At 45.8% G+C, this 70,942-nt stretch overlaps 3 protein-coding genes and 2 pseudogenes across 4 annotated transcripts; 2 read left to right on the top strand and 3 right to left on the bottom strand.

Moving 5' to 3' along the window:
• Nucleotides 1–4,503: 4,503 nt before the first annotated feature.
• On the bottom strand, nucleotides 4,504–11,057 carry DDN (dendrin). The gene is made up of 2 exons (XM_066612834.1): nucleotides 10,870–11,057; nucleotides 4,504–6,292 (listed from the first exon to the last, which is right to left on the bottom strand). The coding sequence occupies exons 1-2, from the start codon at nucleotides 11,055–11,057 to the stop codon at nucleotides 4,504–4,506; spliced, it is 1,977 nt and encodes a 658-aa protein (XP_066468931.1).
• Nucleotides 11,058–16,820: 5,763 nt separating this feature from the next.
• On the bottom strand, nucleotides 16,821–34,922 carry PRKAG1 (protein kinase AMP-activated non-catalytic subunit gamma 1). Of its 2 annotated transcripts, none has more exons than XM_066614586.1 (12): nucleotides 34,873–34,922; nucleotides 29,827–29,875; nucleotides 29,226–29,332; nucleotides 28,533–28,614; nucleotides 28,349–28,407; nucleotides 26,957–27,002; nucleotides 26,612–26,666; nucleotides 25,438–25,564; nucleotides 23,665–23,830; nucleotides 21,009–21,046; nucleotides 19,759–19,905; nucleotides 16,821–18,255 (listed from the first exon to the last, which is right to left on the bottom strand). In XM_066614586.1, exons 3-12 carry the CDS (start codon nucleotides 29,295–29,297, stop codon nucleotides 18,151–18,153), a joined length of 897 nt encoding a protein of 298 aa, XP_066470683.1. In that variant the 5' UTR covers nucleotides 29,298–29,332; nucleotides 29,827–29,875; nucleotides 34,873–34,922; the 3' UTR covers nucleotides 16,821–18,150. The 2 variants fall into 2 exon arrangements, with proteins under 2 accessions (XP_066470683.1, XP_066470682.1); XM_066614585.1 differs by lacking the exon at nucleotides 34,873–34,922 and adding an exon at nucleotides 33,956–34,070.
• A 1,319-nt stretch (nucleotides 34,923–36,241) lies between these two features.
• INPP1 (inositol polyphosphate-1-phosphatase) lies at nucleotides 36,242–53,223 on the top strand. Its single transcript, XM_066616792.1, has 6 exons — nucleotides 36,242–36,319; nucleotides 40,675–40,902; nucleotides 42,938–42,998; nucleotides 48,716–48,916; nucleotides 50,486–50,660; nucleotides 51,311–53,223. The coding sequence occupies exons 2-6, from the start codon at nucleotides 40,699–40,701 to the stop codon at nucleotides 51,804–51,806; spliced, it is 1,137 nt and encodes a 378-aa protein (XP_066472889.1). The 5' UTR covers nucleotides 36,242–36,319; nucleotides 40,675–40,698; the 3' UTR covers nucleotides 51,807–53,223.
• Nucleotides 49,188–49,304, top strand: LOC136642989 (5S ribosomal RNA; annotated as a pseudogene).
• An 8,188-nt stretch (nucleotides 53,224–61,411) lies between the features above and the next one.
• Nucleotides 61,412–61,532, bottom strand: LOC136643473 (5S ribosomal RNA; annotated as a pseudogene).
• Between the last annotated feature and the right edge of the window lie 9,410 nt (nucleotides 61,533–70,942).

Here is a 70,942-nt window from a genome sequence, read left to right on the forward strand (position 1 = left end):
CTAAAAGAGAGTCCACTGCTAGCAACCGGAAGGTCTGTTGGCTATATCACAGGGAGCTCTCTGCAGCTCTTCGGTATGCAGAAGGATCCAGCTAGCATAAACTTGGCCCGAACATTAGCATAATCTCAGGACTAAAAGGGATTGGTGGCACTGGGTGGCATTGGTTAACCCTTTCCACCCCACCCCATCCCCCTGATCTAAATTAGACGCAACCTTTTACCAGTGTCCTACAGGAAATGCAGGGCTACTGAATTGAAATGTTTCAGTGGTTCTCTGTTAACAAAAATAGCTATATCTATATGTGTATATGTTGTCTTTTATCTTTTTATTGCTGAAGTTTTTTACACCTCTACCTTTTGCGGTTGTCACCTTTTTCCAAGCTCCTGAACCTGTGTCTGCACAGCTTGAAAGCAAATGGAAACTGGTAGAAAATGGTGAATGCAAGGTAAGCTACAATCAGGACTGGAATCATGACAGGAAAAGGCCCCCAAACGCCTCCCTCCCACCCTGCTGTGTTTTTGCCCCATTTTCTCCCTTATGCTACAGTCTACAAAAACAACACAGAGTCATGTTATACATTCCATGTAGTGTCTTGATTGACCCTGAGATCCACACAAATGTTATATTAGAGATAGGTGAATATCTTCATAAAGCCATCACTGCTGATCTCTGCCTGGAGCTTATTTCCATGCAGATCAAGCTGTTAATGGCATAGAAGCAGGTCAGTTTTTACTTCTGGTCAGATAGCAACCCTATTACAATAACAGTAAACTGTTATTACTATGTTTCTATTATTTTAATTTCTTCAGAATCACAGTAAACTTGGAATTCTCACCTTAAATTCATTTCAAATTATTATATCCTAATTTCTCATGTTAATCACTACTGTGCGGGTGTTGTTTTTTTTCCAACATTCCTGTTAGAATTCAAATCCAAACCCTTTATCCTGAAGCAAGGATTCTACAAATTCCTAGTTAAATAGTTGGAGAAAAGATCAGGATCTAATAACAGATCAGATTGTGTATTCAGGTGGAAAATGGGAACCAGACTGTATAATGCGTTTCAATAGGCAATTTGGAATACAAAGTGGGAAAAGTGAATTTGGAAAGGCCTTTTGAAGTGTATACAACCAAATATTGCACAGCAGGCAAAAATTAAAAGAGAATAGTGGACACAGAGCGCCATCAGGTGGTTGTTCAAAATATAAAGCACACACTTCTCTGGACTTTCATTATACATGTTGCCCTTTCTGTTACTTCTGTGTAAAGTGAAACAAAACAACTTTTCAAAACTGCAATGAAGAAAAAACCCCAATCCACTGAGTCATAAAAGGACTCTGCGGGCTTAGAAATGGGCTGTAAAGAAGAGGGTACCTAGAGCAGGGGTGTCAAACAAGGCTGGGGGCCGGATGTGGCCTGCAGAAGCTTTTTATCTGGCCCTCAGACTCTCAGTTGCTGAGCAGTGCTGAAGTTTTACTGCTGAAAGGGCAGCCCACATGAAAAGTGGGCTCTCCCATATCTTATTTTCTCTGCTGTCATTTGCAGGTAATGAGTTCCTAAGTGAGAAAAAGTGCTTATTTTTGGCTATGACCTGTTTAATGACATCATTTCCTGCTTAATGACATCACTTCCAGCCCTCAGCAGGTATAATGAATGCTATTCAGCCCTCAATATGAAACAAGTTTGACACCCCTGGCCTAGAGCGTGAAAGCTTATTGAGGGAAGGGTTTGCAGTCAAGTACCACCTGCAGTTTCAGGATCCTACCTTTATATTAAATCACCAATCGTGAGGACTTTGTGATAGCAGGCCCATCTTCATAGAACTAAGGCCATGTACAGAAGGTTTTTGGTGACACCAATGGAAGTGTGATGACATCAGTCATAGGGCACAGAGTACAATAGGTGCAATTTAAACACACGTTCAGCTGCCTTGCTGAACACTAAGCAGGTCTATCAGGCATCCAGATGGAAGACCTCCTGGGAACCCTCTGCATGCTCTCAAGTTTCACCATGGGATAGAAATATAATACAGGTTGGGCATCCCTTATCTGAAGTGCATGGAATCTGAAGCATTTTGGAGATCTGATTTTTCTGTATTTCAGAATACTTGCATATACATAATGGGAGCTCTTGGGTATGAGGCCCAAAATCTAAACACAAAATTTATTAACATTTCATAAACTCCTGATACACATAGCCTGAAGGCAATTTTTATACAATATTTTTAGTAATTTTGTGACTGAAACAAGGTTTGTGCATGAAACAGTTTTTGATTTTATTTCTTTAGGCAAAAAAGTTTTTAAAAAGTCATCTTGATGCTCAAAAAAGTTCTGTATTTTGGAATTCAGGATAAGGGATGCCCAACCTGTAATACAAATACACACAAGCTATAATTGAAGGTTTCTGGGGGGCTGATCTATGCTTTTGAGTGGCAAACCCATGAATCCTGGGCAATACCTTCTCTTCAGCAAAGCAGTGGGGTGGGAGAGATCGGGCTTGGGAGAAGCAGTGGAGGGTAAATGCTTCAGCAGAGAGCTCCTGGTAACATCACCACCACCACAGGACCTGAGCTCTCATCCCTTTGTAGTACATCTTCCAGAAATATTCTGCAGGTTACTGCTTACAGAAAACATTGGTGTTCCAATTGCATTTAGGGGCTGGCTACATAAGGATTATGTGTGGGTGTTTGTGTTCTTTAATGTGTACTGCAGCTTAAAACAGAGAATCAGATGAACTGGCACATTGCAATTCATGAGCTGAAGAGGGAGAGGAGGACTGCCATTTGCAGCTGCTGTGCTGGAGGATTTCTTGCAGTTAAAAAAAAAAATTTCTTATCCATTTTCATTTTGTTTTTGGTCCAGCAGGGTAGAATTAAGTGCTTTGCAGTGAATTCCTAGGCATGTTTTACTCAGAGTAAGTTTCTTTGAGCTCAGTGGGCCTACTCCCACTCCCCAAGGCAAGATTTGTAGCCTTTGTCACTCATAATTCTTAAGTAAATAAATTGCCAGTTTAATTAATTTAGCATCATTCCTCAAGCACTTGAATTAAATAGATTGTCAGCCCCTTTGGGACAGAAATATGTGCCTGGAAAAACTGCTATAACCCAATATGAGACCACAGGATGCAAGGGGATATATAAACCTACCGAACTTCCCTATACACAATGCTTTTCAACTGCTAAGCCCCATTACAGCTCACACCTTCTTTTTCCCTACTTGCCATGACCAGCAGCCACCTGGGAACATCACCTGCTAGAGAAAAGCAAAGGGAGGGAGAAAGGTTAAGCCCTGCCACTGCTTCTCAGTTCTATGTAGTGCACCAGGGTGATAGTTCCCAGACCTGCGTTTACAGCCCTCTGATTAAGTGCTGTTCTCCTAATACCACCTAGGGCTTCCATTTATGTTGACTGCTGTGTGTAATGTTCATGTGTCCCAGGGACTCCTTGGCTACAGCCCATGACACCACTATACAAGGGGCACATTCACCTGACACCAAGACCCACAGTGTCTGGCACAAAGGGGATGTCTCTTTCAGTAAAAGTTGCTTCCAGTATTAGTTCTCCTTTCTTGTAAAAGGGGAGGATCCATGTCACTTCTAAAAGTAAAAACATACATCCCAGCAGCAATGTGCCATCATTAAAGAAATGTCATTTTTCCTCTCCGTTTGTGGATTGTGTTATTTTAGTGCCTATAACCTTTCCTTTTTAAGAGAAAAAAAGGGGACCTAAACCCCTCAACAGGATTCTCTGCATGCACTGAGGCATGTTCCTCCTGCCAACCCCTTCCCTTCTTTTGGTCTTTTGATTCTGCCCGCTATGAGGCAGAATCAGTGCTTAAGCAAAGGGTGCCCTCCAGCTGCTCACAAAGGAGCAATCAGATAGTTTGGGAGGAAGATGAAGGACACTAAGAATGTTGAGAGCAGCTTTATTATTTATATAGCATTATTATACTGTCATATTCAGTAGTATAATTTCTGAATCTCCAGCACACATGGATTTTCTCGAAATAACTGTATCAACACAGAGAAAGGAGAAACATTTGTGGCAGGTGTACTGCCCACTATAAATATCTGTTTCCTAAGAATTGCCCTGCGCTCTCAAAACCACCCCTCCTCTCTCCTAGCAGCACTGTCTCCAATGAAGAGAGTGCCAGAGGGAGGCACAGCATTACAGGGCATGATGGCAATGGCTATTCTTGGTAGATTGTCCTTTGCACTGAGTAAATCAGAGGTATATTGCCTGTGGACATGGAGGCTCCATTCTTAGCTATTATGCTACCACACACAAAAGCACAGGAAACAGATGTGAGAAGTGTTACCAATCTGTATATCTCCTTCCCCACCCCACAGTCCCAAATTCTTCAGCATCCCTGAGATCAAGGCAAGGTGGGGGTCAGACAGAGGCTTAGGGATACCAGGCACTTGGGAGAGTAGGGTGGGTTGGTAAGTAAGGAATTGGCCTTGTCTCGTGGTCGCTTTGTCTCTCTCTTCTAGACCACCTCCACAGTTAGGGCACTGCTTGGCCAGCTTTATCTCCTATGCCCAGTGTCAGCTCTGAGTCACTCTGGGGTCCCTTCCTCAGGGTGGGTGTGGCATTCCCTGGCACCACTGTGGTGTTGGAGCCGCTGCTCTCTAAGCTGCTGCTGCTGCTGCTGCTGCTGTAGGGCAGAGTCCCTTCATTCAGGTGCCCTCTCCATGCCTTGGTCTGGCCCCAGGCTGGCTCACCCTCGAGCTCCTCATCGGTGTCGGAGTCGGGTGCTGTGTGCCGGCGAATCCTCGACATGGCTTCCTTCAGATCCCAGACATAGGACCTGCCTGGCACAGAAACCAGGGGCTCTTCTTCACTTTGGGCTGGGCAGCCCTGGCAGGGAATGGGTGCCCCTCTCCCATCAGGGCAGCCACCCAGCTCTGTAGGCCCAACCTGGAAGCTAGTGGGAGTGGGAGCTAGTGGGGGCTTCCTGGGGCTGTGTCTGGGAGATGGGAGCCCTCCTGGCTGCCCTACTCCGTGGGCACCTGCAGGCACAGCCACACCAGCGGAGCAGCCCTCCCCAAGCCTGTGCCCAGGGATCTCTGGGACAGGGGCTTTCCCTGCCCTCTGCACGAAGCCAAGATCGCCCAGGGGGAGGCCCAGGATGCGAGCTGCTCGTTCTTCCATGGAGACCCTGGCCGGAGAGCAGGGAGCAGTGGCCGCTTTGGCCTTCTCTGCTGCTCTCTCCTGGCCCAAGTAGCGGACGCGCTGGGTGCGGGGCGCGGGGATGTAGTGGGCCTGGATGACCACGCACGTGGCGTCGATCACAAAGAGGCCCCCCGCGGGCCTTTGTGGCGTGGCAGCCGGGGCTCTCTCCCTGGCCGGGCTGGGGCCCTTGCACCGGGGCAGAGGGTCTCCTCTGCTGTGCTTGCCCCCGTGCCCCAGGGCGCCAGGCCGGCCAGCCGCATGGCTGAAGCCCCAGCCGGCGGGGAGGGCGTGCTGGGGGGCCCCGTCGGGAAGGGCTTGGCGGGGCGCCGGCGCCCCCTTGCTCCTCTTGCTGACGCGGGGCAGCGTGTGGCTCTGGCGCTGCGGGCTCCTGTCCCGGGCAGGCAGCGCGCGCCAGAGCCACTCCGCGCTCTCCGGCGGCGTCCTGGCGCCTGCCCAGGTGGTGGCCCCCGAGAGGCAGCCCCAGCCCCCGGGCAGCTTCGCGTGGCGCGGCCCTGCCTTCCTCCCGGGCCCTGCCTGGCTGCCCCCCGCGCGCTCTCGGCACTGCTGGGGGGCTGGTGCCGGGCTCTGCCTGACCTCCCTCCTGCACGCCCGCTGCTGGGGCTGCACTGTGCGGTGGGGGGCCTCGTAGGCCGGGGGAGCCACGTAGGGCGGGGGCCGGGCCCAGTTTTCCTTGCGGGGGCCCTCCCCTGCCCGCAGGCGCAGCAGCATGTGGTCTTCGTAGCTTGGCGGGGCCCGGGCCAGCAGATCCGCCTTGCTCTTGCCCGGGGCTGCCTGGTTCCACCTGCAGCTGGCAGCAGCTGCACGTCCCGCAAGGTCTCCAAAGCCTTCCTTGGCAGTGGGGCTGGCCCCCCAGCTCAGCTCCCTCCTGCGCACTGGACGCAGCCCGTCGTAAGTAGGGCTGCACTGCCGCTGGGCCTTCGGGGACGGCGCCGTCCTGCTCAGCTCCTTCCCCGGGAACCAGTGACCCTCCTGCCTCAGTGGGCCCCAGCGGGCTGGAAGGGGGGCGTCGTGCCAGTTGGTTGAGTCCTGCAGGACGCGCGGGCCGGGGCGACGGCGGCAGGGACAAGAGAAATCGGACACCAGTTGCTTCTCCAAGAGCCTGCAGAAGGACAGAGAAAGTTCAGCAGGGCAGGAGCTCATCGCTGCCCAGGTGGGAAAGGTGCTGGAAGGATGAGGCTACAATCCAGTCCACACTTTCCTGGGAGTAAGGCCCGTTGACTATAATGGGACTTACTCCTGAGCAGACATTCATGGGGTTGGGTTCTAAGGCTGCAGTCCTATCCACACTTTCCTGGGAGTAAGTCCCATTGACTATAATGGAACTTACTGCCAAGCAAACATGCATAGGATTGGGCTCCAATTTGGTAGAATAGACAGCAGGATTGCTAGTTTGAATGCTCCTCCACACTTTCCCTCGCCAACACAGTACTGGCACAGCGGGGAGAAAAGTTCTATTCCCTTTGCTAGCCTTGCACAGAGTTTTCAAACCAGGTGACCATTCGCCTGCAGTCTGAAGGACTGTAGTACAGTCTCTTCTAGCACCTCAGCATCCCCCCTTCTGACAAGCAGTGGCATAGCTAATGATTGTATTGGCCAGTGCCAAGCTCAGAGTGATGCCCCAGAAGTGATGGCTTTTAAAAAAATGAAAACCAGAGGAAAACCTTAATTAAGTAAGTAAATAAATAAAAAGTGTGCCTCTTACTGGTTAGAGACATTGTGCTGGGGTAAGAGGGACAGTTATTCTCCCCCTCTAAATATAAGAGGAGCACCACTTGAAAAAGTACCTCTTTACACAGTTAACGGGGTAACTGTATTATGATACATGGAAATGATAGCTGACTCATATTAACATCTTATTGGTTCCATTCTGTATCATAACAACATCTCATTGGCTCTCAGAACAATCAGTCACATAGGCCAGTTCTGAGTTAAGAAAATCCACTTTTTGTTCCATAAGGCAGTTATGGTTTTATTTTCTAGTTTATTGGCCATAACTTTTGTTAGAATACAGATATTCCAATGCTGTTTGTTTCATTGCATTCTGCACTAAATTACCTTTCCAATGATATATAACATGATGGTCTTATTCATACATACCAAGGTTTTCACAATTTTGGCCACTAGTGTCAGGCTCAGCTTGTTGCCCCTCTAAAGCTGGTTGCCCGGTGCAATTGCTACCCCCTTAGCTAAGCCACTTTTGGCAAGTAGACCAGACCAGGCCTCTAGCCTAAGACCACCTGGTGCCTGAGGTATTGTACCAAATGCTGCTCCCCTCTTCCTGATGGTGCACCTGGTGGTTGTTTGAAAATCAGTTCAGGCCCAATGCCAGTCACTGAGCAGTTAAAATAGGCAATGGAGTTCTCTCTCCTCCACTCTTCCGCTTTTGCAACCCAGAAATTCCTATAGGAATGTGCACTTCAGTTAAAGGAACCTTAAACTAACTCCTCCAGCATCTTGTTTGCTCAAAAATTCCTGTGTGGTAACCTTTGAGCCTGTCTAGTAACAGACATTTATATGTCCACCAGGGCCATTAACACTTCACTTAGGTTAGAACAGCAGTGCAGAACTCAGCCTACTAAGTTCACCAATAAAATGAGGTTTGAACCAGGAACTATCTGATTCTCAGCTGACACTCTTAGCTACACCAGCACCAACATGCAGCAATTCCCTCTTCATAATCCTGCACTTGAACCCTATTAATCATCCCCTATGCACATATTAAATCATGATTCACACACACTGAAGGAAGCCTTTCAGTCTTCCTAATGCACCACACACTTCTCTGCTAGGCCAAGACTTGCACCTCCCCAGCTTTGTGGATGTCCTTCAGTTCTTCCTGTTTATTTTAGCTCTCTCCAGGTTCAACCAGTATATGTCAACCCCAGTTTCACTAACTTACTGCCTTACTAAATTACTGCCTTTCCAAGAGAAGGGTAGAGTTTACCCATTTTCAGTTGCCTGTGGAACGAACCCTATCTTATACATATACATAACTTACAGAGCAGTCCTCTAACTTCCCATGCTGCTATGCAGCAGTGCTGGAACAGCCACCACTGTAGCCAGCATATGGAAAGAAGCTGTTGGAGGTGTCCTTGAGGTAAGGGGATATTTATCCCTTTCCCCAGCAAAGCCCCAGCAGCCGCAGTGGCTTACAACAGCAAAATGTCTGGTGGAAGTCCAAGCAGCCTTGTGTTGGAAAATCAGGTCCTGGGATAAGATATGGCGGGAATCGGCCGTGTCAATCCTACCCCCCTCCTGGGCCTGATCCACCCTCCTCCCCCACCCTCCTCGCCCTTGTTCTACCCTCCACTGGCCCACACGGAGCTTGTCTGCTCTGGTGCATGCTGGTCCTTTGCCGTGGGCGCTGGCAGGCAAGCAGAGGTCTTCCCACCCATTCCGCCATTGCCCACACTGCCACAGCATGCTTTATGTCATGTTTGTGATAGCATGCTCGCTCACCCTGCTAGCACTAGCGTGCTGTAAATTGGGCTGGCTGACTTGGAAGATCCAGATTGAAATCCCTGCTCAGACATGAAGCTTCCTGGATGACCTTGGGCTAGCTAGTCATTATCTCTCAACCTAACCTTCCTTACAGGGTTCTTGTGAGGACAAAAGGGGGAAGGAACCATGTACACCACCCTGAGCTCCTTGAAGGAGGGGTAGTATACAAATGTGAACATTATATAAATATGCTAATTTGAAATTACCAGCATTACCTGGCATTTTTTGCAGGAATGGGAAGATAAACTGACGTGGAGTAGAAAAATAGCCTTCAAATGGCTTTGTTACTATTTGCTTCATCTACAGCACTTTTTCAGCATTCACGTTGGTTTACCATTCTTATATTACCGAGTTGAACCTAAATGAATTGGTTCAATGTACAGATAATAACTTGCCCATGGTTGCCTAGCAAGCTTCAGAGCTGAGCTGAGTCAAACTGGGGTCTCGCATCCATACAAGGACACAGCCCTTGAAGACATTGCCATTGGTGTATCCTCAAATCATGTGAAGTAATAAGGATGATGAGTGCTTCTGAACATGTGCAGGAGGAATGCTTTCCATTTGTCCAATGAAGTGGAATGTAATTCTCAAAGGCTGAAATAAATTGGTTAGTCTTTAAGGTGCCACAAGACTGTCACAGACCAGCACAGCTACTCCCTGGAGCTTCACTATGCAAACTAATGCCACCTTTACCCATAGGTTTGAGGGTATGGGGACTTCCAAGGTAGCACTTAGGACTTCCAAGCATCTTTAAGCCTTGGCACCTCTCATTTTAGAAATTAAATACTTGCCAGATGTAACTCTCATACCAGAAGTACTTGTGCTACAGAGCAGATGTAGTGTAGCAGCAGAGACTCTGAGAGGAAGTTTATCAGAGGGTACAACGTTTTTTGGGGGGCCCTTCTCCATTAGTCATTCCTGCCAGGCCCAATATACCCATCTCCTTTGGCTCCTGGCTCCCCTTTTTTAACCCAAAGCCAGGTACCTGCGCCAGGTATCTGCACCCCTCTGTCAGAGGCCCTGTGGTTCATGTGGTCTGAACCAACAAGGCTCTAGTTAAGGGGTGGGCAAACCCTGGCCCGGGGACCATTTGTGGCCCTCAGGGTCTCACATTCTGGCCCACAAGGAGCCCCCAGTATCCAAGGAGCCTCTGGCCCATTGGAGACTGTCGGAGCCCGCACTGGCTCACAACTGCTGGTCACGACCGCGAGCCGCAAGCTATGAGTCAAGTTAGAGCAAGGACTTTGTGTTTTCTGCTTTTCCCTGGGCAATATTTTAACACACCCCCCCCCCCATTACCTCTGAACAACTTATATCTCTATGTGTTTCTGGCTTGGTCTGTACATTTTCACTGTGCAAGAGGTGTGTGGCAAACAGTTCATAGTTCTCTTGTGGTTCTACATGCCTGTATTATAGTTCTCATGTGTATTATAAATAACCTCAGCAAAATTCATTCATTCATATAAGTTCTGTCTCTAATGTATTCATTTATGTAAATTTATTCAAATTTGGAATGTAAATTCCCCCCCGGCCCCCAACACAGTGTCAGAAAGATGATGTGGCCCTCCTGCCAAAATGATTGTCCACCCCTGCTCTAGTTCAAAGTTTCTCATCTTAGCCATGAGCTAATTCAAAGCCTCTGCTTTCCAGTCTGTAATATGGGGATAACAATGTTGGCTTACCTCTCGGTTGGCAACCTTCAGTCTCGAAAGACTATGGTATAAGCCTACAGCACCTGGTATTCCCAAGCAGTCTCCCATCCAAATATTAACCAGGCCTGACCCTGCTTAGCTTCCGAGATCAGACAAGATCGGGCATGTGCAGGGTAACAGTTCTCATGGCTGTTGTAAGGATGACTGGAGATCAAGAGATTGAGATAAAGAATGTGATGCTTTTGAGCAATGAAAAAAGCACTACATAAAACCACTAGGAAATATTTCTAACCCCATGGCTCATTTTATCATTTTGATCCTGATATCCTCTAGTACTTTCAGCCCACCTAACTCTCCCCCTCCCCCTCCCCCTTTCCATGCTGATTTTCCATTAGAAGCAGTACTTGAGCTCTCTGATCCCATCCCTGAAGCCCCCTCTGCTGGCTCATCAGTGCTAGGACTGGAGCTTTTCCAGAACAGCCCCCTGCTGTTCAGAATCCCTTCAAAAGACTTCTGGACTCACGTGTACTGCCCAGCCACGCTGTGGTACATCCAGGGGGCACTATAACCCTGTCCAGTCCACGGTCCTGCTTCCATGGTACTCCGGCTGGAACAAGAGATGGCGTTAAACTCAACAAGGAGCAGGTTTGTTCTCTCACAGACATGGAGCCGCCTGGCATCTCCTGGACTCAGTCCCGGGCATTCAAACATCGTCCTGGTTGCCGGGACATCTAGCAGTCGCTGGAGCCCACAGCAGCGCTGATGGAGAGAGGCTGGGAGTGCATTCCACCCACACACCACATGCACATGACAGGCAAGTTCCTTGCACAGGTAGAGAGGGTGCCAGTTGCTAGCAGCACAACACAGGATGGGGGGCAACACACATGGGAAGCAGGGTACACAGGGACAGGTGGTCCTAGGTAAAGCTGTTGAAGAGAAAGAGACACATGGACATACACACATGCAGAACACAAAGGCACATCAGGCAAACAACTACGCCCACTGAGAATCTCTTGCATTGCTGTACACTGTTCTGCACACAGAGACCACACACACACACACACACAGAGCACTTCTGCCACCACAAGCTGCTGCAAGAACAGTTACACAGGGATCGATTACACAAAACAGTACAGCGCACAAGGACACATATAGCACAGACAAATGCAGTATGAATTTCCACACATGGAAGATGTGTGGCTTACATACATTTTTTTTAAAGGGCAAGGCCAATACCTGTCCCAGCCCTATACTACATTGTTCCCCTCAAATCCCTCTGAGCCCAGTGATGAGTTAAGGTAGAGGAATTCAGGGGGCTAACTCTTTCCTACTTTCACTACATTGCATTCACATAGGGCAAATGGAAAGGTCGCTTCTGAGCTCTCCTATGCCTGGTCATGTTGCAAAGGGCCAGAATGATGTCTGGATAGTAAAATGTGGCACTTGTCACATCCTGCTCTCCACCAGTACTCGGTTGTCCTGGCTGGGTCAGTACAGCCAGTACTATCTTTTGCTGTTTTCCACCAGTGCTAGCTCCATGCATACCAGTTTGTTACTGGGAGGGCCAACCTGACTGTTAGGCAGGGCCAGGATGCTTATATTGGGGGCAGATTTGGAGGCTCCCTTCAAGGGCAGAGAACTGTTAATCTGAGTATTTTTATCATCACTTGAATTTTCTGCCTCAGATACAACTCTGGCCAGAGCCCCAAACTGAGAAAGCTGTGCTCTGTATTCCCAACATCAGCAGGGCTTATCTAGGAGGGGCAAGGTTGCCAGATTCCATGCATAACAGGGCTCAGGATTAATGTAGCAGGGGGGATTTTGGCGAGTTCATCCTTGCCAAATCCCCTCTGTTAACAAGCCATGAGAGCTCTGACTCCTACAGAACCTGGCAAGCTGAGGAAAGGACCATCATTCAGGGGCAAATAACTGCTTTGCATGCAGGAAATCCCAGGTTCAATTCTGATATTTCCAGGCAGGGCTAAGAAAGACCCCTGTCTGAAACCTCAGAGAGCTGCTGCCAGTCCAGGTAGATAGTCCCAAGACAGATCAACCAAGAGTCTGAATCAGTAGAAGGCAGCTCCTGATGACAGCCTAAAGTAGAACCTCGATTAGAACAGGAATTTCAGTCCTCAGCTTTGAGAGCCAGTGCAGACACCCTCTCCACACAGCCGGCACCAAGTTGTATCCTTTCAGTTAGAGCATAATCCTATCTCAAGTGTTGGAGACACCTTTCTACGTTGGTGCTTGCTCTTAGGAAAATGCATTCACCCACACCCCAAGGTAAATGCAATCTCACTTGCTTGCTCTCCCCCCCCCAGTTTCCCAGTAAACGAGAGAGTTCAGTACAAACTCCCACGCCAGCTCCAAGTGAAACCTAGCAACTGAGCGCCAGCATGGCAACGGATGGCAACAATGGGGGTGGAGAGCAGTGCTGCCAATGACACAACCCCATTTATTAATGGAGGGGAGAAGATGAGACTTTGCAACCCTCTTTTTTCTAATGTGCTGGAAGCTGCCTTACCCTAGGCTCTGATGACACTAGGGCAGTGTCTGAAGCGAACCCCAGGAAAAAAGGGGTCACTGTTCTGAACCACCATATATCTCACTTCACTGTATAGGGTGCTGAATTAACCAATCCTGCTTAATTGCCCTTGTGTATTATTTCAGGAGGGGTCAACATCAGCAACTCAGGCCCAAATCCTAACCAACTTTCCAGCACTGGCAAAGCGGTGCCAATGGGACGTGTGCTGCATCCTGCAGTTGGGTGGCACTCATGGAGGCCTCCTCAAAATTAGGGAATGCTTGTTCCCTTACCTCAGAGCTGCATCGCCCTGATGTCGGTGGTAGAAAGTGGGTTAGGATTGCGCCCTCAGAGACTCCAGGACCTTCTGCTTGCATGTCAGTCAGGCCAAGTCCATTCTGGGTTTGTTTCAGACACAGAGCATTTAAAGCCAACATTGTTCCTACCAGTGAGTGCAGTCTCTTAACCCATTTTTGCCTGGCCCACAGGTGTACCTATTTGATCCCTGTTGCATAAATGCAACTTGGGCAAAAATGGCTTAAAGGCACATTGGGGCTATGAATTGCAAGCTTTCCCTACATAAGGCTGCAATCCTAACCACACTTTCCTGAGAGTAAGCCCCATTGAACAAAACAGGGCTTACTTCTGAGTAGACCTGGTTAGGATTGTGCCCTAAGTCTGTAATTTATAGTAGGAAGAGGCTGAGAGGTTTTCTCTCTCAGATGTATGGCTTATTGCTTTAGGTGAGAATAGTTCTTTTAAAAAGAGATGGGATAAAGTAGCAGGACATGTTCTTTTTCTGAATCACAATCATCTACATATTCTTATGATCAGAGAAAAATACTACAAAATTCTACATCAGTGGCACCTAACCCCATATAGAGCAAGATTTACATATCTTTATAGAGCACGTTTGCACTGATGAGATGTTGGCTTTGTGATCAGTCATAACTTATGACTCATAATCCAATTTTCCTCATATATGGTAAAAATGGCCTAAAACTGAATGTTCCTGCAGGAATCTGATTTGCACTCTCTCTGTGATTACTTCTGTAAAGCTGCTACTAAACTCAATAGTGATTTTACTGGGGTCAGTGGATGAACAGATTGAAAAGAGAGTTGATATGGAATCTTCTCACAACTGCCAAAATGCTTTCAGCTTAAAGATAGATTCTTCACCTCCTGCTGGGAAGGAATGACTGCTTAAAATATGGAGAGCAGCCAAAATGGCCAGGCTTGCAGATCCTATTTGGCTACAGGAGAGTAAGAGGGAACTACTTTCTACTGGCATTGGCCTTCTTTGATATGATTTATGAAATAGAAGCTTAATTTAGACCAAAACTGGCCCACCCATGGGGCCAACTGAAGCAGTCATCTCAAGCAGTAGATTAAAAATATGATGTTTGGTTCAAATGTACAGTACACTATTTCACATTTTGGGAAAATGAAATATAATGCACATGGGTTGCTACTTTGAGGCTGTGTTCTAAATAAGATTATGCATATCTGTAATGCATAAAGCCATACAAAGCCTATGGCAATTTGGAGGACTATTCAGTCCACCGGGAAGCATGCTGTTCTTCATGTGAAATGTCCCTGCCATTGGCCCCTAAGGAAAAAAAACAACTCCCCCCTCCCCAAATTAAGAGAAAACCCCACTCTGCTGCCTGTCCAACTCCCACCCTGAAGGGAATGTGCTGTGTCAACAATTGAGGGTGGGTGAAAGAGCAGATGTAGAGCTAGGATTAGCTCAATGAACACAGGATAGAATCAGAGAGCTGCAAAAAACAGGACATATATGTGATGTATGGCTGTCTTCATGCAGTTTGCACTGTGGCGCAATAATGCTTTTAGGGGCACTATCTCCAGCCCAGGCTCTACCACACTTCTCCCCATTTCTAATCCATTAGTGTCCCAACAGGATGCTTGGACTCTGTGCCTCACCAAATATTAAAGAGGGTGTTTCACAGGTACCTATAGTCAGGCATGTTTCGCTTGAAGATGAGCCCAACTCTTCCAAGTCCTGCCAGGGGCTTTTCACCCAAAATACTGCCTCTGGAAGAACCCCCAGTGGAAGGTTCTCTGCGCAAGTCAACTGGGTTGGGGGGAGGGGGGAAGGAAAGGAAATTTCTGCCTCAAGGACAGAGCATTATGTAGGGAGTTGAGCTGCAGAACAAAATCCAAGGGGCCCAAGTTTCCTGTGACAACTGCCTTCATACCATGCTGCCATGGTAACACGCTAGAGCCCACTTCCTTCCCATCACCAGGAATTACATACATACAGTTACCCACTACTTGTCTCAAGCCACTTTCTATGCCCAAGTAAGCCACCCAGGAGTCCCAATTCTGATGCCTCAGCTTTAACCAAATAAGCCACAAGCCCCTCTGAAAGCCAGAGGAAACCTCACAGAACACCACAGTCTTCCAGCTTCCCATTCCACCTTCACTCACAGTTGTTTTGGCTTGCTTGGCCAAGCACCTCCAGTCCAGAGTGTCTTCTTGTCCACTTTCACTAGGAAATGCCATCACCGCCACCCATGGCTCCAGCTGGGTGCCTGGGGGATTCTTGCCTTTTTAAAAGCCACAGGCAGAACAAACAAGGATTTGGTGTCTGGGCGGTGACGCTGGCTCAGCGCATTCCTAGCCTTGAGGGCACTGGCCAGGAAAGAGGAGTGAATGGGACAGAGACAGAGGCCTTGATGCTAGTTATGTGGAGGGGTGACAGGGAGGTGTGGAGGGACTAGGCACCTTTGCAGGAGAGGAGGCTTGAAAGATACAGAGAGAAAGCATAAAGTCCTTCAAGGTTGCCAGTCCAGAGGTCCAAGAGTTCCAACTCTGTCTAGTCACAGTTCCAAGTAGGAGTTTTTCAGGCCAACCTCACAATCCCACAGGGAGCAAAGCAAAGCACTGCAACGGTTTCACTTGGCTGTTAGGTATACAATACTGTCCCTTGCTATAGGCTGGCCGGCATGACAAAGGCTAGTCATACATTTGCACACATACAGTATATGTGCATATTTTCACAAGAACGCCTGCTCCATTTTAGAAGTCAACACAAGGGCTGGACACCTCAGAAATGCAGAGTTTAGATTGCACATACTGGTGCATGCAGACCACATGTAACATGCAAACTATATGCATGCACAGATAAACCATTTTTTTTTTTTACACTAGACAGACTATTCATATAGTGTATAGAATGTGTGGAAAGGATTATGGTAGGGGTGCCTCTGACATTTTAGTCCTACCTAGTGAGATGCATAGGATACTGATACAGGACCAGATTTAGTTGTGAAGAGCTATGACTTTCAAACTCTCTGCCTTAAGGCTACCCTTTCCACATAGGCTCATCTGCTGAGAAATCCTTGTGCATTGCAAAGGATTCAGGACCACACACGCATTCACACACAGTGCATGAGGGACACTGGCCAGGCTTTAGTTCGTGCCAAGTGAACAAAACATATGTGCTGCAACACACCCTCTGGCTGCATACTGCAGGGAAAGATTGGAAGCGACAGGCCTGCTATCATTCAGGAAAACTTGTCAGTCATTACTGATCTTCCCATAGAGATACACTTGATAAGCTTCCAAAGAACCCTGTGACACTCTTGGAACACAGTCTGAAAGCCAATGATGCAGGAGACAGGGACAAGCCAAACATCTGAATATGGGTAAAATAAAATCAGTTGGCATAATGGTATTTTTTTTTTTAAACTGTCAAATCAGGGCAAGAAGTCCAAGGGTTGGAGACATTGCTGCATGTGCTGCTTCAGCTGGAAGGAGAAGGGTTGACATATTGTTTCCTGGCGTAAATCAAACTCAAACAGAAACACACCCTAAGATTGGCTTCCATGGAACAGTTCTCATCCCTGGAGAGAACTTCCACCCCCTGCCTGCCCAACACTGCAGGCCAAGTTTCATTCACGCTTAAGATAACACAAGTTGAAACGTGAAGTTGATTTTTTTTATTAAGCACAGAATCTCAAACAAGTAGTAACTGACGCACCACACACAGAGAGAAGGGACCCCAGGAATCCACAGTAGGGACTTAAAATAATTTAGAAAACCTTTCAGGTCCCAGGTAAGGTGAAGCACAGAGACCCAGCCCAGAAAGGACCCCTCCCCCCAAAAGAGGAAGAGAATGGACAAAGCATCAGAGACAGGAAAAGTGGTTTTATAAAAATACATGCTGCATAATTTACAAGGAGGGCTTGTAGGAATGTGCAAAGAGGTGGGGTTTATGGCAGGAATAACTCTTGCACAGCAAAGGAGGGAGAGGCTATTTCTGCCTCTTCTGTTCGGTAAGGGAGAACCAGCAGCCGAGTCTCTCCAACACTAACATTTCTGCCCCAAAGATGGGAGCATCACAGTTATACAGACAAGCAGAGGTTTCTCTGTCTGCTATGGTAACAGGGCTGACTATAGCTCTCCCACAGCTAAATTGGGTAGGAAAACTAAGCAAGACAGTCAAGGCCAGGATGTAGTGAGTTCCCACCCCCCTACACACACACACACACACACACACACACACACACACACACACACACAGAGGAGTTCAAATGCTAAATACTGGCCATTACAGTCACCCAGTAATGATGTCTCAGCCCCTGGGAAGATTACGTTTGCTCCATCAGGAATCTATTAGCCCTTCTATGGGGCAGAGCAGAGCAGGTGATGGGAACTCCATTGCAAGTAAGAACGCTGGTGTTTATACCTATAGGTATAGTATAGGTTGTTGGAAGTTGCAAGTGGCACAAGGGCAGCACTCTCTCACATACTTTCTCTGATGTACATATGGCATGTACGTATGTCCCTGATGTACATATGGCAGGGGTATGCAAATACACAGATCACCCACGCAAGGTCTGCCAGATTTCACTTTAAATTTAAAAACAAAATGCACTCAACATCAGATACCTCTAGTGTTCTAGAGGACAGCCTGTGGTTTTTGGAATTTATGGAGGACTCCTCCCCTCCCCGCAAGCAGCACACTTCTTCCCACTCAAGTGTGTAGCCAGTATTATCCAACGGAGCCTGCACACTCAGGGCCCAACCTACTCAAGGGATCAGCACACCTCAGGGCTTCTTCGCATTCAAAAGAGTAGAGAGAGATGCTGCTGGGTCTGGAGGAACATTTCAAAGGAACCAGTCCCGTGGGGTTGGCTTGGGGCCCGGGGCCCGGCTGCACAGCCTTCTTTGCACTGCCACTGAGGAGCCAAATGGGCGATGCAGAAAGGAAAGCAGTGCTGTGCTTCAGGCCCCCAGGGGGCTCTTCTGCAGTCAGGGCCTTTGGCCATCAGGCAAGACCAGGGCCTGCAAAATATCTGAGAGGGATACGATCCCCTTCACCACGTTGTCTTCATCCACCACAACCAGTCGATGAACCTGTAGGCGACAAGTGCGAGTGAGGCTTCTTGACATAACCACGAACCAATCATGCTCATCTCAAGAGGATACCCCAACCTGTGTCGCTAAATGAAAAATGAATTCAGTATTTGCAGCACTCGCCCCATCTCTCCCAGGCCATTAAATGTCCAGATTTTTCCTAGGGAAATGAGAACCCTATCCTCCCATGGTAATGCCATGCTGTTGTACACAAAATCACTCAAGAGGCAAGTCAAGAGCATCTAGCGATACTGGGGCCTTCAACAACCTCTGATTCACCCACTGAACAAGTAAACAAATAGGTTTTTTGCTTGTCTGAAGCACAAGATGAAATCCCATGTATACAAGACTCCAGTAGCTCAAGCAAGGTCCCTATAAAGTGTGGCTTTCTCTAGCGGACAAATACAACTTTGCCATGGAAAAGGCAGGGGCCAACCAAGATGCCTGGGAAAACGGGCACAAAGCAGCCTGCACCACGCAGCAACATTCCTTACCAACATACTAAATGGGATTATGGTGGATATGATAGCACTGACAGCCAGAACTACTGCAAAAGAAAGCCCCTACTACTGTAGCATTTTGTCTGACCAGTGAAAATAAATTGCTGCTGTGCTGCAAAAATTCAAAGAGTATTCAGAGTTAGAACCAGCCATATTATGACATTGCAGCTGAGAAAGCGAAACATTTTTCAGTTTTCCTCAGTACCAGTAAACATAGGTATATTTCCGGCTGCCACTGCAAATCCTTGCTCCTGTCCCATGATGTGGACAGTCTGCATAGAAGGAACTCCATGCAGTCACATGGGCTACTTTGCTTGCTCTCAGGTGTTAGATACTATTTTGCAGGCAAGGACTTCTTGTCACAAGTTTCAAGCAAGACCAAAAAGGGCTTCATTTTTCCAACTTTCTCAGTACTTGACTGTCAATAGACCAGTGCAGATGGTTCAACAAATCATGGTGTGCTGGATAGCTAAGCAACCCAAACAGGTGCCTTTCTCACACATTCCTCCTCTAGGGCAGAGCTGTGGGACAAGAACCTGACTTTGGTCAAACCGCTGGTTTCAGAACCTGTAAACCATAGCTAAACCACATGAGTTCAGATCATACACAGAACAGTGATTTAACAAACCAGGACTCTTTTCTCGCTGCTGGACCCTTGAGGTGTGGCAAAAAAAAGTGGTCTTCAGGCACTTTCATGACCCAGCAAGCTATAATTATCTGAACCAGGCTGCCCCTTACCAAATTTCTGCTGCAGGAAAAGTGTCTTGCCAAATTTAATATTTCAATGAGAGAAAAAAAAAATCTAATATTTTCAATTTCATGTACATAATTTCCTGAAGGGAAAACAAAAACACAAAACAGATAAAAAGCTGGTCGTTTTAGTACTCCACCCTACACTAGTCCACCTTAGCCCCATATTGCCACTGAAGTCCTGAAACTGAGTTTCAGTTCCCCCCTAAAGAAAAAGAGGACCCAAGAAGCAGTTGGAAAGAAAGGGTATTACCTCAGCTTCCACCAGTCTGTTTATTATTGTCTCCAGAGTCTCATGCTTGTAACACTTCAGGACACCCTCAAAGTACTGGGAGCGATGCTGCAGGGCCTTGGTCACCGACACATCCAGGTTGTTGTAGGTTTTCTCTGCTGCTAGGTTCTAGTCATGAAGAGAGATGAGAAAGTGATACGATCTGGGGGTGCAGCTGCCCCTCAGCAATTCCGAACTCTGTCCTTCCCCACATGAACATCCCTATTTACAATCCACAGAGACCATTTCTCCACTTGGCTAAGCCTGAATTTACCAGGGCTGCCTATGCCACAGGTTGTACACAAACAGAGGTTGAAAAACCAAGCAGATATCTAGTCTGCTTTCCTGCTATGGAACTGAGCCATCATCCACCATACCAGCCCTCTTGTAAAGTCCACATGTAGACCACAGCGCACCAGCTTAAGAGAGATGTTGCACTGCGGAATGCTGTCAACTGAGTATCACTGAGGAAAATTCCCTTTCTGACTTTCAGCAAAACCCATGATGAAGGAAAAGTTCACACTAGCCAACACCAGGTCTCTGCTGAGGAAGCCATACTAAGGAACAAAGAAGCTTCCTGACCCCATTTACACCCTTGCTTAAACCATGCCAATTTTGCAAAGAGCATGGCTTCCATGCCCAACAGTTTCTGCCCATAAGGCACTCCTGCTCCTATCCCAGCCAACATACATGTCAACTCCTTCTTTGGCTTCTGAGTGTAAAAGCTGATGTAATACAGTGGCTCAGAGCACAAGCTAGACATCCCCCAGGTTCCAGTCTTAGCTCAATCATGAACTGAAAGGGCAGAGTTACATCAGAATTCAAACCAGAAACTCAAGCAATTCAAACAGCAAGGGGACTGCCATCTTCTGAGGTTAAGTGCTACATGCGCAAAGAAAGAGCAGTGACAGATACTACTGTGGCATTATTAATGCCAGCCAAGCAAATTAATAACATTTCTACAAAATGCATTAGAAGGATTTCAGTTCAGAACATGGCTCTCTAGGGCACTCGTCTTTCCTCAGCTATTGCAGAGACTGCACAGTTAATATGGCAGCACTACCCATCACAATATGTCAGGTTTCAAGCTGGGTAAGCCAGGGGAAAGCTTGGGTGAGCTGGAGGTCCCACAAGCTGAACAAAGTCTACTCCCACAGTACCAGGGCAACATACTATCCAAGGCAATGGGAACACTGCAAGGGTGAAACACACCCTCAACCTTCAGTACTCACAATGACATCAAACTTGGAGTAAATATCCACAACTCGACCTGAAAAAGAGAGACATGACCAAGCTATGAGACAGGCTCAATCTTTCCATGTCCCATCCCACAATCAGGAAAAGTCCTTAAAATTGGAAGAAATTAAAAACAAACAAGCCACCCACAACTCAAGAGCCCTACTGCATGGTAAGAAAATAAACCCACTGGCCCTGCCACCCCATGCAATTCTTAGTGGAATGCACTACAAGCAGAAAGCAGCTTCCAGGACAAATGGTTTCAGAGAACTCCATCACAAGCAAGCCAGTCAACAGAAGAAGGTAAAACACATTGAGGGTCACTGGCCAAGTGGCAGGAGAAAACTTATTTTCTGACCCCAGGGTGGCAGTCAGATCTTGAAAATTAACATAACTATTTCATTCATTTATGCCTCACCTTTCCACCCAAATGGGCACACAGCAGTTTATAATAATAAAATCCATCCAATGGAAAACTAAAAGTGTAAGAATATCAGTAAAAACAGATTCCAAATCTCAGATTTCAAAATATGGCAGGCTTGAAAGCAGTACGGCACCTAGAAATCTACTTCCCATTAATCAGACAGATGCTTCCATAGTTTTCACCATTTCAGGCCAACAGGGAAGAAGTCACATGGGCTTCATAGGGAAGTACATTTCATACCTGGGGCACCATTACTGAAGAGGACTTGCCCCAGCAGAAGCTAATCTCACTTAGGACTAGTGCTCTACTAGATGAACTTTTTGAATGGGAAGGTCCACATAAGAACAGCACGTTTGTTAGGGAAACCAGAGGCTGAAGAAAAGAAATAGCATATAGTGGCTAAGCACTCAGCTCACCTCTTCCTGCTCTCTTCTTCCCTGCTTTACTGACTGAGCGGATAAATGGGGGCAGGTGAGGAAAATGGTAGGTATCTGCTGCCATTGTTCCAAGCTGGGGAAAACAGGAAGTGGGGGGGCATGCCATTTGGGAAATGGCACTCCCTTTCTCCCAGTAGAGCACAGAACTCAGTGGTTCTTGTTTAAGCCATTTCTGCCCAACATTGCATATATGCAACAGGGATTAAATGTGCACACCTGTGGACTGGGCAGAAATGGGTTAAAATCATAGTCACAAGTGCAAGCAATCAGATGCAACAGTCTATTGAACTGAAAGTGGACTAGGCAGACAAGGAATCAAAATATAACCAGTTTGTTAAAACCCAAAAGAAAGAAGAATTAAACAAAATGGGGAAGGTGGTCACAAGGAGACAACTTGATAAAACCGGGTGCAGCAACTAACAATGCCCAGCAGGGGGAGCCAGTCAGCTACTTAAGAGAAAAGCACAGAAAAACCCCATAGGGTAACACCCCCAAAGCTTGCAGGCTGGCTTGAAGTGGAAAGCGCAAACAGAACAAAACAAATTCCTTGAATGCATCTAACTAGAAATATAGTCCCTTTTGCTAGCTACTTACATTATCCCAGGAATACTGGCCTTCTACACTTACTGGGGAGGAAATGGGTGTGCATTCCATGAACCAGCCACTGGTTCCAACGGCCAACCTGGCAAAACACACCCAAGCATCCTTGTGCTTGATCATAAGAATCCTAGGTTTGATAATGTCAAAGGGTCATCTGAATGTATAAGGGGAACCCACCTATGCACTCCATCCAACCCCCTTATCTAGACAGCTGTCTGGGAAAGCACAGACATGACAACAGGTCAATCTACATTGTTGCACATGTACCTTTATCAGAATGGTGTTTGTCTGAACCTCAGACCCAAACCAAAAGTGCAATAGATGTGCAAGTGTCAACCATGTGGGATTTGCAACCAAATTCACCCCAATCCGTAGTTTATCAGTTGAAAAAGCCACAGCAGTTCCTTCTGCAGTGCTATCAACCATCTTTCAGTTATCTTCCTGTATCTGTATGTATCCTAGTAGCACTTGCCAGCTGAAAGGGATAGGAGATTTTTGCCCTTCTGAGGCAGTAAACTTCCATGACCTGCAAATCCTTCTTGGAAGCCAGTCTAGGATGCTATCTGTCCTCCTCTGAGGACCCAAAACCCATCGATATCAACCAGGTGAGTTTTCCAACCAAATGTTTAAAGCCCACATGGAAGATTCCAATGAAAAAAGTACTTCACTTGTTTTGTGGGAGCACACACACATACCCCTATTATACATGGATAAGGAAATTCACATAAATTTTATATCCAAAGGTGATAATGTACAGAAAATGTAGATTTCCAACTGGATTTTTGTGCATTGGGGCTGGGCCTCTAGGACACCAGGCAGTCTCTTTAGGATGCTACAGCTCTGAGTGGCTAGAAATGTCCAAAAATAGGGGAAAGTAGGTAAAAACGTATGAGCAAAAAACGGAGTCTTCACCACAATGACAGTCATTGATAAGGCAGATCAGAGACACGAAAGGAGAGAGAAACTTTCCTGACCCCAATGGACTGCAAATGAGTTAATGGATCAGAATTTGCAAAATATTCCCCATATTTTATCCAACCCTCTTTTGAAGGCAGCAGGTCTCCTTGTTCAGAGCACATTCTCTGATAAACAAGATATGCTTGAAGAGCGGATAGACATTAACCTAACTCTCCCAGAGGGGCTCCTACATTTGCTCTATTTCCCTCATGGCTCCAAAGGACTGCCTCTCACCTGAATCATCCACCACAGGCAATGCAGAGACCCGGTGTTGGACAAAGATGCCCAAAGCAACGTAGATTGGGGTGTTGGTGTGAACCTTTGCAATGTTTTCATAGGTGCCAATCTTCAGCTCTTCCAGCGTTTTGGACATGAATTCTGGCTTGGGAAATTCTGCAATCTGCAGGATAACAAGAATTTTCTTATATCAATTTGAGGTTCTGTATGCAAAAAGGGACAAGTAGCTATGGCTATACCAGGTAGCTCTATCTAGGTAAAGATGGGGCTAAAACTCTTAGCGATGCCAAACAGGGATGGGCAAACTGAGATGACCTGGTGCTGAGATACATGGTTGTTCAACAGCAATGGCTGTAACAATACATACAGCAGCATTCTGCACAGTGGGTTAAGACACCAGCAGAAAATACTTGTTTATTGGCAAGAGCAGGGACTTTAAACTAAAAGCCAAAAATCCACAACCAATCTCAAATTCTACATGATCACTGCAAAGGATGACACTGATGTAGAGAACAAGGGTCATTGTTTAAGAAGCAGATGCTACACCCCAAAGAATCTGGAAATGGGGGTTCTGATTCCAATCAGGATATGGGTAGACTGTGTACATGCACACACAGCCAATGTAATATTTCAGCCCACAATAAACCACACTGGAGAGAGAGAGAGAGAGAGAAAACTTGAATTCCATAACTTAATTTTTCCAATTGTATGCATCCCAGTCCTATGCATGCCTACTCAGAAGTAAGCTCTTCTGAATTCAATGGGCCTTATTCCCAGATAAGTGTGCACAGGAGTCTAGCCTTCTTCTGTTTCTGCTAGTCATGGCATGGATGAAGGAGAAACAGACGCCCTGCTCTCCGATTGGGAGTTCTTGCAGAAATAAGTGGGTGCTGCATGGCACTTGAATACTGAAAAGTGCTATTAAAAACTTTTCAAATTACACAAATGAAGGATATAAAATCATGCACTTATTAGACCAGATCTATTCAAAACTAGCTCAAGTGGCCAAAATTTATGTGCAAGATTATGGGCCATTCATGGGAGATTAGATGCTGCATTCCTGTTGCAAAATGATGCACAACAGGAAGAGGACCAGATTTATGAGATACTGAAGGATGGTAGGAAGCAGCAAAGAAGTTTAGTACTAAAGTACACGGTCAGGTAACAAGAACCTGGGAAGAATGAAAGAGTACCTATCATGAACCCATTGGAAACTCTAGACCATCTTCAAACATTGGAGCAAAGACTGGCAACATGTTTGGGGGCTGAATTTGGCCCAGGGAACAAGTATGATTTAGTCCCCAGTTGCCAGCCTAAAGTCAAGAAGGGTACAGGAAAGAAGTGGTAGCTATGGAACTTACCTGTAAGCCCCCTTTGGGAAGTGTTAGTGAGGGCCTGGCCAATTACCCTCCACCCTCTCTATAAAGCAGACTTCTAGTAACACTAGTTGCTGACCAGGGACTTGGAGCCTTCAAAGAGGGCTTCAAAGTATCACAGAATTAGATACTTGCTTCTCTATATAATGAAAATGAAAGCAAAGATTCTCAGGAATCTCATGGATAGAACTGGAATACACCACAATTTGCAGAGTGATTGTGTGACTCTGGCAGTTGCCTAACTTGATTCAAGAGATGCAACACGACTGGAATCCACAGCATGGATTAGCTGATTCTCTTTGGGCTCCCCCTCCAATAGGACAACCACACTGAGTATCCCCAGCATGCAATATTTAGAGCCTTTGAAATACACGAGTCTACTCAGGGCACTCACAAAGAGCTTGAGGAACTTGAGGATGCGCTTGTGTGTCAAGATGTACAGCGTGTTCCCTGTGTTGGGATCGATGACGGGCAACCGGTGGATCTTGTTTCGAATCAGAGAGGTGACAGCATCAAAAAGGCTGAAAAGTTACAAGAGGGGTGGGGGAGCATAACAGAGTTGAGAAACAATGAAGCTGACCTCAGTCTTGTGGAACTGCCCCATGCTGGGAGGCTAGGCAGTTTCCCTCACTGGCACTCTTCTGATGCCAGGTGAAGACCTGCCTTTCCTTTCCCTGCCTTTTCTTTTGCATCTTCATTGTGAATTGCAACTGGTTTCTCTTTCTTCACTCCTTTTGTTTTGATTTGTTTTTATTGCTGCTTAACTGTGCAATCAATGCAAATCTTTTTTCTTTTTTAAATTTTATTACTTATGTTGCCCTAATGCTGCAGAAAAGGAGCAGGACAGAAATTTAATAAATAATAAATGCACACCTCTGCCACTTGATTCGGGTTTCCTAGATTCATACTTTCAAAGAATGGAGTAGCCAAAGGGAGTAAGGAGAGCAAAGAGCTTGATGGTGGGATTGGGGTAAGAGGTTAGGAAACAGTAACTAGAAAAGAATTGTACAGAGCACTACAGCATTGTCCCTAGTTACAGGAAGCCTTGTCCCACTGTCGTTAAGCCTTTCTCATTAGTTACACACTTGTTTCCAAACTGATCCTCGAGACCATGAAGGTTACAAACTTGGTTTTTAAAGGGGAAAAAAGATCACAAGATTCTCAGGATGCAATATTCTAGACTTCATGTGGATGAATACAGCATGTGCAGCCCCCAAATTATGGTCTCCCATGCATTCATACAAAATAGCAGCTGTCATCACTCAGCAGCATTGAATAGAGTGGACACTTGCAAAATTAGGCTCCTGGGCCGTGGAGCTCAGAGGGGTTGCAGCAAGCAGGGAGGCTCAGAATGGGTTGGTGAAAGGGACCACCAAGGAACAAGAGGCTGAATTATTACAGAAGAGCTGCTCAGAGGCAAGGCTGTCCACTCAACTGTAAGTGGCTTTGGCCAGGAGGAAATGAGGTACACACCAGATAGGAAGGCTGGCAAAAAGCAGAAGCTCAGCAATGCCACAAAAATGGAGAGACAGATTAGTACACAACTTCTTGCTGTCGCAGCCTCCTACCTGGCACTTGGTGAAATGCAGACCAGCGGCTTGAAGGAGTCCTGCAGATAGACTTCTGTGTGGGACAGAAAGAGCTGGTCACCCAGAGGCACCCATGTGGGAAAAGGAGGAGAAAATGTGCAGAAATTGCTGTGGGTGAAGGGGCCTTTCTGCTACTCCCGCTGGCCAAGGGTAAGATGTACTCATACCAGCTGTGCCATCAGAAGGAGAAGAATGCTGACAAATGCTTAAGAACTCCCCCTTCTGCCGCTACCCTCTTTACCATGAAAGAGAAACATGTAACAAAATTGTATTATGCATTGCAAGAAGCACCCCATATTTTCTTTGTCTCAACATCCTCCTCACCTCGCCATGTTTCAATCTTGTGCTCCTCCAGCTCATAGATTTGAACCTGGACAGGAGAGAAATAGAGCATGGTATTAACACAATGCAAGCCACCCAATCATCCATCCTTCTGTACTTCTGCTGACTCAGGGAATGATTAAATGTCCCTGTGAGGAAAGATGCTACTCTGGCAATACCAGGAACACAATTTAATTGACTGTTGTCAGGAGAGGCCTATTCATTAGGCAATGCAATGCGGGTGGATTGCAGAGGAGGAGGGTAAGGCGGCCATGGGTTCTGGTGAGCCCCTACCCCTGGCAAGCTGCCGCCACCACCTCCCTCCAGCTTGCCACAGATGCAACTGACACTGGTCCACTTTCCACCCATTAAAAGCAAACAGGAAGTGGATCACCCACTCCTTAACTTGCTCCAACTTTCTTAAAACACAGAAGTGCAGGCCTTCTAATTTGATTTACAGGCCATGCAAACAAAGGAGCACCTTCATTAGTGCAGTGCCTTTATATCAGTGTCTGCCAAACTACGCTCCGTGGGCTGGATCTGGCGCAATGCTACAGCCCTCCTTACCATAAGCAGCACTTACTATTCTGCCATGCTGCTCACAAGTAGCCCACCCAATCTTGGCAGAGCAACCCTCTGCGTAGTCGTGTCTGCCCAGAAATCCTACCGCAAAGCCTGCTGGGACAGTGGGCTACAGGCGTGACTGCCTAGAGCGAAGCTCTGTAGCAACTGGGTGGGCTGACTGTGAGCAGTAGAGTGGAATACTAACTGCTCCAATGGGGGCAGCTTTTTCTTAACACAGCAGTCAGGAGTTTGGCAGCTAATGCTTTATATCGAACCAGAAGTCCTGCACTGCAAAGGAGCATGGTAGGCAGCTGCTTGGGGTGGGGCAACTGAGCAGAAGCGCCATTGGTTGGTGTTCCCGGTTGCGCCACTGCTGACTATTGCTTTGGGCCTCAAAGTATGAAATGAGCTTCCTTAAAATGGCGTGAACAGTTGTTCAGGGAAGCACCAAGTGCCTCCCTGACTTTTCCCAAACCAGTTTATGTTCAATTACTCACCCAATGAAAGAGTTCTGCCCCCCAACTCGCCTTCATTTTAGACTTGAGAAATATGACACTTCGCAAAATCTACCAGAAGCCACAAGCAAATTATTGAGGAAAACTAAAAAAAATATGTGAGTGAAATGCATCCAGATGATTATCTGGATGCATTTCACTCACATATTTTTTTTAGTTTTCCTCAATAATAATAAGGGCTGGAAACTTGCTCTTCGGAAAAGCCCTCAGATTTTCAAGATTCCATAGCAGCTGATAGACGTTAACAACCACATCCCGATTTACAGACTTTTTTTAATACAGCAGGAAGAGAGGATGATGCTCAGGATCCACTTACCATGGCTGACTTGTAGTAGCGATGCAGAATGTTGATAAAATCTGTGATTGTGAGCATTCCTATGGGACAGACAAGAGGTAGCAAAAGGTCATTTCCATCCTATATGCAATTGGTGGGGGTGGGGCTGGACACATAAGCAGAGAAGGGAAGAATAGCTAATAACTTTCAGTGGGGAGATGCTTACCCACAAAACTTTGTGTTTTGCTGTCCCAGAGTGGAGCAGCCCGGACGCCGTTAGTTACCAATGCAAAGAAGGCTTTTTTCACCTACAAGCCAGAGAGACAAGGAAAAGATGTTCATGCATGATCATGACACAACACAAAGTTAATTTAATTTAACAAGCAGCACTTTTTGCTAGAGTTCTTACTGAGAGATAAATTAGAGTAAGGGAGGAGCAGATCGCACTACAGAGCTCCAGAGGGGGCAGCCATATTTGCAAAACCCATCAAAAAAATCCTATAGCAACTCAGAAGCTAAAACATTGCAAGGACATTTGCTGTGAGAGTTTAGCTCTCACTTTGTCAGCCGTGTAGTGCTATTTTTCAGTTAGCAGAGAGGGAGGGGGTGTGCACACAGGATAAGAAGGAAAATGTTTTTGTTCAGTGAGGCCAAAAAGAAATGAAATGCAAAGGGTAGTAGCAGCAGTTCAGTCACCTTCCTAGGCAATGTCAAAAGGCAAAGACAGGCTATCACTACAGACTGCCATTGTGAATAGGTCACTTTTTTAATCACCTTGTTTTGTTCATCAGTAGCCCGTTTAGCCTACAAACTGACAGGCATGGGGCCAATGACTTTCCTTGTAGAAGGAATTATGATGACTGAGCCAGGATTCCTGGTCCATGAATGAGGTCCCCACCCCAAACAACATACTACCCACCTGCAAGGAAGTATCAAACACGACAAGTTTGGAGCTTGTTGGGATGAGGTCATAGCAGCGATGTGACTTCATGAAGCCACTGTAGATGCCACTGTTGGAATCTGCATCTGTTGTGGGGAAACAATACAATACATCTCTTACCCTTCTAAAATAAGAGACTTTACAGTGCAGTGGAGCACAGAGGAAACAAAAGCCTTCACTGCAGAAGCTCCTAAACATTGCCTGGCTAAAGGAAACAGACTGAACAACAAAACCCCCCCGAGACTCCACAGCTGCTGCAGCCAGAGCCAAAAGGAAGCAATGTGGCCCAAAGAGAACCATCAAGCCCAGTGAAGAAAGATCTTTGCTCTTAGAAAGATTAATACCCATTTATTATGCTGCTTTGATAATGACCTATTGATTTTGTTAGCTGCCTTAGTGTGTTTCAATAAGGAAAGGCAGGATAGAAGTCCAATAAATAAACCAGCTTAGTATTCACAGACCACAAGCTGGACAGTGCCTCCCAAAGGCCCATTTGAAATGCATATTCTAACAAGTCCACTCTCTGTTGAGCACCCCATAAAATCAATCTGTGTATCCTACTCCCATCAGTTTCACTCACCTTCTGATAAAGGCAGGTTTTTCTCTACCCCAGCCTCAGGAATAGCACCCTGCCAAAAAGAGAGAGAGAGAAAGAAAGAAAAGGAAGATTGGAAAGATATTGGCACAGGCATTGCTACAAGTTATTCATAATTCATTCAATCATCTCCTAGAACAGGGGTCTCCAAACTTTTTGGCCAGATGGCCGCATCAAATACCTGGCACGGTGTTGAGGGCTGGAAAAAAATTTAAATATAAAATTTATATAAATAAATTAGAGATAGAACTTATATGAGTGAATAAATGAATGAATGGGCTCATTCATTCAACCTCTCTGGCCCTTAGAACACCCTCCAGACACAACCAGAGCATAGTTCCTGTCACGTTTGGCCAAGTGGGCCAGAGACTTTAAGGGTACAAGAGGATGGCTGTGGGCCAGATAGAGGCTTGCCGCGGGCCGCATCTGGCCCCTGGGCCGGGGTTTGGAGACCCCTGTCCTAGAACATAATGAACAAGGAGGAGAACTATCATACAATGAAAGAAATCCTAAACAGTTCACATTACAGGGGTTGATTCAGGAACTGATTAAGTCTGCATACGTTGGCATACAAATCAACAATCGTTCTCAAAAAGAAGACATGCTCTGGTTTTGGATAGGCATTCCATTCAATGCAAGAACAATCAGGAAGGCCATTTTTTAAGATGTCTGCCAACTCTTATTTTCATTCATACTTATTTTAAAACAAATCCAATTGCTGTCCATTTAACTCAGGGCACTTTTTAAATCAGTACACATTGCATTCCTAGTGAGAATCACCTGGAAGTTGTGTTAACACAGACCCTTGTCTAGAGCCACACAGTTTAAAAGATAAGCAGTTAGACTAGGAACCACTCTGCAGCTTTGAATGGAAATACCCCAAACCCCAGAACTATTAGTAACAGACACCCACAAGCATATGAAATCTTGGAACAAGGTTCACCACAGCAACGACATAAACAGCTCAGAATGAAAGAAACAGGCATGTAATTGGGCATTGGTTTTCTGTCCATCTAGTTGGCCAAAAAACCTGGGGCAAAGGCAAACAGTGTGATGTAGTGAGCTATGATCAAATTCCTGCTCAGTTATGAAGCTCATCTTCTTGCTATTATTCAGCCTAAACCTACCTTGCAGAATTATTGTGAAAACAACCCCATTACTTTTGGGAAACAAAGCAGAATAATAGATAATATCTGCATTGGGATGGGAGCACACACAACAATCTCATGTTTGTCCAAAATTCCACAACAAGTCAGAATAGCTCATCTTGGCCAAAGCTGCTGGCTGTCCCTTCACTGACCAACTAGGACTTCCAATCAGAAAGACCCAGCTACTTAAGCGCAGTACTGGGAACTGCTAATGCTAACATTTTTACAAGTGCGTTCTCAGAAGCTGAAAGGATGGAATTGTGCCCTCTGACACTGGGATCTTCTCCCACAAACATTTCACAGAGTTCCCATAATGACTTGTGTTTTTCCAAGGCATGACAAAGTCCAGCTGTCAATGCTTCCAAGTTGGGAGGAGTCACTACTTCTTACAAAGTTCTTTGGGGAGACTGATGGCATTAAAGAGAAAGACTTGAGCCTTGCAGCAAACAGGGAGGCTGGAAAGGGCTACCAAAGACATGGTGGAATAAGAACATTACTCCAAGCCCCTCTTGTTGCAACCTAACCAGCAGCCTGCATATATAGACAGAGGCTTATCAATGTCTGACACACACAAACAAGGCTCCGTTTTCTCCAGCCAACACATCATTCAATTGGAAAAGCAGGACCTTCAAGCAGGTTGCACAGGCTAAAACTGAAATCCTTGACTCTTTCTTTGTGGGCATGAGCAGGTGCTTTGAAGTGAATTAGTGCATAAATTAGTACTACAAGAAATTAGGAAAGGAACTTGAAATATGCAGAATTCCCTCCACACACACAGTCTTCCAATCCAGTCAAATCAATGACTGCAAACAAATAAAGCAAAACCCAATTTTAGAAGGTTGCATACACCCAAGAATCATAGCCTTTATGGTGCTGTGGCAATCTGAAAATTGCACCCATATGTACATCTTAAGGAAAGCCGCAGCATTTTCATAGAACTTGGCACCCCACACATAGTTCTTGCAACAAAAACAAAGAGACTAAGCTTTTCTTTCAGCACAAGCATTTGGGGAGCCACAATTCACTCCATCAGGAACTGCCTGTGACTTCCTCTCATGTAGGAAACACCTCTGACCACTGAATTTCAAGCACTGAGATCCTATTACCCACCTGCAAACAAGCAAATCAGGCTTTTATTAGCCTCACAACAAGAAAAACTTCAGCCACTCTATCGTTCCTCCCACAGATTACCCAACAAGGCAAGGAGTTCCCTGAAGCATGTATGGTTAAATTATACCAGCTAAGCAGGCCAGAAACACCACTTCCAATCTCTAGCAGGGTTGCAAAGTTTACACAATTGTTTCAAAATACAGTTAAATGAACAGATTTTAAAGATGCTCTTTTTTAATTGGGTAGATTTATTTTAAAAATGTTAGTTGTGTGTGCTGTTTGTGATGAGGCTTCACTGCCACAAGCTCAAGATAAATGTTAACTCAAGACGCATTGAGGCCAGACTATACCATACACAAAGCTCAAGAAGCCCCCACCTTCTGCATAAAATTGTCTGCTTTTTAAGTCTGTGAGAATTACTGGGGACTCTGCTGATGAGACAATCAGCCTCTTGCAATTGAGGGAAGCAGAGATGAATTCACTCACAGTCTAAATCTGCATATTTACGCAAAAGCAAGTCTCACTCAATGAAGTGAGACTTCAATGCAAGTTCAATGAAGTTTACTCTCTAACTATGCAAGGGGATTGGAACTTTTGCCTACCTTGCAGTCTGTCTGGAAGGAGAGAGCACTGCTGCTCACTCACAGTTCTGTGCTCCTTGTAGGAAGAGGGTACAACAGAATACCTTTTTCATAAAAGCTCATTAAAGAAATGTGCTGGTGTATCTAGGCACTAAGGGACTGAGCTGCAAAACCAGGAAGTCTCCAGATCCTGATAGTTCCACCATAAATTCACTATGGGTAGATTATCCTTTATCTGGACATCTGAAATCTAGACTATTCTGAAATCCAGACATTTTGTCCAAGATTTGTTTTCTGTAATGTGAACACTAGACAGTCTTGTGCTCATTCCAAAGTACAGTGCAGGTACAGGCTGTAAGTTCTATTCTCTGCTCTGTGGTGTGTACCTGTACAGACACTGTTGAAAAATGTCAGAAGTAAGCAGGCACCCATATGGGTAACAATGAAAAGAGCAAGAGGAAGCATTTCTCATTAAATTTATGCAATTATTTCAAAATCCAAACCAATCTGAAATCCAGAAACCTTCCTGTCCCAAACAGTCTGGATAAAGGATAATCAACCTGTATTGGTCTTTGGAGTTGGGACAGATATTAATACTTCTAAAGATTTTCCTTCTCTCTTTTCATGTTTCAGTTAACATTTGAACTCACCAAAGACTGCAGCAGCTGCTTCTGTAACTAGAAAGCCTGCACCTCCACATTCTCCCAACCACAAAAGTACTTGTGGCCACCTTTCGCAGGTCCCCACCTTCGCCACTAAACTGCTCAGACGGGAGTCACTATTTATGGGAAATGCTTAGCTGCTAGCAGTAAACCTCTACACTGCATCTCAGATAAGTCATGCGCACACTCAGCCTCACCACCTGGACAACAAGTGACCTACCTTCCAGGATTAAGGTAGGTTAAGAATTAATGAGATAATGTCTGTGATATGCTTCCAACACTGTAGAGTACACTATAAATGCAAAGTATGGTGACTAGCTTGTGTGTGTATACCTGTGTGTACACACACCCCTGTACATATACAGGTAGGTAGGGCTAGGGGTGTGTGTGTGTACCTACCGACCTACACCCACCCCTGGTTGGTTGGTTGGTACACACACCCCTGCCGCCCCCACTCTCTTAAAGGATCCCCCAAGGAAAATCCCTCTTAGGACCTCCCACTGTCCACCATGAAGGGCGACAGGAAGCAAGCAAGCAAGAAGGAAGGGGCATCAGGGAGCCCCCCTCCTGATGGCTGAGCCTCTGGGCCCTCCCGGGGGCTCCTTCCACTTACCGCCTCCATGCTGCCGTCAGGGAGGGAGGGTCAGCTGCCACTCTAGCCCGGGCACCCCCGCATAGCCCCTCCTTCCGCCGGGACGCCTCCTGTCCTCACTTCCACCAGCAAGGAAGGCGGGTCACGTGGGCAGCAGTGAGCTCAAGAGGAAAGAGGCGGAGGTGTCGCAAGACTGGCTCGCGCAACCAGCCTCCTCGGCTGCTGAGTCAGGCTCAAGGGCGCTGACTCCCCAGGAAGCCTCCGGAGCTTGCAGGGGCCAGAAAGAAAGAGCCTGTTTCCCTTCCTCCCTGCAATCAGCCTGCAATTCCAGGCACGCTTTCCTGGGAGTAGGCCCCATTGACTCTAATGGGGCTTACTTCTGAGAAGACCTGCCTAGGATAAGGCTGCGAACCTATGCACACTTTCCTAGGAGTAGGTCCCTTGGACAATAATGGGGCTTACTTCTTTAATTTTTTTATTATTTTCCAAAAACAAATATAAACAAACACACATAACACATAACACACTTCACTACACACAAAAAAGAAAAAGAAAGGGTGCAGGAAATCATATATCATTATTGTATATCACTAAGGGTAATAAATCATTACATATCTTAATCAATTTCCTCTTCTAAATTTACCTCTTAATATCATTTTTCATTCATCATTCGTCTATCATATCATATCAAATATTAGAGAGAGAGAGAGAGTGTACAATCATCTAAATGCCCTATCATATATTTCTAAAATTTCATTTTCAACCAAGCATAAAAAGGTTTCCATTGCTCAATTTGTGTAGGTTTTGGTTGTTGGTCCAAAATTTCTGAAAGTCTGTCCATTTCCGCCACATTCATTATTTTCTCTATTAATTCATCTTTCATTGTATTTTAAAGTCCTTCCAATATCTAGCATATAAAATCCTCGGGTGGGGCTTACTTCTGAGTAGACTTGCCTAGGATGGGGCTGCAAGGATGCGAGCTCCCCGCTGTCCAGTCCCTATGACACTGAAGTGGGAGCTCTCTAGTGTTTCCTATGGGCAGCTCTCTAACCCCAAGGGATAGGAAAGGAAACAGCCAAAGGTGGGCAGCCTCGTCTTTGACCCATGGAATTGTAACTCTTCGAAGCAATTTGAGTAGAACTCTATGGACTCTGTGGAACTACGCCGATGTTTCCGCTTCCTCGTAGGACGCGTAAGAAGTGGCAACCCCATAGAGAAAGGAAAATAAAGGGCCTAGAGTCACACACCCATCTCTGTCTCTAAGGACACATCCAGGTAGGACAATGAACTGGTCTGGGCTGCAATCCTACCTAGACTTACCTGGAAGTAAGCCCCATTGACTATAATGGAATTTACTTTAGAAATGGGCTATTTCAGAAGGCCAGATGCAAGGGAGGGTACCAGGATGAGGTCTTTTGTTATCAGGTGTGCTCCCTGGGGCATTTGGTGGGCCACTGTAAGATACAGGAAGCTGGACTAGATGGGCCTATGGCCTGATCCAGTGGGGCTGTTCTTATGTTCTCAGTAGACATGCATAGGATTGGTTTTCACCATAAGATGCCAAGAGACACAGAGAATAAGGACTACTGTTATAAAGCATCGTTGAGTAAGTGCGTACACACTTTCCTGGGAGTAAATTCCATTGAATTTAATGGGCCTTATTTCTGAGAAATGGAGAACCTGTCAACCCCCAGTTCCATTTTTGCGACTGACAGCCCAATCCTATCCAGACTTTCCTTGGAGTAAGCCCCATTGACTCTAATGGGACTTACTTCTGAGTGGCTCTACATCAAAGAATTAAAGCTGCTGTGAGCCCAAAGGGTTAAGTCACAGAAGCAGACCACCCATTATGCTTGTGTATGATTCATTGCTTTAGCCTTGCCTCTTTCCAGCTGGGAGGCATTAATTCCACTAAATTTAGTCTGTCATCGCATCATTCAAATACAGAGACCCTTCAAGGAGGCTGCCTGTTGCGTCTCTGCAGGAGTCACTGGGGTGGGTTTGCCTCCTTCCAAGCAGGAGGCTGCGGAGATGGAAGACTGAAGCATAAGCACTTGGGGCAAGGAGTTCACGCTCTAACCTCTTTCAGGTGCAAGGAGTGGGAGGCATGCCTTGGATTTTACTCCAGGGAGAAAGAAAGTCTGCCTCAGTTCTCCAATGATTTGGGAAACATTCCGCTCAGAGCCTCTTCCATGCCCAGCCTGGCCTGATGTTTCCACGCCCAGCCAGGAGGGGGGAGGCAGAACAGAGGATCACATGTTCGGGTCAGGACAGATTTGGGTGCCCGCCCTCCTTGCTTGGAAGTCTGGCAGCAATCAATGCCCTGCCAAGCGGGATCGAGGAAGGACTGCCTCGTTCTAGGCTGACCGTGACCGGGAAGATCTGGTGGGTGAGAAAAAGAAGAGGCAGGCGTGGAGCTCTTTGCTTCCCTGCGGCTGGACTGAAGCCCGATGGGGGGCTGTGCGTGAGGGATAAGGGATTGGTGACTAGAGCACCCCCCTTTCTTAATGCTGCTGCCCTGTCCAGGGTGGGAGCGGAAGCTTTGCAGCAGCAGCAGCAGCCTAGACAATGAGCGGCTGTTCAGCTGGTGGAGTGGGATGGTCGTGTTACGTGGCGCGGGATGTCTAGGCTATGGGGTGGGGAGTTTCTTTAGGGCCCTGCGGGTGCGGAGTAGAGAGGGTGTAGTGCTTTAAGTAGGCATCTCGCCCTACGCCTCTTTTCCTCTCCCCCCCCCCCACAGCCATTTCTGCCCAACGTTGCATATGCGCAACAAGGATCACCTGTGGTCTGGGCAGAAATGGGATTTAGTAAAAGGGGGCAATGCTTGGAGTTGGGTTGATGTTGCGCGGGTATGTCTGAACGGAGGGCGCATGTCGAAGAACACTGACAGCCCATTCCTAGGCATGTCTACTCAAAAGTAAGTCTCATTATCGTCAACAGGGCTTACTCCCAGGTAAGTGTAGATAGGATGGGCGCCTAAGCGCAATCCTCTGCATATCTACTCAGAAGTAAGTCCCATCATCGTCAATGGGGCTTACTCCCAGGTAAGTGTGGACAGGATTGTAGTCTTAGCCAGGCATCGTCACTGTCCATAACACACACACACCACACACACACTAGGAGCAGTACAATTATCTTGTTGTTTGTGTAAATGGGAGGACACACACCTGAAGTGTTCATTAAAATGTGCTAATGAGATATGTACACTAATAATAATAATAATACAGGTATTTATATACTGCCTTTCTTGGTCATCAGATTTCTCCTCAGACTTTAATTCAAGGCTGTTTACATAGGCAGGCTGTACTAAATCCTCGTAGGGATCTTTACAATTGAAGAAAGGTTCTATCTTTCAAGAACCATAACATTTCAAACAGATGCTATTCAGTCTTGCTAGCAATTGTTTGAAAAGGAAATCTCTTTCCTGCCCCACTGTTTCCTCTTCCTCCCCCCACCAATCAGGAACTACTACTCTGTGTAAATTCATTTCTCTTCCTCCTTCCCAAGTCTATCCCTGGGAACTCCAGAGAAGACTACTGTACTAAGGTTTAGCTCCAGAAGGTTATGCCTGGCTTCACCCAACATGCCCAATATCTACTAATATATTTTATTTGCTCAATTACCCCAGCTAAGAGGTACCTTTCTAAGCAGTCTCCTCTCATATTTAGCAGGGGGAGTTTATTTAGCCTCTCTACCCCAGTGGCATCTTTTCCGGAGGCTTTTGCTGGGTTCTCTTTTACATCTCTTTTTAGACTATGAGTCCTTTGGGGACAGGGAACCATTTATTGATTTGTTTGCTATGTAAAGTGCGTTGTGAACTACTTCTTGTTGGAAAGTGGCGCATACACACACACACACACAGTAGACCCTCCAAAGTTGACCACCTCTCTATAATGACCACCTCCTTAAGTTGACCTAATTTTCACAGTATGGACAAACACTGCATATACACTATGGGAGACCAACCTCTCTATATTGACCATCTCTGTAAGTTGTATCTTGACCACGTCAATCATTGCACAGAGTATTAATTTACCCTCCATAAGTTGCCCACTGAACGCAATAATGTGGGCCTGTATTTTGTCTAGTTTGTCCCATCTTGGAAAAGCAAGAAGCCATGTGACAATCCCTACCCTACGCCTGCTAGCAAAAGGGTTTTTAAAGGTGGGCACACTGCACATAGCCAACAGACCTGTGCCGGCTGCCAATTGTACCTGGACATGTACCAAGTTGTGAGGGACATGAGGTTGCTTGTGCATAGTGAAGCCACTGTCCTTTCACTTTGGTTCCCATCACCAGTGCATTACTTTACACTTATATTGAAACACAACTGCTATTTTGCTGCTTATTCTCCCAGTTTAGAGAGGTCCTTCTGGAGCACTCCACAATCCCTTCTGGTCTTCACCACTCAGAAAAGCTTAGTGTCATCCACAAATTTGTCCACCTCCCTGCTTATCCCTGTCTCCAGGTCATTTATGAAGATGTTGAAAAGCACCAGTCCCAGGACAGATCCTTGAGGCACTCCACTTTCCACCTCTCTCCACCTTTTTGGTCAATTCCCATTGACGCCCACTCTCTGTTTCCTGGTCCTCAACCAGTTCCCAATCCATGAGAGGACCTGTCCTCTTATTCCCTGACTGTGTAATTTTCTCAACAGCCTTTAGTGAGGGACCGTAGCAAACACCTTCTGGCATTTAGTGAATCTGAGGAGACCCAGTGGAGGCAGCCTAAGTAAAAAAGTGTTTGTTTTTTTAGCTCTTGGGGCTATGTAGCATGCTATGGGCTGGCAAGGGATAGCATTGGTCTGCCTGTCTGCTATGAAACCAAGTTTTGTTTTTTTAACTTACAATTTTTTTAAGCTTATGACTTTTCTGGGGTTTTTTAAAACACTGATTGTGGGCTGTTTATTTTCGGTCTCTTGATATAGATATAGAAGATATAAATAGTAAGCATCACAAGAGGATCAATTCTCATTGAAGATATTTGCAATAAAACTTTTTAAAAATCCAATCTAAATAACTTGGCCTTACATTTGTTGTCCTGGGAGCTCAACATGATAATATTTAAATATCTTTCTCTCCCCCCCCATATGTTGACCACCTTGCTATGTTGACCAATTTCCTCCAGTTCCTTGGGTGGTCAACTTAAAGAGGTTCTACTGTATTTATTAAGAAAACAGTATGTTATAACTTTTATAATGAGAATACTCTCAAAAAAGTATTGTAACAGACTGCGGCCCAAATCCTAACCATTTTTGAGCACTGGCATAGCTGTTCCAATGGGGTGTGTGCTGCATGCTGCAGTTGTGGGGCACTCACAGAGGCCTCAAAGTTAGGGAATGTTTGTTTCCTTACCTTGGAGCTGCATTGCCCTTATATCGGTGCTGGAAAGTGGGTTAGGATTGCGCCCTGTGTTGCATTCATGCATGCACATCTGTAGGACTGAGGTCTAGTTGCACAGAAGGACTCTTGGAGTTCCCCAAAATGTGAATCCTGGCAAGCCAGTGTGTTACTATTGGCTTATATATTCACATTTCAGACAGAATCCTGAGTTCAAAATCTCTGCAGGGGATTCCTGCTGAAAGTTACCAGACCTCTTCTCCAGCCTTACACTTTAAGGGTTGGGGGGAGTGCTGTAGTCTCCTGGTTGCAAATGTCTTTCACATCCTTTGTGAAATTACAGTATACGACCAGTCTTTCTTCCCTTGGTGTGTTAGGCCCCAGTCCAAAACACACTAGTCTCCTAATAAGATTAATTGAACTCAGTTGGATTTACTACTGAGTAAATACAGTTAGGAGTGCATGGCATGTTTGATTTTCCCACCCACCCCCAATAAGTGGAACTGAATATTGTTCAGCGGTTTGTTTGAGTTGGCTTAAATGTGTTGGGGGGGGGGGACCAGAAACATCTCTTACTAGAACTGTATGTGTATGTGTTTATACTTTTATCCTGGTTGTTTTTTTTCAAAGTAACTCAGGGTGGCATTGAAGATTTTTTTTCTAGTTCTCCCATTTATTCTCAAAACAATGCTGTGAGGTCAGTAAGGAGGGATTAGGCCTGGCCCACACCACTGCTCTTCTGAAGCAGCATCTCCCTGTATGTACCTTGTATGCAAAGGACACCCCCATGACTTCCCCTCCCTGCATGTGCAAAGCATACCACAAGCAGGCACCTTATTTCTATGGGTGAGGACACTCCCATCAGTTCTCCTTCTCCCACCTGACTGCCATAGCCACTCCACCCTACTTCATACGTGGGCCAGCCCTGGTGTGTAGCATGACAGTTAAGTGACTGAACTGTGAGTCAGTAACTCCCTTGTTCTGAAGTTTGCCCATGCCGTGAACTTGCTAAGTGGTTTTAGGGAAGTAATTCCCTCTCAGCCTTGGCTAATCCCCACCTGCAATCTGAGTATAGTAATACCTGCCTTGTAGGATTCTTGTAAAGATTACGATACATGTGAAATGCTTTCAACATGTGCAAGCACTGTATATATGCAAAGTAATATTCAGGCTGTGGTCACCCTGGGTGTTATGATCAAGCAGGATTTGGGCTTGTACCTCCCTGGTCCAATATTCGAACTATGACACCCTGTTGCCTTGATGCATCCCAGGGACAGGAAAAGAAAAGAAAACCTTGCACTGTTGCCATCACCTTTTGTGTTCTGGGTTTTGTAGCTAACTGGCTGGGTGGGGCCACTTTTAATTGCCTCTTTTAATTCCCTGTGTTTCCCTCTATCCTAGCCTTTCCTTCCCTGGCTCCATACCATGGCAGCTCTTCTGAAGAGCCTGCTTGCCGCCTCGGAGAAGGCTGCCAGCATAGCTCAGCTGTGTCGCCAAGAGGAGGCACTCTTCAGCTTGCTCATTGAGGAGAAGAGGGGTGTGGACAAGAACAAGAAGTTTCTGCAGGATTTTAAGACTTTGGCAGATGTACTGATTCAAGAGGTCATCAAGCATGATGTGGGGAAAAAGGTACCTGTTGGGGAAAGGGCCTCATTGTGTAGCTATAGTCTACAGGAGGGATGATAGCCTGAGAATCTCCTGGTAGTATAATGCAATATAGCCCAGAGTTGCTACTTTTAGGAGCTGGCTGGTACAACTGTAGTTGATGGGTTAGAAACCATGGTTGGGGACCGGTGGCAGTCTGGGAGCAATTGTGCACACCCAGGACATGACTTCACCTGCTGACTAAAGGTATTATTTCTAAAGCAGCTAACCAGGGGTTTCAAACATAAAACTCTTTATCCAGCCTTCATGATCATTGGGCTCCCTCAGCACCACCATCAGCTGCTCATCAGCAGCCAGTGTGATAACTGGACATTCCCAGTGCTTCCCTTTCAACAGTGCCACTTCTGCCAGGGCCCTGGGAGGGAGAGATGGAAGGACGCCTGGGAAGACGAGGAATGGTACAGCAGAAGGGGCAGACCAAGAGGGGTGAGAGAGAGAGAAACTTCTGAGGGCCCAATCCTATCCAATTTTCCAGCACCGGTGCAGCCCCAGTGCAGCCCCATGGTAAGGGAACAAATGTTCCCACACTTTAAGGAGACCTCTATGACTGCTGCCCCACCACAAGATGCAGTGCATGCCCCATTGGCACAGCTGCACCAGCGCTGGAAAACTGGACCCTCACCTTGGGCCCTGAGATGCTGGGATTTCATGTAGGCCACTCTTTCATCAGTGTCACTTCTGTTGAGGTGTCACTTTTTTCAGAGCACCTCCCAGCTGCTGAGCTGGAAAATGACACCTTGGCAAAAGTGGCACTGCTGAAAGGGTGGCCCATGTGATAATTCTCCCATATCTTGAAAATGTGATCATATTGCATATTTTCCTCTTGTCATCTGAAGCTACTGAGTTCTAAGTGAGAAAAAAAAATGCTTATTTTTGGCCATCATCTGCCATCATCACTTCCTGCTCATCGCTTCTGGCCCTCACAGACACCATGAATGCTGTTTGGCCCACTGTATAAAATGAGTTCAACACCCCTGTTCTAGATGCTATGTATAAACTTAATAAGAAACAAGTTTTGTTTATGGGATATCAGTTGTAGACTGCAATCCTAAGCACACTTTCCTGAGAGTAAGCCCCACTGAACAAAATAGGACTTACTTCTGAATAGACCTGGTTAGGATTGTGCCCTAATAGACTCTGTACAAAAGTGATAGGGAGAAAAGAGGAAAACAAATCAATTTGGGTACCAGCACTAAGAATTACCATCTGAAATGGCTGCTAAGAAGATAATACTGGAAGGGGAGGAAGGAAATGGCTATAGGTCTTAGCCAAGCTGACAGAGTAACTTTCGCTTTACTTGTTGGTACAAAGGCACTTGTAGAATACTGTACTTTTAAAGCTGTTCACATAATTTAGTAATCCTTACAGTAACCCTGCAAGGTTGGCCAATGTTGCTATATCGCAAGTCAGATTAAGGCTCATGGACAGTAACGTGTAAGGGAACATTGTAAATTCATCACTGAGGAGCAATTTGAAATTGGGACTTCAGGGACAAAATTTGGTTTGAGCCACTAGGGCAGGAGTAGGTTGTATAACCCCTCATTCCTGGTGTGGACAGCAAAATAGAGGCTCCCTTTCCTACTTCTTAGTTGCTCACTCTTATGCCTGAGACATGGCTAAATGGAATAAGCAACTATTTGCATGACTGGGAAGAGTTAAATTTATCTTGGTATCTTGGAGAGCCTGAACTATAGAGGAGGCAAGGCACTGTTCTTGTATATTTTCATGGGGAAGGCGGAAGATGAATTCCTTTGCTTTCTGTGGAATTGTGCCAGTGACACACAATATTGTTGATTTTTGGGTCCTTACTCAGTTTTATGATTGGGATTGATTAACTCACTGTCTGAGATCTGATACACTGAATCCATGTGAGATGAAAATTGCTACTGATTGGGGAGCCCAGGATATCCAGGGGTTGGATTGGACTCATGAACGTGATTGACCTGCATTTTCTCATTTTTTCCTCATCCTTCCACCTCCCCATTGACACTATCTCCAGTTTCCAGAGCTGCAGGATCATATTCGTGGTGAGGAATCCAACAAGTTCGAAAATGGCCTTGGTGAGTGTTGAAAACTTAGGGGGGTTTGGGGTGCTCAGAGTTCTTGGTTCTTGAACCCTAAAGCCCTCAAGGTCCCTAAAGCCCTCAAGTCCAATAGTACTGCCACCACCCTGTATGTGCCAGTGCCTCAGTCCAGGGACACTGAGACCCTCTAGGCTTAATTCTATCCCTTGCAGACACTGAGCGCTTTCTCCAATTAAAGCTTCAGTCCTCAAGTTACTAGACCACAATGAGCACTTGGTAGCTTGCTGAAGGGCTAGGCAGGATTCTGAACCTTTGTCCCCAACAGACAATGAAACAACTTGGTAAAAGAGATTTCAGTTTATTAAGTACATAAGGTTACATAAGGCAGCAAATGCTAGAGGCATAAACATCTAGGAAACATATCAGCAATAAAATAATAAAGCTAGCTGGCTATCTCTATTAATCCCTATCTCTCACCTGGGTCAGTTACTCTTGTAGATCTCTTAGCTCCAGGCTACCTGTGAGGCCAGATGCCCATGGTGGACAATGGAGCTCACTGTATGCAAGATGTTGCACCCCAAAAACTCTGCTCAAGAAGAAAGCACCCACACCCCTTGGGGCACTCATTATTATACTTCTTATGCTAATAGTACTGGGGTGACTTCATACTTATTTAGACTATCCAATCAGAAACTTTTGAGGACAGAATGGGTCTGGTTGCTAGCCCTCCTAATTCTTACCACTCCCAACTGGAGATCCACAGCTGCACTTCATCAGCTTGATAGGGCGCCTTTCTGTCTGCAAAGGTGCTACATTCCAATGGGTTGTAATCCTTGTTGTCTGTCTTTTCTGGCCAGCAAAGGAGAGACAACAATCTTTGTGTTTGTTTACTCACATTCTTGCACCTAGGAACTGCTAGCCACTTCTCCGTTACTAACTTAGTTTGGTTCAGGCTCCACATGCTAACCTAGGCCTAACATGTACATATTCATGACAGTGAATGACAGGGCCTAGGAATGGTGAGGTGGGAATAAAATAGTCAAGTTTTTCTCTAAACTTGGTTCCTCACTTTGCCCTCTTAGTTTATTGGATCAGATATTCTGTTTTCTGTCTTCAATTTTTACATACTCTGATATATCCTATGCCTGACCTAATCTTTCTGTTCATCAAGTCACTTTCCCCTCATCTAAGCCCCACTTCTTCACCAAAGCTTTTCCTGAACTATATTGGATTTATTTGGATGACTCTTAATGATCCCTTAACCCAGTATCTTTCCAACTTTCTACCTTGTTGATTAAAAGTTACTTGGATGCTTCTCACAGCGGCTTGTCTGCAGGAATTCCTCAGTATGTTGCTGGGTATTCTGGGAGATGTTTGAGAGAACTTGTAGTTCAGATGGAGCATTGACTGGAATGTTGACCCTCATGAACCAAGAGACACCTAGACCAACACTCTAGCCCAGTGGTTCCCAAACTCCTTCTTGAAAGGAGGGAACCACGTAAGTATATGCTGAGTGGGGGGTTGCAGCAACACAATGCCCGGGATTGCACTGCTGCTGGGGAGTCCTTGGAGGCTGGAGTCCTTCACAGGGCTCCCCAAGCCTCTGTATGTCTGAAGCTTCTGTATGTCTGCCATTCTGAAAAATAGGAAAAAAACTGGCATTTTCAGTTTTTGCAACAAAACTGGAAGCGGCATGATTTTTTTTCTTTTTTACAGACTTACCGAGCCTTGGGGAGCCCTGTGGAGGGCTCCCTGGACTCCAGCACTAAGTGAAAACTCCCTCCCCTTCTGGGGGTCACGTTGCTGCCTTCCCACGGCCCCTTAAAGGGACACAGGCCAGTGTTTCCCTGGCTGGTGTGTTCCCATGCTTACAGAATGCTGATAGCATGCTGGTGAATTACACTGCCATGCTCTGGGGTCATACCTGCCCCAGTGGGGAGCAGGAGTGGGGCTACACAATGTGGTGGTGGGGGCTTCACTGGTATATTTTGGTTAGTGTGAAGAGTCTCCACACTTTCTTTTTCTTTAACACATAAACACACACAAATACACACAAACATTGAGGTTGCAGGATACCATATGCCAATTAATAATTCGTTCTACCAATAATTTCTTATATCTCTTAATATAATCAAAGAAGAACAATTATAAAGAGGGAAAAAATACAAAGAATATATATTCATCTCTAAAAACCCTGTTTCATATTCTCTATACTTTATCATTTCCATCATCATAATTCTCTCTCCCCTTCTTTTCCCATCATTCTTTATGTTCCTTCTTTCAATAAAATCTCAAACTCTTATTTTTATTAATACAACTTATTCTAATACAAATTACTACTAAATACTTATCATAAATCTAATTATAAACAAATCTACCAAACCACTCATATATTACATAGCCATTACTTTCTAAACTTAACTTTCTAACTTCATATCATTTCCCCATCTATAAGTTCCAATACAATGTCAAACAAATTTAAATCTAGTTCATCAAAATTAACCTATAAAATGGCTACATACATCTTCTCTCAAATCAAGTATTTCACAACTACCAAATCATGTCATTACCTTGAATATCAATTCAGATCTGCATATCATCTCTAAACTTTTTTCTCTTTTCTTTTTCTTTCTTTTCCTAATAAACTTCATATCAACATCTCTCAGCAATTGCTTCTTGAAAATCCATCCTCTTCTTGCTCCTCCCAACAACTCCAGTTCCTGATACATTCTCTCCATCTTTTGACCAATTTCTTGATCAGTCCCTTCAAGATCTATTTTTCATGGTATCTCTTCTCCCTTCCAATCTGATAGTTTTTGAATTCTTATCTTCCAATTTACCCCATCAGTTAGTAACTCAAATTGTTGATTGTTAGTTTTCTCCAGTGTTACTTCCAATTCACACAGCTTAGATACTTGTTGGTTTAAGGTTTACACACTAATTTGTATTTGTAGAGTTTGAATCGCCTGATTTCTACTCATCACAAGCAAATTCTCCAGCTGACTGTGGATCAGGATCTGCCATTCCTCTTCTAGGAGTTCCATCATTTCTTCTTGCAATTTTCATTTAGTACACTAGATGTCAACTCTCTTTTACTATAAAGTTCCTTTTGGGTTTTTTCCTATGGAATTGGAAGAATTTCTTTGTCTCTATTAGTAGACACAACAAAGCCTAATCACCAGTTCATATTTCACGAAATCCTGCAACTGTGAAGGATCCCAAATAATCCAAAATCCAAAGTCTAATAAAAGGAAATTGTATCCAGTACAGGGTTACGCATTTATAAATGTATATTGATGAAATCATGCTCCATATAATACCAAGTGTTCAATAATCTTCTCTGCAGTAAAGTGGAGGAATCCTTCCCCTCTTTCTTCTTTATCTTCCAAAGCCTTGAGCTACATCAATCCTTTATAGCCAGAATTTGCATAACATAAACAGCACTTACTTAGTTCTTTCAAATATCTTCTTTCAGTCAGATGGTATCTCCACAGGGGTTCAGCAGCTTGTTGAGGAAAATGTAGCCTCCTTTACTGCCTTATTGGCAAAATCCTGAAAAAAGAGCTCTCCGCAGAGCTTTAAACTTTCCAGAAACTTTAAAAGCTGCCAGGATAACAGTGCTTCTCCTAGCACTCGTTACCAGGTCTATAGACCTGCAGTTTCAGGTGAAAAACAGGTAATCTCCAAGAGCTGATCCTGGAGACCGTCCTGTTTTGTCCTGCTTAGCCCCTCTCCCCCCTCCTGAGGGTCTCCACACTTAATGTCTGAAGAGGGCTTCTGTGTTTACCCATTGCAGGGCAAGTTCAGTAGTGGAGGGCAAGTTATCTTTCTGTCTGCCATTACTGATCTTCATCTTAAGAACCTCTTGAAGGAATTCCAGGGCTCCCCAGAGTACAGTTTGAAAACCATCATCCTCATTGGTCATCAATTTTTTTTCCTCTTTCCCCCCCCATCTAATAGTGATTGTACACCTCCCTATATTTTGTACAGTGCACAATTCTTTTGCAAATACTATAATTTTAAGGTGGTGTGCAAGCCCACAGTGGTCTGGGTTATGCATACTGTAGGGGCCATCTATCCATATTAATAACATAAAGTATATACCCCATCTGTCTTCTATCATGGAACTCAACAGGGCTTTCATGTCATGCTTAGGTAGCTCATGCAGGTACTCATCCAGGCACCAATTAGCCCTTGATCTGGTTGGGTTCTGCAAGGTGATTGTATCATGTTCCCTCAAATTATCCCTTCTATGAGCACATTGGAAAAGTTCCTACTCTTGTGTGCTATCTTTAAGATCAAGTTCTGTGTTGTTATAGGCTTGAGAAAGCTTTGCTTTTCTAGAAAGTGGTTAATAAGCTGTTATAGCTGACATTTTATTGCTTGTACTATCAGCTTAATAGCTATTCCTTGGCCATAAACCAAGGAAAATCGGTCATGCTTGTTTCCCACTGAAATTAATGGGGCATTAGTATAGTTGTGATTAACTTCTCCCATTGATTTCACTGGAACTTGAGTGCAACTTGTTTTCTCTAGACTGGAACCGCTCAGTTATCGTGTTTGTAGTGAGCTGCATAAGTTCCATGCTTGAAAATGCCTGAGAAACATTATTAAAAAGGAGTAAGTAAGAGTAGCAGCCTGGTCTCATCCTTGCAATTTCCAGAAAAATGTTTTATGGCAGAAACCTCCAATGCAAATCCAACAGTCCAGTGTGATACTGAGTCTGTCTGCCTGTTGCGGAAATGGAGTCTAGCTTCTGGAGAAGGGAGCCTCTACCAGATCTCAACATGCAGAGCTATGGAGGCCTCTTCTGCCAGTGAGGATTTGGAGGTGGACATTATCTGTGCCATATGGGTCTGTATACCTCTTAATGCTAATCTGAGGATCAGACCCACCCAGTCCTCTCATATGTAAAATAACATTGCCTCCTGCATAATCCTGCTGAATTCTGAGCTCATTTGGAGAGACCTTTTACCTGTCCTGGCCTTTTCTGGAGTGCCAGTGAAGGGAAGATGTGAAAGAGCTTTCTCAGTTGTGGTACCTGCTTTATGGTGATACAGTAGTTGGCTTGAGATCTGCACTGCCCCTTCTTTGATGGCATTATGCCACCTTGTGAAGACATTTCTTTACAGGCCACCCTTTGGTCTATATTCCTTGGGTAATTTTGTTTCTGCTGATTTTTTTTTCCTAAATTGTCTTAATTCTATTAATTTGTGTTTTATCTGCTACTGAACTGGTGTGTGTTTGTGTGTACATGCATGCAAATATAATTAAGCTGCTTTGTGGTGATGATTTTGAAACATCTTTGTATACCATCCTGAATGGGTTGATGTCTGAACTAGAAGGTGGAATAAAAGTATTCTTAAAAACAATTTTTTGGGTTTTTTTGTTTATTTTGTTTTCTTTGTTTGTTTTTTGCTATTGTTATTAAATTGGTGAACAGTAAGTGTTCTGTGGGTATGGAGGACATGAGGCTGCTAGTAGTCTTCCTTTTCCTTTCCAAAATACCCATATACAACTTCATGACATTTATATGAAATATACTTTGAAATCTATTGCTGCTTTTTCTAAGAAAGGAAGCTACGAACACCCTTTAATCACAAACGTCTGGTGGGGCTACCAAGTTAAATAATGTTCAGAACCCACATAGGCCACCAGTTTTCTTTAAATGGGGTAGATGAGAGCAAATTCTTTCACAGGTGGGCACACAGGGAAAAAGCTCCCTAACTTACTTTACCATATTTGCTTTATAGGGGAGACTGTGGTGGTGCAAGTTTGTCCTACTCAACAGGAAACGGCTGCACTGTTGCAAAAAGTCCTGGATCGGAAGCAGACGGCAGCCAAGCTGTTAGCTGCTGCTATTCATCAGGAGGTGGAGCTTTCGGACTCAGCACTGGATGATGTGGCTGTGACAATCCCCACAGAGAGCATGGCTATGTGGATTGATCCCATAGGTAACATGGAACAAGATGCTGTCGTGTTGGGCCTCTGGAAGCTTCCAGGGAATCAGTGCTGGGCCTGTCGTTTGATTTATGAAATAGTCAAATGTATGAATAGTTTTGTCATATGAAATAGTATTGGGCTGAACCTTCTAAATATGTTGTTTGCCCTGATCATAGATCTCCCATGTCTGGGGCTGAAATTTGTCCCAGTGCCGGTATTCAAGTTTATTTGGGCCCTCTTAACACATACATTTTTAGATGTATGTCCCAAACTACTGCATTTTAAAACATTTATAGTCCTGCACATGCCCGATCTCGTCTGATCTTGGAAGCTAAGCAGGGTCAGGCCTGGTTAGTACTTGGATGGGAGACCGCCTGGGAATACCGGGTGCTGTAGGCTTATACCATAGTCTTTCGAGACTGAAGGTTGCCATCCAGTCTCCACTTGCATTTAATGGGCCCAAAACCGCTAATAATGATTAAATATGAGCAATAAAACACAACAGACAATAGCAGAGCTAAAGATAAAATGTGGAAAATCTAAGCAACAAAAATAAAGGGAGAAGGCCAAATGATATAAAAAGGTTTTCAGCTCATACCCAAAGCTCGACAGAGAAGGAGCCGTTCTTGGCCCAGATGGGAGGGAGGTTCCACAGCTGTGGCACCACCACAGACAAGGTGGTGCCACATCCCTTGTTGCTGCCAGACTAGTTTAGATAATAGTGGTACAGGTAGGAGGGCCTCTGCAGATTACCTTGAGGGAATGCATTGTTATGTATGGAAAGAGGCAGTCCCTCTGGCTTCCTGGTCCTAAGCTTTAAAGGATGAAACCAGAATCTTGAATTGCACCTGGAAATGTGCTGGCATCAAGTGCAGCTGCAGGAGCAGCAGCCTGACAAAATCAAACCACCATGCACTGTGACTACATGGGCTGCCACAGTCTGTGCCAAGTGCAGTTTCCAGACATGTTCTAATTATTGGGGATTAGGAACCCTGGGAGTCTTCTACTATCCTCCTATCAATAACCGGCAGTCTTGCAGACAGTGGCAGACCTGGAGCAGGGGTGGGAGGGGGCAAAAACCCCGGGCGCTGTGCTTGCCATGACCCCGCATCTGTCACTTCCATCCACTGCACCATCCCACCTGCCCATCGGAGCCATTCCGCAGGCATGTGAAGCCTTGCATGGCACTTGGCAGCACACAAAAGCCTTCTGAGGCTACTCTTGCAATCTTAAGCAATACTTTCGGTTTTGTTGCCTCAGAAGGCTTTTTGTGTCATGCCAAGCATCGCACGAGGCTCCATGAGCCTTGGCAAGTACCCGGGGGGGGGGGTGGCGTGATGCGGGGGGGCATCATGTTGTGGACTTGCACACTGGGGTGCAATGGGGAGAGGTTCATTACTGCTTGCAGAACTTTCCCAAAACCCATTCAGTATCCTAGAAATTTCTACTTGCTACCTATCCGAAAAATATATATATATTGGCTATGGAAGTTAAGCGCTCTGCTGCCCTCTGCTAATGTTGAGCCCCAGTGAAGGAAGTCCAGGTTTCCTAGGACTCTCTCTCTCTCTCTCCCTCCTCAGATTCCACCAATCAGTATATCCGTGGGCGTGGCAATGTGAAGCCTGTGGATGGCATCTATCCATCGGGGCTTCACTCCGCACTGGTGTTGATAGGTGCATATGACCGGCACTCAGGAGAGCCTGTCCTAGGCATCATCAATGAGCCCTTTTTCAAAGAAGACCTACAGGCATCCAGGTAACTGCACACAAAGCACACATGTGGGCCAAGTTGACTGCCTCACCAAGTGGCTTTGCCAGAAGTGCCTAATATTCCCATTCCTTTTTCCAGACAACTTGCCTTCCATGCAGAAGTTAGAAAAGCTCTGCGAGACTTGGTTTAAATCTACATCTGCTGTGGAGGAACTGTTGCTTTTCTGCTGATGCTAATATGGAGCTTTTGAGTTACTGATCTAATACTTCTATCCCCAGAGTTCCATCTGGTATAGACCATTGCCAGCTGTGTCAGTTGTAGACACTTTGCTACACTGTGCCCTGCAGCAGAGCCTTTTTATGAAGCAGGCTGAATATTAAAATATTCACAGAACTGCTTGTAACTCACTTTTGAAGAAAGTGATGGAATAAAGATGGTGCTCAGTCCTCCCCAGATTCTACCACTCCATGTCGTATCTCAGTCTGAGCACATAGCAGTTTGCTGTTTCACATTTTTGCTTCTTACTTATGTGCTGTTGATCATTGCCACTGTCTTCCTGGGCACAAGATTGCCAAGATTTTATCATGGATGAGGAAGAGTGGCTGCCACTTTCCTTAATCAAGTTCTGCATAATGTCCTAAGTGGTTGGTGCTACTCCTAGCAAGACTTCCAAGGCTCTCTTTCTTTTCTTGCAGGTGGCAGAGCAAATATCACTGGGGCATATCCTACAGAGGCACCAACATAAGCTCGCTAAGTCAGCCTCTGCTGCGGTCTGCCCCTCGCGTGGTGTTGAGCAGCAATGAGAAAGTGGTGTTACAAAAGGCCCTGACTCCCCTGTATGGTGAACAGCTGTGCTTTGCCTCAGGTGCAGGGTACAAGATGCTGTGTGTGGCCTTGGGCCTTGCCGATGCCTACGTGCTCTCCGAGGGCAGCACCTTCAAATGGGACACCTGTGGCCCCCATGCTATCCTGCAGTCCCTTGGTGGAGGCATTGTTGACCTTGCAGAGGCCCTGAAGGCTTGGCGTGCTGGGCCACACAACTTGCTGCCAGAACTGACCTACAACCAGCCTGTGCAGGGAGCCCTGGGTGCTGAGCGCTGGGCCAACCAAGGGGGTCTTGTGGCCTATATTTACCGTGAGCATTTAGAGGCGGTGATGGACACTCTGGTGGCTGCAGTGGATACCTTTTGAACCTTAGTTCCTGTGGCTTGACTGAAACACATCCCTGGCTTCCTTCTTTCATGCAGTCTGCAAGCAAGGAACTGTGTTTGACTCTGACCTTGTTGCCAAGGGACCAATCCTTCATGGGGGGAGGGCATGGGGCTATTGTACCCCTGTTTGAAAAGTCATACTCTTTTTTTTTTTTTTTTTTTTTTTTGCTTTGAGTAATTGAAAATTTCGCTGATGTAGTAATGAATCTAAAATCTCACCCCCACCCCACACCCTTGCATGGGCAAGAGTTAAGGGTAATGCAGTAAACATGCATTGGGACCATTGCATAACTTCCGTTATATTTGCTTAGGCCCCCACTCTCTCTAGCATTTTGCATGGAGTGCTGTCCTAATTTGTCTCATACTGTTTGCTACACAGTCACAGTTTCTCTAATGTGCCTGCTCTCTACTTGTGACACACAGTCTGGATTGCATATCTGAACTTGCTCAGCTGGATGGTCCTATTCATGGGAAAAGATTAGATGGCTGTGAGGTCCCTTCCAACTCATAATTCTACAGTGATGTACTGTAATTCCCTTTTCTCTGGGAATGCTGGGAACTATAGTTCCTGTGGGAACCCTAGCTTCATCCAAAGGAGTTTCTCAGCACCCTCACCAAACTACATTTTTCAGTTACTAAAAAATCCAACATATGATTCTAGGAATATTCTACACCAACCTGCTATCCTGTCAAGTTGTGGATCATCTAGGACTGTTCATTTCTTGTGATTCTGTATGTGTAGAATTTTGTATAGAATATAGTGTCTGGCACAGAACTCAGTAACTAGAGGTGTTTGTTTCTGGTGAGTAAGATAGGTTTACCCCTGAAGTCTTACTGAACACAATGGGCTGACTTCTGAGTAAGGTAAATAAATACCTCTATCAATAACATGAGCAGATTGTGGGGAATATTGTTGTTTTAATAATTAAACCAGGTTCCTAGCCCTTATGGTGTTGATGATATTGTTGAGAATGGGCAGATAGGGGGGGAAAGGGGGGCATGATCATAATCACTACTTCATTGCCTCCTGTCAATAGTCTAGTGCCACTCATGTCTAGTACAAACATTCAAAAATAAAATTGCATTGTACAAAAACTGAAATATTTGTAAGCAGAATAAGTAAATGATACTCATCTGCTTCCTGCAGATTTGCATAAATATAATTGACTTTGAGCAGAATGTGAGTTTTCTTGGTGCTTAATAGATTTTTATTATTTTTGTACTAATTATGATTATCATGTTCAGTATTAAGGCTGCAACCCTATGCACACACACATACTGCAGCTTATTTCTGATTAAGAATGCATAGGATTGTGCTATACGAGAAAAACTATATGTAAAACTGAATTGCATTGAATATTTTCTGATTTTTTTTAAAGTTGGTAGAGTATATTGAATTAAACACTAAATAAATGTTGGATTTCACAATAAGAGATATTGGTACTGAATTTTGCTTTAACAGACCTTTTTATCTGTTGCCTTTCTATAAACATAATTTAAAAAAAATAAACTCAGTTTTAAACGCTAGTACATCAAAGCTAGTACCGGGTAGATGGGGACTCGTCAGCCTAGGAAGGCAGCTCATCTAAGAGAAGGAAACTCTGACCTCAAACCTCCACTGCCTTGTGGCTACATCCAGTTCTGGAAAAGGCTTCAGGAGTCAACCTCGAGGCAAAATCAGGAGCCGGAGTCCCTTAGGCAGTTCATGGCTGAACACAGTCACGTTCTGGCAACTCCTGCGACGCCGCTGGAACCAACCGTATTGGCTTCTGCCTTTCCATTGGACCATTCCAGCGGCGTGGAGAGGGGGGATTTGCTGCATGGGTAACAGCCTATCCTCCATACCTTCTTTACCCAGGCTTCGCGCACTGGAGAGGCAAGCACTGGAGAGGACACTCCAACTTCGCCATACGGCGTCGGCACAACACGGGAAGCAGCAGTTTACCGGTTATAAGTCTTTGCTCGATTGGCGTAGAGCATGACGCCAGGGGCTGCTTCCGACGGTGGGAGAGATCATTGCATCTCATTGGGCAGCTAAGTATGATCTACAAGTATCATAACACCAAATACATAATTCAGTAGTTCTTGGCACGTGAAGTAGGATGAATGTTCTAGGAGAGTTTATGTGGGAAAACAAACTCTGTTGTTCTTTAATCAGTCTGTGAAAGGGAGAAGACGATGACGTATAGCATAGTGGCTAAGGGTCCAATACTAACATTTTGTAGTGGATGTTCTGTGATGGCACATGTGATGAGGCCACCAGAGCACATGGCTAGCAGTCGCATATGTGTACCAATGGAGGAGCTGATGCCAGAACCAGTAAATTGGTGGTGGGGGCAGGCAGTGGGAGGAATGGGGCAGAGGCGGGGGCAGGGAGGGGAGAGGGAGTTTCTGGGCTAAGGAGAGGGGCAGGTGGGAGATAAAATGGGACAGAGGTGGATCCCATTGGTACCAGGATCATGTCCCCATTTCTTCTCCCATTCCCACTACTCAGTTCTTTGCCAATAAAATGGCTGGTACAGGTGGGGGGCAGCTTAGGTTCAGTGTCTTGTCCTACCCACCTTCGTAAATTCATGCTAAGAGGAGATTTGAATCAGGGACTTCCTGGTTCATCATTCAATAACAGAGAAGCAGAGCAATAGTCATCATCTAGGAAGGGGTGGAGTTTAATGGCAGCCTAGCAACTGGACATCTGCATTCTATTTAGGAATGGGGCCAGCCAATTATATAAAAAACAACAGCTGTCAAAGAAAAGGCAGTGGTCTGTTGACCAGTCTGGAAGACCTGGGTTGACTCCTTCACTGGGATTGCAACAGAATTAAAATGTGAATGTTAGAAGTCTATTGGTTGGGCTCCCAATGAGGTGTTTAGATGCATGAGACTAACGTGTAGATCTAACGAGATGAAAGACTGAACAACCTGTTCTTACTGGAGAGAACTGGCAAATCTTAGTCCAGTTTAGTGGCCAGGAAGATATTTTCAGTGAGTACTTCCTGGCAGGGCTCTAATATCATACCATGGGATGCCCAGTCTGACTTTCCTGCTCAAGTAAAAAGTTGCAAAGCAAATCCAGAGTCCTTGATATTATTTGAGGTTCAAGTCCTATCCTATTACCCTAATTGCAGTAGGATAATGTGAGCACATAATGGAAGAGGTAACAAGCACATTCAACCCATTTCTGCCCTGCACAGATGTGTACAAATTTGATCCCTGTTACATATATGCAACGTTGGGCAGAAATGGCTTAAAGGAACTCTGGACCATCCTGTTTCCTTTTCTTGCCGTGCCCACAACTTGCTGGCATACCAAACTCTTCAGCCTAGGATGGCTGAAGAGTTCATACTCTATCCTTCTACAGACAGAGGTGCCTTTCCCATGAGGCAAGCTGAGGTGGCCACAGCTGACAGATTAGGGGTATCATTAAAAGGCAGAAGAGTCTGAGGAAGACTCAGAGGAAGGCTGAGGAAGATTCTGGCCCTCGAGCACAAGCCACTTGGAAGTCCCTTGGCACAGGCCGCTTGGCTCTGTGCATCTAACAGCCAATCCTCTTGTGTGTGTGTGGTAGGGGTCTTGTGTTGCCCAGATGTGTGTGCCAGATTGCTGCACGATATAGTTAATTTGTAGCACTTTGGTGGACACCTGGGATTGGTTGAGGCACCCTACTGAGTATGCCTCACAGCTGTAGCCCTGCCACCTGAGGTAGCAATTTGCTTTTACAGCCCCCCTGTTCTTCTTACCTCATGCATGCACCTTGCCCTCTCCATTGGTAACCAGTAGTGCTAACTGGCTGCTAACTGGGTAAGAGGCACTTTTTAAGTGGGTGCTATTCTTTTATTTAGCGGGGGGAGAGTAACTGGCCCTCCTCACCCTAGTAATGTCTTTTCTAGTGGCTGTCTGCTGGTGCTGTTCTGCATCTTTTTAGATTGTGAGCCCTTTTGGGACAAGGAGCCATTTAGTTATTTGATTTTTCTCTGTAAACCGCTTTGGGAACTTTTAGTTAAAAAGCGGTATATAAATACTACTACTACTACTACTACTACTACTACTAGTGCTCCTCTTTCTTTTTTTTCCTTCATGTGTCCCATTGCAGAGCCCAGGGAATGGAGGAGGAGGAAAGGAGAAGAGAGGGGCAACTGCCTCACTGTAGGTTTTCACATGGAGCGGAGACTGGTATTGAACAGTTTTGGGCCATGCAGGCAGGTACATGGCTTGGGGAGATACCTGCTGCCTCCTCTAATTCAATTCAATGCAGTGGTTCCCAATCTTTAGGAGCCCATGGACCACTGAGGCAAAAATTGGAATCGCTGAGGACCACATGTGACTCTGGGTGGTCCACCCTCCACCCTCTCTGATGGTCTGTCTCTCAAGCACTACCCTACAGATTATCGGAGAAGACAGAGAATGGACCACCCACAGCCACAGCTAACACTTAAGTAGTTGTGACTGCTGGTGGTCTCCACCCTCTTTGGTGGTCTGTGGGAGATTGCTTGCTTGACAAGGCACAGGAGGTGATCAAGGGCATTTTCCTGAAACCTCGCGGACCACTTCACAGGGTCTCACAGACCACAGGTTGGGAACCTATGACTTAAAGCATTCAACTGGTTTCATCAGTAAACTGGTGGCAAATATTGCCTATGTAACCTGCAAAATGCTTTTTGAACTGCTGAGATAAAGAATGGAATGAGTCTTCTCTTAAGTCCCCTGTTCTGCCAAGACTTTAAAATCTCCATGAACAAGATGAGAAACTCTGGAAGACCCTGTCACTCTTGTTTCTTTTATATGACAATAGGATGAGTATACTCTTTTACAAGGCAATATGCTTCCTTAAGAGATAAACTTAGGCTGAAGTTCGAGTCGTTTCTCTCAAGGAGGCAACCAGATTATTGCCTAGATAAGCAGCGTGTCCACCCCATTGTTATGGCCCAGCTATATGTGAAAAGGAGGAAGTCTCAACAATGTAGTATTTACTGTGGATTGTTTTTGGAGGAGACTCAGTGGTCAAAAGTAGGTCTGTTCAATCAGTTAGCTGCCTTATTTTGTACACTTAGCTGATTTACACATTTGTTTCCCACCTTAAGGGTCTCAGGGTGCTGGCACGCTCTTGGTTTAGAATCTGCTGTGTATGCCTGAGAAACAGGCTTTCTGATTGCAAGGTGATGTTGCAACGTGATGTATGCCAGTCAGTGGCGTAGCTAATGATCGTGTAACCCAGTGCCAAGCTCAAAATGATGCCCCAGAAGTGATGTCATGCCCAGGCTTTTCAAAAAGTGAAAATGAGGGGAAAATCCACCTCTTCCCTCCAGTAGCTTGCAGCACACTTGCTATGCCGCTTCCCCCCAGGCTCCCCCTACATTGGTTCCCTGCTCTATCATAATAACACCTAATTGGCTCTTGGAACAACCACTCTCACTGGTCAGTTTTGCGTTAAGAAAAATCTAGTTTTTGTGTTTTTGTGTTCTACATAAAGCAGTTGTGTTTTTATTTTCTGGTTATTTGGCTATAACTTTTGATAGAATAGAGATATTTTGACACGGTTTGTTCTGCATTAAATTCCTCATTGAATGGTATATAACATGATGGTATAAATCAAAAATATCAAGGTTTTCACAATTTTGGCCACTAGTGACAAGCTCTGCTTGTTACCCCCCTAAAGCTTGTTGCCCAGTGCAATTGCTATCCCCTGCACCTGTGGCTTAGTTACACCACAACAACCAGTACAGTCTGCTTATGTTCTTGCTGCTGTACACCTGTAAAATAGATTATATGACAACACTTGGTTTCTAATGCCTTCTCTTCCAAAGCCTCTGCAAATCACTTCTCACCACCAAGGGAAGCAGAAGTGCAAAACCGTTAATCAGGTTTCTGATGGGAATCAGAGCACAATGCTGAACTTCAGATGGGCCACGGCAACTTGCACCAACCCAGGTATGTCACAAATGTGCCATAAAGCTCATTTGCAGCTCCTTGAGAGTTGACTGAGCCAGCGCATGGAGGTTGAATCCTTCACAGAGAGAGAGAGAGAGAGAGAGAGAGAGAGAGAGAGATGTGTTTAATTCAGTCCTGTGCAATATAATGGGAAGTCAGGGGGCAAACAAGGACATTGGCCTATCAGGAAAATGAAATGCATTTCAGAAGCGCTAAGGAAAGTTTGTGCTGGGTGAGGGCAGATGGCATGGGGGTGTGGCAGGGTGGCAGGAGAGCGGAACAGGGGTGTTTTGAGGTGAGAGAAGGTATGGACTGGTGGTCAGTTTGGACCTGGGAGGGGAGTGGGACTGGCCTGGGCAACTTAGGCCAGATCTTAACACACACACCCCGGCCAGCCCGCCGTTGGGCTGCTTTGAATCTGCACCAGCAATTTTGCTGACACAGATCCAAGTGGTCCCAAAGCAGTGACTGCCATGTGACATGGAGTAAGGGGAAATATATCCCCTTACTCTGAGTTGTGTGGCAGTCACACAGCTTTGTCTTTGCTGTGTGACAGCCACTCCTAGCCTTTGCTGGCCTGCCTGTTCTAGCACAGGTGAAGACTGGGCTGTCCGTTACTCATTGGATGGTTATCATAAAGGAGAGTATTCCAAAGGCCATAATGGTTGCACAAATCAGCAGTTCAGAGGGAATTGGCCATGAGTCTATTATGTGTTAAAGCTTATTGTTGTTTTGATCTCTAGAACAGTGGTTCCCAAAGTTCTACTCAGACTTTGGGACCACAGGTGAGTATTTGCGGGGGTGGGGTCTGGGGCGCTGGGGTGTCCCAATGGTGTCGCAGTAATTGTGGTGCGGGGACCCTGAGGTTTCTCCCCTTACCTGGAAGGTCCCACTGGCCTTGTAGAGGGTCCAGGAGGCCCAAAGCCCCCCTCTAGGGACTTCCCCAATGCTAAAAATCATTCCGTTTGGGAATTGGAATGCACTTCCAGTTTTTGTGTGAAAACTGGAAGTGTGCTCCAATCCCCAAACAGAGTTATTTTTAGCATCCGGGAGCCCATGGAGGAGGCTGTAGGCCACCCAGACCTTCCCCAAGGCCAGAGGGACCCCCCCCCCAGTAAGAGGAAAAACCCCTGGGACCCTGCAGTGCCATGATCACTGCGACACCATTGGGATACCCATTACTGGGCCACTCCCCTTAAGGGGGAATGGCCCGGTTCTGGTTCCCAATGGTGAGTTGTAACCCACCACTTTGGGAACCACTACTCTGTAGTGCTTTGTGGTCTTCTTCAGGTGTTATTTTCACATCAGGAAGGTGGGAAATATATTTTCATAACGAGTCACGATTCCTGATGTAAAACTCCACTATTGATGCAGTATGAGGAAAAGAAACTTTTGAATTTGAGCCCTAGCCAGTGACTTAACCATTGTAAACTTATGTTCCTTTCCATCTGTAGGATAAACCTATCCTAGGGAAACGGCAACAAAGTAGTCTCCATAGGCTTGCAGCCAAGAATTGGGAAGTTTTATATCAGCATTTGGAATTCTGCCCTCCTCATTTTTCCTTTCCCTTCCTACTGCAGCATAGGCCCATCCTGTGTGCGCTCTTTCCCAGTCATTCCAATCAATCCCTTCTTTAACAGTAACTGCGCTTACTGTCAACATTCCATCTCTGAGAGAGAGAGAGAGAGAGAGAGAGAGAGAGAGAGAGATGTGCTTAATTCAGTCCTGTGCAATATAATGGGAAATTAGGGGGCAAACAAGGACATTGGCCTATCAGAGAAATGAAATGTACGTATTTCAGAAGGATTATGACCAGGAAATCTCAGGCCAGATAGGCAGGAACAGACAGACAGAGTTTAGCAGGAATCATAACAGGCTTAGGAAAGGATCAAACTGGAAGGGATAAGGCAGATCAACAAATACAAGGAAAGAAAACAGGTCGATTCAGTAGTTCTGGCACAAAAGGTGACTCCAGAGAGCTCTAAACACAGGCTGTTGACCAGCCAAGCTGCAGCCTCCTCCTGCTTCCTTCTATAGGGACTGCTGGAAGTCTGGAGCCAAAGAAAGCAGGAAAGTTCAAGTGGTTTCAGGTATGCTTGCATTCCAAGATAGGGCAGGGCTAAAGAGCAATTAGCTCTTTGGTTGTTAAGAACATAAGAACATAAGAACAGCCCACTGGATCAGGCCATAGGCCCATCTAGTCCAGCTTCCTGTATCTCATAGCGGCCCACCAAATGCCCCAGGGAGCACACCAGATAACAAGAGACCTCATCCTGGTGCCCTCCCTTGCATCTGGCATTCTGACATAACCCATTTCTAAAATCAGGAGGTTGCGCATACACATCATGGCTTGTACCCCGTAATGGATTTTTCCTCCAGAAACTTGTTCTGGTACTCCACAATGGTGTTGCTCATTGCAGAGAATCCCGTGGCAATTAAACAACAGACTAAGGAGAAGCAGTCACAATAATTTCAAAAGGAGTTTTCACTAGACCCATCTACACATTATTGTAATATGGGTGTGTGTGTGTGTGTGTGTTGTGCCTCTGAAAATGAAATCTTGTACAAGTGAAGATTCTGTGAAGGATGGGAATGTTGAGAAATATTGCTCTCTGCTGAAGAGCTGAAAATGATTTCAGTTGATATTGAAAACCAAATATTGTGTAACTTGGACAAGGTCTCTCTAGAAACTGTTTCTTCCCATGCAAACCTTCTGAAGGGCCATGCTCTAGCTGATTTGCTTTGCAGAGCTTGAATTCTTTCTTTCTTCTTTATTCCTTTAGCTAGCGTTAGGGACGACAGGTTGTCTTCTTAGCCAATACATTGTGTAGGTGTCGCGGGTTTCTTGAATTAAGCTGATGAGTCCAATCCCATCCAACATTCCAGCTTAGATGCAGCTGCAATGCAGTCTCAAGGTAAGGGAACAAACATTCCCTTAGCTTGAGGAGTCCACTGTGATGGCCCCTCCCCCACTTCTAAATGCCGTTCACACCCTATTGGCATGGCTTCATCAGTGCTGGAAAGTTGGATAGCACTGGGTCCTAAGACTGGGTCTTCCTGGCAGTCACACCTTTTGTATAGAATTCTCTCCCCTATTAATTCTGCAGCACCTGCTACTTGCTTGTTTATGGAAAACAAGCAAAAGTGTTTTTAAATGTCATCTGGACCAATTATCTTTGTACATTTTTTCTGTTTTTATTATTGATCTGATATGTTTTACATTTTTATACTCTGTTTTAGTGAATGCAAAGGCTTTGTTTTTTAAAAAAATGCTTTTCACTATTATAAGTTGCCTCAAAGTCTCTCTGGGCCAAAAGATGGGGTGAAGAAAGAAAAAAACAAGGCACCGTTCTGTGAAGTCAACTTTGACAGTACTGCCCGTCACCTCCCAGAATCTTACAGACAGTCACTGGAAATATCTTTTCATGGGTCTTTGATGCTAAAACTTGGGTGCTTGATTATTATCCTTGAGATACTTTCAGTTGATTGTAGGAACCAAGAGAAGAGGAAACAGAATAAGTAACCTTAAAGAATAATGGGTTGCAGAAGGTTGTGACTTTACTCATTTACAAAAACACTAGGGCAGTGTTTCTCTAACTGTAGGTCAGGACCCATTAGGTGGTTGGTTGGCAACCTTAAGCCTCAAAAGACTATGGTATAAGCCTATAGCACCTGGTATTCCCAGGCGGTCTCCCATCCAAGTACTAACCAGGCCTGACCCTGCTTAGCTTCCAAGATCAGATGAGATCAAGCATGTGCAGGGTAACAATGGATTACAAGCCAATTTCAGGTGCCATAAAGTAGAGACTTGCCATAAGGAAAGTGTGTCACCCAAAAGACCTTGCACAGTAATGAAAGTGTACTCATAAAAACAAATGTAAAATGTGCAAGTAGTTGAACTCAGCCTTGTTGCAAGGGACAGGGAGAAAGTGGAGGAGCCCGTGCTCACCAGCTGATCGTATTTGCAGGAATCTTGTTCCCCATCCCAAATATCGCTGTTCATACCCCAAGTACTAAGTGTATCCTGAGCTGGGAATTTGAATTGTACCTTTTTGCCAAAAATGAGAATGTGATTACATTACCATCTTGATATCAGGATCCAGGATTTCCTGCTACAAAAAGCGTTTGCGTTAATGGGCTGTCTCTCAACCTGTGACAACAAGCAGGGGACTGCTGTCCCTTCCAGTACAAGCGTCTGTTGAAATTGGCATGATTCTTGGCACCATTTGACTTTCTGTGTTCATTCAGAAGCTGACCCAACACAATACGGCCAAGGCTTACATGCTTATCTCTAGCGTAGAGTTAAAAATCACTGCCTTAAAAATACTGCTGAACTCCCTGGTGAATCAACCTGTGTTTATTATTGCAGTAGTGGGCCAATTGCTGCTTTATGATTTTTCCCTCAATCAGTCTAGGCAGGTTATTATTTATCTCTGTCACTTTAGTGGTGGGAGACTGTCAAGCTGAGAGAGCTGTCTAGACTCTTGGTCAAGGCCACCCAAGAAGTGCATCTCAGAGGAGGGAGTTGCCCCCCAGTTTCCAAGTTTAAAAACTTGCATGTACTGCAAACCATGCTGTTGTCAGCACCAGATTCAGCTCATCCTTGATTTTTTTTATTAGTTCTGTGATGAAGAACAATATAGCAGTGCTGGGATGGATGGCAGTGCACAAGTAGTGAGTGTGGCTCTGCTTGCGTTCACAGACTAGGCTATTGCACCTTCTGTTAATTCCATCACAACCTGTGTGTCAATCTATGTGCGCTTTTTTTTTACAAGCCAGCCTGAGGTCTAGAGGCTGCCAGGTTGCAACCCAGAGATTCTCCTTTGAATCTGCTGCTCAGTCAGAGAGGAGAAGAGAAAGGAGCCAGAAGAAATGGCTGTGAGAAGCTGTGGCAGCCTCATCTCCGATCCAGCAGCAGTTTTAAAAGGAGACATTTCTGGGTGGTCATTGGCAAGTCAGCTAAGCGTTCTCTTTCAAAGGAAGATCAGTGTAGAGTGGTGGAGAATGACTTGAACAAGAGAGACATGAGCTCAACTCTCAGCTATTAAACTTATAGCATGTTCTTGGGAAAACTCACCAACTTTCAGCCAAACTCATTTTGCAGGGTTGAAATAAATCAAATGGGCAGTGTTGGGAACTCGAGTCAGTGACTTGGACTTGAATTGTGATTTTTGGTGACCCCGTGACTCACGAGTCGCACGCATGGAAGACTCTGAAAAAGACTTGAGTCAGGGCCCTCCTGACTCGGTACTCATCCCCATGCATGCTTACTCAAGTCTTCCTGTGTCTGGGGGTGCTTGCTTACTGTTTTTGCCACATGGAAAACCTTTGGGGCAAGCATTCTGATTGGGGAGCAGCAGGGGGCTCCAGGCGGGAGGCAGGAAACTGTTAATGTTTGCGATGAATGGGGGGAGGTGGGACTGGGGTCCCTTTTCCTGTCTCTGATAGGAAGGAAGGAACGGATGATCATTGGACAAAGGATGGGCATTCTCATATTTGTATTGGCTGAGGGAGGGTAGGAGGAGCAGGGGAGGGGGAAGCATCATTGAATGACCTGCAGAGGGTCTACTTCTGAGTAGAGCTGCAAGGATCTGGTCATCCTGGTAGGCCTCAAGCTGCTGCTTGTGACCCTACTCCTCTCTGCTTCTGTCCCTGCTCTCTTGCAGTCCCTCCCACTCCTCCCACCCTGTTTACAGATGAAAGGGGGCAGCAGGGGAGTAAGTAAAGAAAACTCCGACACAAACACACACGCGCGCGCACACACGCAGCAGCAGCAGCAGCAGCCCTGTTTTTCCCACGACTGGCTTTTTTAAGGGAGCAATTCAGCCCGGGGAGAGAGAAGGGGCAGGGAAGGAAGGAGTTCATATTGATCACACTTTCCAACTTCATGGCTCTGTTGTTACTTGGGAGGGAGGGGGACCCTCACAATGAGCGGCTCTAGAGGAACTACTTCTGAGTAGAGCTGCAAGGATTGGGTAATCGTAGTAAGCCTCCCAGCTGCTGCTTGTGACCCTCCTCCCTCTTGCTGTTTCTGTCCCACTTATCTTGCTGTCCCTTCCCACTCCTCCTGCCCTCTTTACAGATAGGCTGGGACAACATGGAAGTGAGTAAAGGGAACTCCGAAACACACTCTCTCTCTCTCTCTCTCTCTCTCTCTCTCTCTCTCTTTCTCCCTGGCAGCAGTCCCATTTTTTCCACGGCTGGTTTTTTAAAGGTGGGGCAACTCGAATTGAGTCCATTAGAGTCACTAAAGGGTGACTCAGAAAGTGCCCCCATTGGGACTCTTTTTCAAGTTGAGTCATGGGGGGCAGTGATTCAGCGACTCAACTCGAGTCAAGCCATGCTGGGTTTTCCCATCCCTGCAAATGGGCCCTGCAAAGTCTACCCCATATTTCACATTGCTTGAGGCATTAGAAGGGGAACAACCCAAAGCTTTTGTACCTGCTATTCGCTTGGTCATGATTGTGTTCTGCAAGTCTGCTGTGTCCATGTGGGTGGATGGAAGGTTTCAGTGTCTCTCTGCCTAATGCATACCATATGGGAAAGGGCTGATTTCTTCTTGGGGAGGATGCCATGGATTTTGGCTGAGAGAATGAAGCGTTCCTTGATCTTCTATAATGATTATATAGGACAGCTGTTTTCTATTGCATGGTGCAGAGTTGTCGATCCGCTTGTCGGTTTTCACCCTAAACCCCACGCACCCCATGAGGTTAACGGACCGTGGCGAGGCAACACCTTACTGGCTGGGGACTGCCCAGCTTAAGGCGGGCGGTAGCTGCCCAATGAGATGCAATGATCTCTCCCACCGTCGGAAGCAGCCCCTGGCGTCATGCTCTACGCCAATCGAGCAAAGACTTATAACCGGTAAACTGCTGCTTCCCGTGTTGTGCCGACGCCGTATGGCGAAGTTGGAGTGTCCTCTCCAGTGCGCGAAGCCTGGGTAAAGAAGGTATGGAGGATAGGCTGTTACCCATGCAGCAAATCCCCCCTCTCCACGTCGCTGGAATGGTCCAATGGAAAGGCAGAAGCCAATACGGTTGGTTCCAGCGGCGTCGCAGGAGTTGCCAGAACGTGACTGTGTTCAGCCATGAACTGCCTAAGGGACTCCGGCTCCTGATTTTGCCTCGAGGTTGACTCCTGAAGCCTTTTCCAGAACTGGATGTAGCCACAAGGCAGTGGAGGTTTGAGGTCAGAGTTTCCTTCTCTTAGATGAGCTGCCTTCCTAGGCTGACGAGTCCCATCTACCCGGTGGCTGTTTAGTCGCCTCTTACGACAAGTACAGCCAAACTGAGGGCCTATTCTTAGCCCCCAGCCCCCAGGGGTTAGGACAATGACACCTGGCTTCTCTGATGACCTGCAAGAAATAGACGACGCACGCAAAACAGCTGTCATCGACATGGAGCTGAGCAGACTGCAGATGGACATCGTCGCCCTTCAAGAGACTAGGCTGCCAGATTCCGGATCTGTCAAGGAGAGAAATTTCTCATTTTTCTGGCAGGGAAAACCACCAAACGAAACCAGGGAACATGGCGTTGGCTTTGCGGTCAGAAATACCCTGCTGAAATCCATCATCCCACCTACTGTGGGAAGTGAAAGAATTTTGTCCCTGCAGCTCCAGTCATCAGCAGGACCTATCACTCTCATCAGTGCTTATGCACCGACTCTGTCGTCTCCAGCAGAAGCCAAAGACAAATTCTATGATGACCTGGCCACCACTGTCAAGAAAATCCCTGTAAAAGAGCCATTGTTCATCCTCGGCGATTTCAATGCTAGAGTTGGTGCTGATAACAGTTCATGGCCCACTTGCTTAGGTCAGTTTGGCACTGGGAGGATGAACGAAAATGGCCAACGCCTGCTAGAATTTTGCTGTCATCACGGTCTCTGTGTCAGCAACACATTCTTCAACACAAAGCCCCAACATAGAGTCTCTTGGAGACATCCAAGATCAAAGCACTGGCACCAGCTCGACCTGATCCTCACCAGACGCTCCAGCCTTCCCAGCATCAAGATCACACGCAGTTATCATGGTGCTGCCTGCGACACTGACCACTCCCTGGTGTGCAGCAGAGTGAAACTGCAAACAAAGCGACTGTATCACACGAAAAAGGAAGGAAGACCTCGCATTGATACCAGCAAGACCCGGGATCAGAGAAAAGTGGAGGAATTTGCACAAGCGCTTGAGGAATCTCTTCCAGGCCCGGCCGACGCAAACGCATCCAACAGATGGGAACATTTCAAGAATACCGTTTACAACACCGCCTTGTCCATATTCGGCAAGAAGACCAACAAGGCGGCAGACTGGTTTGAAGCCCACTCTGAGGAGTTGACACCAGTCATTGAGGAAAAGAGGAGAGCTCAAGCAGCATACAAGGCCTGTCCCAGTGAGCGCAACCTGCAGGTCCTCCGAACTGCTCGCAGCAAAGTCCAACAGACTGCCAGGAGATGTGCTAACGACTACTGGCTCCAGCTCTGTTCCGAGATACAGATAGCAGCTGACACGGGCAACATCAAGGGGATGTATGATGGTATCAAGCAGGCCCTAGGTCCAACACAGAAGAAAATTGCCCCTCTGAAGTCTGCCACAGGCGAGGTCATCCAGGATCGGGCGCAGCAGATGGAACGCTGGGTGCAGCACTACTCTGAGCTATATTCCAGAGAAAATGTAGTCACCGAAGAAGCACTGAACAACATTGAGTGCCTGCCTGTGCTGGAAGAGCTTGACAGTGAACCAACCCTAGAAGAACTTCACGTGGCCCTGGACTCCCTTGCCTTTGGCAAGGCACCTGGAAAAGACAGCATCCCTGCTGAAGTCCTAAAATGCTGCAAAGAGATCATCGTCACTGAGCTGCATGAAATCCTCTGTCTCTGCTGGAGAGAAGGTGGAGTACCTCAAGACATGAGGGATGCAAACATCATCACGCTGTACAAGAACAAAGGTGACAGGGGTGACTGCAACAACTACCGCGGCATCTCTCTCCTTAGCGTTGTAGGAAAGCTGTTTGCCCGAGTTGTACTAAAGAGGCTCCAGGTACTTGCAGAGAGCGTCTATCCAGAATCGCAGTGTGGATTCCGAGCCAACAGGTCCACCACTGATATGGTATTCTCCCTTAGACAACTGCAGGAGAAATGCAGGGAACAACGACAGCCACTCTTTATAGCCTTCATAGATCTCACAAAGGCTTTCGACCTGGTCAGCAGAGACGGCCTCTTCAAGATTCTCCCCAAGATTGGATGTCCACCCAGGCTCCTCAGCATCATCAGATCTTTCCACAAGGACATGAAGGGCACTGTTGTCTTCGATGGCTCCACATCAGACCCTTTTGACATCCGAAGCGGAGTGAAGCAGGGCTGTGTTCTTGCACCAACCTTGTTTGGGATTTTCTTCGCTGTCCTGCTGAAGCAGGCCTTTGGAACTGCAACAGAAGGCATCTATCTCCGGACCAGATCAGACGGAAAGCTCTTCAACCTCTCCAGACTGAGAGCAAAATCCAAAGTCCAGCTGAAATGTCTGCGTGACTTCCTCTTTGCCGACGATGCAGCTGTCACTACCCACTCTGCCAAAGATCTCCAGCAGCTCATGGATCGTTTTAGCAAGGCCTGCCAAGATTTTGGACTGACAATCAGCCTGAAGAAAACACAGGTCATGGTTCAGGATGTGGACTCACCTCCCTGCATTACAATCTCTGCACATGAACTGGAGGTTGTCCATGACTTTGTGTACCTTGGCTCAACGATCTCCGACACTCATTCTCTCGATACCGAGCTAAACAAGCGCATCGGTAAAGCAGCTACCACGTTTTCCAGACTCACAAAGAGAGTCTGGTCCAACAAGAAGCTGACGGAACATACCAAGATCCAGGTCTACAGAGCTTGCGTCCTGAGTACACTTCTGTACTGCAGCGAGTCATGGACTCTTCACTCACAACAGGAGAGGAAACTGAGCGCTTTCCACATGCGCTGCCTCCGACGCATCCTCGGCATCACCTGGCAGGACAAAGTTCCAAACAACACAGTCCTGGAACGTGCTGGAATCCCTAGCGTGTATTCACTGCTGAAACAGAGACGCCTGCGTTGGCTTGGTCATGTCGTGAGAATGGATGATGGCCGGATCCCAAAGGATCTCCTCTATGGAGAACTCGTGCAAGGAAAGCGCCCTACAGGCAGACCACAGCTGCGATACAAGGACATCTGCAAGAGGGATCTGAAGGCCTTAGGGATGGACCTCAACAAGTGGGAAACCCTGGCCTCTGAGCGGCCCGCTTGGAGGCAGGCTGTGCAGCATGGCCTTTCCCAGTTTGATGAGACACTTTGCCAACAGTCTGAGGCTAAGAGGCAAAGAAGGAAGGCCCATAGTCAGGGAGACAGACCAGGGACAGACTGCACTTGCTCCCGGTGTGGAAGGGATTGTCACTCCCGGATTGGCCTTTTCAGCCACACTAGACGCTGTGCCAGAACCACCATTCAGAGCGCGATACCATAGTCTTTCAAGACTGAAGGTTGCCAATACATACAATACATCAAAGCTGTAAACTCACTGAAACAAAAACCAATTATTAAATTACAGTACAACTTTAAACAATTTAAAATCACATCTGTGGGGATGTCTTAGGCAAAAAGGATTTAAACACAGCTGCAACTTGCTCTGTGCTAGACATTTGTTAAAATTGAATGTCACAAAACAGATCTTACACTATATGTATTGGAAAATTGCTCTTTGGTACCACTGAAACTCTAGTGACTTGTTTTCCTTTATGCCTTGCAATTAAACCTTTAATCTGAAGGTGGTTATTTGAAATAATAACAGGAACCAAAGGAAATCATGAATTCTTTCCTCAAGCATAGGGAAGCTACCATCCTGAGATCAGTTACTGTAATAGTTGTATAATGTTAAGTAGGGTTTGCTTGTTCTATTCTTTAGTCTTCTACACTCTTCTTTTTTACAGTTTCCTACAAAAAATATTACCTGGTTTAACCCCTTATAAAACAAAATTCATTTAGCAATAGCTTGGACTAAAGCAGGGTGGTTTGGGCACTTGAGCATATGAAGTTGCCTTATACTTTGGGCTAGCTCTAGGAAGTTCTTGCCAAGCTGCCCTCCATGATTTCCTCCCTATTTGGATGGACTCTGAGAGAATCATTTTGCCACCACAAATGGGCTGCTGGCACAGAGGTGGCCTGGGGGGGGGGGGGATCAGCAATGGGCCTTCAGTAGCTTCCAGTAACGTCCAGCTTATATACTCAGGGAGCAATCTCTTTTCCAACTCTACTTTAAAACATAAGAGCCCTGCTAAATCAGAACAAGGGCCCATCTAGTCCAGCTCCCTGTATCTCACAGTGGTGCACCAAATGCCTCGGGGAGCACACAAGACAATACAATATCTGCATCCTGTTGCCACTCCCTTACACCTGGCATTTAGAGAGGCATCTAGAGAGGCCAGGAGGTTGCATATACCCTTCATGGCTTGTAACCTGTGATTGGCTTTTCCGCATGAATCAATCCCCTTTTGAAGGCATCTATACTTGGAGATTACAGGGATTGAACATGGCTCTGTCCACATGCAGAGCAAGTGCATTTACCCCAGAGCTATGGCCCTCCCATGATCATTCAAATCTAGGTGCTAGGTAGAGTACAGCTAGGAGGACCACAGATTTATTCTTAGGAGACCAGGTCACTTACAATTTAGACATAAGAGTAAATGTTTCAATCAGACTTTAAAAGCCAAATTCTTTGTCCGAGGCATGTACAGTACCTAATTTACACCTTTATCATGCAGAGTAGAATTATCATTGCCTGCCACCTTGCAACATGTGCACACAAGCTGAGCCCATGGAAATGAATGGCGTACATGGAATCAGTAAGTTTTTGGAATACATTTTCAAAGCTGAATCTAATGAGTAAACTGTTGTAGGCTGCTACCTTTTCTGAGCCTTACAAATGGAATAAATTAGGAAACCTCATTGCACTGGATCCACTAATTCCACCACTCCTTTGCAACAGAACATGGGTACTCAACCTGTTTATGTGACCCCCCCAATACATAAATTTAAATGGGCCAAACCCCAATCACACTGTCTCTCAGTAGACCAGCCTCTTCTCCCTACCTACTTGCCTTGCTCAGAAGTAGGATGGAATGCTCTGGTGGTCCACATGATGCAAATGGGAAAAGTTCAAGGATGCAGCCATAGCCATCAGGGGGACAGGAAATTCATTTGCATAAGAATTTTGCTTTAGTTTTTGGATTCCCTTCCAACTCTGGGGGTTGCATCTACACTATAAGAACCCCTGTTGCAAGAATGAACAGGGAATCTTGTAATGCCTTTCTGCCACTAGGTGGCACCATGACTCTTCTGCTAATAGGTGATACAGTATTTCTGTATGAGAGCTGGAGGAGGGCCTCCAGAACAAGTTGTCAGCCTTGTCAATATTTAATAATGTAACACTGGTTTTATTCTGTTAGCTATTCTGTTGACTAAACACAAAGAGAGGTGCATATCATCTGACATGTCAAAACCTAATTAACAGAGGCACCTTTTATAAAAGCACATTTATGGAGAGAGCAAAGTGAAGCATCCTCAGCTTTTCTGCTGAGCTGATGTTATAGGGAAGGCTGTATGTACCATGCACAAGCACAGAATTCTGTTGGTTTGGTTTTAAGATCCTGAGACTGAATGGCACCTTTATTATTTGTAAGAAGGCAAATGCTAACCCTTCTCTAAAGATGGGCTAGCCGAAGTTCCTGAGAGTTAAGACTATGATTCACTATCTTGCATAGTCCTTTGACCAGGAGAGCAAAATAACTTGCAAAATCTTGCAAAAATGTGCAAGATTGTCAGATTTATATCATGTAAGCAGGTTGTAGAATCCAGTTATTCTGGGAATTTTTATTTAAAAAGATGAGAACAGAGCGTATATTATATGATTGTTTTGTTCAGTAGTCCCAAGATGTAGCTTACTGGACCAGTCAGCAGGTGCTGTTCTTTTGATAGATTTTGGCAGACCCAGATCAGTGTTTTTGAAGATACAGTGTCATTAGAATTTGAATGAAACCCAGTTCAAAGCTATATAGAATTTCAGGGCACAAACTCAGTTAATGCAAATTAGTTACATCAGGACAGGTTGTGGCACTATGTGGAATAACAAGTTACCATTAAACAAGCTAGGCATATGGCAATTTTAATGCATTTTAATTC

This window comes from Tiliqua scincoides, chromosome 2, assembly GCF_035046505.1.
Source record: "Tiliqua scincoides isolate rTilSci1 chromosome 2, rTilSci1.hap2, whole genome shotgun sequence".
Taxonomy (NCBI): domain Eukaryota; kingdom Metazoa; phylum Chordata; class Lepidosauria; order Squamata; family Scincidae; genus Tiliqua; species Tiliqua scincoides.

Bases quoted from the DNA above. Each gene is read 5' to 3' on its own strand.
- INPP1 (XM_066616792.1), top strand. From the start codon at position 40,699: ATGGCAGCTCTTCTGAAGAGCCTGCTTGCCGCCTCGGAGAAGGCTGCC. The intron at 42,999-48,715 runs GTGAGTGTTGAA...TTTGCTTTATAG, and splicing joins CAAGTTCGAAAATGGCCTTG to GGGAGACTGTGGTGGTGCAA. The intron at 48,917-50,485 runs GTAACATGGAAC...CTCCCTCCTCAG, and splicing joins TATGTGGATTGATCCCATAG to ATTCCACCAATCAGTATATC.
- PRKAG1 (XM_066614585.1), bottom strand. The intron at 28,408-28,532 runs GTAAGCATCTCC...TCTGTCCCATAG, and splicing joins CAAAACACAAAGTTTTGTGG to GAATGCTCACAATCACAGAT. The intron at 26,667-26,956 runs GTGAGGAGGATG...TGTCCCACACAG, and splicing joins CAAGATTGAAACATGGCGAG to AAGTCTATCTGCAGGACTCC.
- DDN (XM_066612834.1), bottom strand. From the start codon at position 11,057: ATGTTTGAATGCCCGGGACTGAGTCCAGGAGATGCCAGGCGGCTCCAT. The intron at 6,293-10,869 runs GTGAGTCCAGAA...GTCCTTCTGCAG, and splicing joins AGCGTGGCTGGGCAGTACAC to GCTCTTGGAGAAGCAACTGG.